Raw genomic sequence first — 72,089 nt, forward strand, 5'->3', positions numbered from 1 at the left:
TGTCTTTCTTGTGAGGAATATTAGCTATCCTCTAGCAGTGATTAGATGAGAGCCCTTCTGACATTCTTCAGTTTACATTACTGCTCTTATGAATTTCATTAGTGGAATTGCTGATACAAAAGATTTGTGGCATAAAATGAATATGTGTCCCATTTTATTAGCCCTTACATTATTCCAATACCATGTTATATAAGCAGTCTTATCCATCTGATAATTTTCTTTTTTTTTTATAAACAGAGCACAGATCTATAATGAACAGTATTCAATTCATTCCATATGAAACTGCACTGTGACACTAACTAAATCTGAATATCAGATTTTCTGGTTTCTGTAGAAGGTACTCAGGCCAATAATACTAACCACTGAAATCTCATCCAGTTGGCTTTTACGCACCACAGAGAATTTTCCCAGATCCCTAAGAATTAAAATAATGTAATGGTTCAATAACAATTTATTGAGGTGCGTATATAGCAATATGATATTTACTAACAATGAAAATGAAGAATTCCATATTACAGTGCATTATTAGGTCTGATGAATCCAAGATTTGACCAAATCACACAAAATCCAGTATATAGAAAATAGTCAGAGTAACTGAATACATATTAACGGATCAACATAACAGGAACCAAGGATGTACAATACAAGACAAGAAACACATGGAAACATATGTGCATTAATGGTTGTATAAGTTCAAGATATAGGGGGACATTAATCATAATGGGTCACAGGTTCGTCTAATTTTGCGCCTGTTTTTTTTTTTGGCTTGTGATCCATGATGGATCTTTAAGAGCGGTTTGGCGTTTCTGGTGCTTGTTAGCATCATCAGAGGTTTCCGATAATGCTAGCAGTGTAATACTGCTGACACTGTTGTAGCACTACAATCTGCTTACTTTACTAAGCAGGTACTAGTGCCAATTTTAATGGTGACGGGTCCGTTTTAAAGAGGGGCTCTGCAGTGGATTAAAGGGGGTTCTGCAGTGGGCATTCCATTAAAGGGCGGCTCTTCAGTGGAAATTTCATTAAAGGGGAGCTCTGCCCTTCATATTTCATTCTGCAGTGGGCATTCCATTGAAGGGGGGGGGGGGGGGGTTCTGCAGTGGACATTACATTAAATGTTCGCTCTATAGTGGGCATTTTATTAAAGGGGGTTATGCCGTGGACATTTCATTAATGAGGGGAGGCTGCATTTCCCACCCTAGGATTATACACCAGTCCCTGTTTTCCTAAACTGTTTTCCCAGTTTTTGTGTGTGGTAAAACTAGGTGCCTTTCTTTTACAGTACATATAAGAAAAGGCCAAAGACAAAAAACATTATAGATGTAAAGGGTGCTATAGAAAAGGTATTATAGTGTCCCATTTTCCTTAGTCCTTTTCTTATAAAGACAGACAACCGAAAAAGGAGCACACAGGAAAGGGGGCAGCTGTAGGAAAGGGAGCATTTTAGACCTGGGGCTGCTGGAAACAGCACATTATATGGTAGGAAGCATAGGTGACTGGCTTCTCTATCATTTTTGTGATCTGTGGGTACCCCAGTTGATTACCACTAAGCACAGTATATAACTTTGTTGGTGTGTGTGTGTGGGGGGGGGGCATCTTTCTACAATTCACCTCAGGCAGCAGAAAGGGTAGGTTCACCCCTGGATGCAGGGGGACTTTATCAGTTTTATGTTGTACAAAGCATGCAAAAGTTGCCCTTGCTGCTCCACGACCAAAATTTGCGCCAGAATTAATAAGAAGTTGGAACTCTGGTGTTGCACGTCGGCATTTTTAAAACTGGTGCACAAAGTGCCAATTAAATATTCCTCAATGTCTTTGTGAATCACTAGAGCTGCAGTACTAAATAAGACTGGAGAAACAAAGTGGTTTCCCAGCAATGTGGTTAAAACATCCAATATTTCTTAGTGTTTCATCGGAGGAACACGTGGCAAGGGTGAACTGTATCAGATTCTCTACATGTATTTACATTATCAGTCCAAAATATAGGTCATCTTACCAGAAGAAGCCAAAAGCAAAAATGCATCATTCCTTAGCAAGATACTGAATTATTTTGTTATAAAATATTAATTATATTTATTTATAATATTTTAGAAGCTTGGAAAATCTCTTTAAAAGGTTTCTCCTAAGTATTTAAGACCAGGTTTTAAAATTTTAATGTTTGAACTTTTATTTCACTTTATCCACAAGCCATATACTAAGTAATATGATGGTTTGTTATCTTCAAGACAAATAATACTCAGTGTCATATACTTGGACGCGGGAAGATACAGAAAATGTGGTGGAAATGCCAAAATAACACAGTTGAGACACAATCTGATGGGCTTTATTTTTACAGCTTTCAATGTGCACTGGAAACTATATTTCTTCTTTATTCTTTGAATAAGATCGCAGAGATGTCAAATTTATATAGATTAACACCCTAGATGACATGTGATGTAATTATCAATAGCCAGAGGGTGCTTGTTGCAAATTGCTAGCACTGATCGCAGGGGTTTACATTGCGATCAAAAAGATGGCGGACTATAAGGCACACCATCAATAAATGCCTGCTAAAACGTCTAGGTTCATATATAAGGCGCACCGATTATAAGGATGAATGACCAGCAGGTGGCAGACCTGTGCACAGTTCAAGGCAGCTGTTGTCTGTCAGTATGGTTCATATATAAGGCGCACCGGACTAAAAGGTGCACCTTTGATTTCTGAGAAAACAGTACTCAAAATGGTAGCATTGAAAACGACATCTTATTTGCCAAAAAATGACACAGCATACAGTTCCGTACACTGATGTATGAAAAAGTTATTAGCTCCAGAAAATGACAAAATGAAATTTTTTTTGTACAGGAAGTTTTCATTTTTGTAAATCTATGAAAACATAACACTAGATAAATTTGGTATCACCGTGATTGTACTAACCCAAAGAACAGACCTGTCATTTGGGGGCGGAGTGAAAGCTGTAAAATCCAAGCCCACAAGAAAATGGTGCAAATGCATTTTTTGACCAATTTGACTGCATTTGAAATGTTTTTCCCTCTTCCCAGTACACGGATGATTAGAATTTTTAGGTTTATTTTATTTGTAACACGCTGCGGAATTTGATGGCACTATATAAAGATTATTATTATTTTCTACTATTTAGACCCCCAAGGGCACTTTATGCCTTGGAGATCTGATCATTAGTACCATATATTACAATACTACAGTATTGCAGTATATGGAGAATTTGTTATGGATCTATAACACTGTGCCTCCAACACACTGTTATAGATCCTGCCTAATTTCAGGGCCTGTAGTCTCATACAGACTCCAGGCTGCCACGGGAACGTTCCCCAATAAAAAGGTCCAACTCCAGATGCTGACGCCTATGCAAGTGTCAGCAGTGGTTGTTGGCTGATAGAGATAGGTTGGACTTATATCTGTGAAAGGCTGTATTTATGTCAATAACTGTGAATTAGAGAATATGTTATTTGGTCGTCCTGAGTTTTCACAGGACAGTCATTGGCCTATACTGGAGAACAGCTCCATCCCTATATAGTGGCTTGTGCCAGGTACTGCAGTTCTGCTTTTATCCACTTCAAAGAGTCTGCCGATATCCGTGTTATCTCAAAGTGTCCTTTAATCACATCCTAGTGATAAATATTAGTATATATACAATGCAGAATGGGGGAGGAGAGGTACAGCACGGATTTGGAAGGTGCAACAGTGTAAGAGGGGCAGTATTTTCTATACAATTAAAGCTCCTTGAGATAGAAAACCCTTTAATGGGTCTCTGAAGGGAGTGTACAAAGGCGCCCATGTCCTGTACTGCCGAGGGCCTGTGACCTTATAGCTGAAGCCATTGTCCTGTGGATGAAGCCCCTCCATCTCTAGGACCTCCTGGGGTGTATTCACACATGCAGCTTCTGGATCTGTTATTTTTCAATTAAATCCAGAGGCGGCTTCAAAGACAGGAGAGCAGCATTTGTTCGCACCTTCCCCCAAACCGAGCACGTGTGAACAGAGTCCTACACCAATAACCGCGCGGGAGTTTTCACACGATGACTTGTGATGAGGACGAGTACATGTTGCTGTAGATCTCTTCAGTTATGTAAATCACATAGTCTTCTCTCTCTTTATGAGTCACCATTGGAAGGTGCACACGAGCTCCCCGTTCACACCTCACCGCTAGCAGCTGCGTCTATGCACAATGACTGGCTGACCTCTTCACATGGCGTCATTGTCGCCCAGGGCTCTCTCTCCACGTGTCCGGCCATTGCACAATGGGCCACTTCTAATCACACTGGCCCCGACATTCAACAAGCAGGACACGTCTGCATGACTCCCGCACTGACGTCATCCCTCCGAGGGCCCGAGCGCCTCCGAAATCCTCGCCCTGCGTTCGGCGATCTCCGTAGAGCTTCGGGCGAGCCCGCTGCGTCATGCTCGGCTCTATCCCTCCCCCTGCAGGCCAGTCGTCATTCTACAGATCCGCTGGCGGCGTAGTGCGCCTGCGCCGTGGCCATTTTTCCTGACTGCCCTCCCCTCGGTGTGCAGCTTCCCCGGCTAGCAGCCGCTCTCCTCCAATACGGTGTGAGATCAAGAAAGGGGGAGGGAGGCACAGGCGCCGTGTAACAGGGAGCCCAGAGACACTGCGAGAGAAAAGAAAGGCACAGTCACGGGGGATAGATACAGAGACGAGTCCGTGAGCCGCCCGCTCATCCGGCCCCACAACTTGTCCGGGGCACACGGCCGCCGCTGCTTCATCACCTCCCGCTGTAGAGGATGGGGCTACCGCCGGGCCCCGAGCACCAGCGCTGCTGATGGCTGTCAGTGATGGCCGCGTCCACCGGCTGCATCGTCCCAGCCATCATCGTTGTCATCGCCCCCCAGCAGCAGCAGCAGTCAGAGCCCGACGACAGCAGCCTTGTGGCCAGGGATCCCGGGTCAGTAGTCGCGCTGCCCTCCCCGAGGATTGATCTGTCACTAGAGGGACTGTGCTGATCGCTGGGGCACAGGGAGGCGGCGTGCCAGCACTGGAAGTGACACTGCGGCTCTCCCATCCGTGCATTGTACACACCAGGCGTCTGCGCGGCACCGGGGAGAGGTGACGTCCATCTGCCGTCCCTCCACAGGGCTCCCAGCGGGAGAGGGAGACACATCGCGCACGTTTGGAGGAGTGAAGGTGGGTGGGCTGAGGCTAGAGGAGGAGAATTGCCATGCACCAGCCGGATCCATCCGCAGAGCTAGCTGCCAGGAAGATGGCGCACCCGGCAGACATCCCCAGAAGGGGCAGTGGCACCGGCGCTAACCCCTCTGCCCTCACCATCACAGGTGGCCACCTCCTGGCTCATGATGACTACCAATCTCCTTTGCTGGTGCAGCCACCACCCCCTGCATCCTCCTCCTCACCTGGACCTCAGCAGCATCCTCCCCAAACCTTGAACTTGATGGCCCAGCCTGGGGCACAGATCAAAAAGAAAAGTGGCTTTCAGATCACCAGTGTGACCCCTGCTCAAATTTCCGCTAGCATGAGCTCAAATAACAGCATAGCCGAGGACACGGAGAGCTACGATGACCTGGACGAGTCCCACACTGAAGACCTGTCATCCTCGGAGATCCTGGATGTGTCCTTGTCTAGAGCTACAGATCTTGGTGGTCCTGAGAGGAGCTCCTCCGAGGAGACCTTAAATAACTTTCAAGAAGCTGAGACTCCTGGAGCAGTATCTCCAAATCAGCCGCACCTTCATCAACATCTGCCGGCTAACGTGCAGCAAAACGTCATGATAAACGGGAATGTCCACCATCCACATCATCATCATCCTCTTCATCCTCATCATCCTCCCCATGGACTTCCAATGCCTGCTCATCATGGCTTACCCAGTGCCTCTGTTTCTGCCACTACTCAGAACCCAGCACCTGTTAAGTTGGCTCCTCAAGGAGCTCTGGATACTACAGTTGCAGCACCTGTTTCTTCTGTAACTTCTGCAGTGGGGACAATACCACCCATCGTGCGTAAACCCAGTGGGCCTGTAAGCACAGGTGTCAGTCCTGCCCCTGGGAGCGGTGCCACTCACAATGTTAATATCCACAATGTAAGCAACATGACAGCTCCTTTGCCCACTGGTGTAAATGTTACCTCCACCAGTGTGACCAGCACTAGTAATGTAAGTGTGGTCTCTGGACATATTACTCCACATTTAGGTTCTTCTGGCAATGGAAATATTGCTGCACCTAGTCTACCCAATAACATTGCTAGTGCACCTGTAGGCCCAGCAGTTCCAGCAGCAGCGCAGCACCAGGCAGCCCCTTTGGCTGCTGCCACTTCTAGATTTAGGGTTGTGAAATTGGACTCTAGTTCAGAACCGTTCAGGAAGGGCAGATGGACTTGTATGGAGTTCTATGACAAAGAAAATGCAGCAGCTGCTTCAGAGGGAGCTGCAGTCAACAAAGCAGTGGAGAGCGTTAAACAAAACCCACTTGAGATGACGTCTGAGCGAGAGAGCACCAGTGGGAGCTCAGTAAGTAGCAATATCAGCACTCTGAGTCACTACACTGAGAGTGTCGGAAGTGGCGAAATAGTGGCACCTGCAATGCAAGGATATCAAGCCCTGGCACCTCAGCAGATGGACTTTAGCAACCAACTGGCCCAGAATGTCCCCACTTCAAACATACCGCAGAGTGTTTCCCAGCCTCAACTTGCACAGTTACAGATACTTTCACAAGATGCCACTTATTCTCCTCAGAAACAAGTAGGGCAGACTGCTCCAGCTCCTATGAATGCTCCTGTTGGTGTGCAGCCAGCACCCGTTAATATTCTCAGTGTCCCATCTTCTTTAGGGCATCAACAACCGGCTGTTTCTACTATGATCCCGCAACAGTTGCCATATACACAACCAGCACAGCCCTTACCAAATCTGCCCACGGTTCAACAGCAACCACCACCAACGTTACAATATGCACATCCACAAACCACACCAACGCAGATTACTACTGGGCATGTAATGCCAACAAATCAAAGCTCTGCTCCTGGGAATTTACCAGAATACATACAGCATCCCCAGCAGATGCTCCAGACTGGAGTTGCACCTGTACAACCTGGCTCAGCAGGAGTGAGTAGCAGTGCGCCTGTTGTTCAAGCACAAGTTTTGCAGGGGCAGATTCAGTCTGCACCAGCCCAGGCACCACCAACCGGCGTCGCCCCAACCCAGCCTGTGGTACATGCTCAGACAACCATACCAACAAATGGTGGTCAAGTTGTAGGGGTTGGCCAACAGGGAAACCTGACAGCTCCTGTGCACCTGGTATCTGCTACACAAACTACACCATCTGTTATTCAGCAAAATGTACCAGCTCCTTCTCAACCTGTACTACCACCCAGCCAAGGGATTCAAGTTGGCGCTTCTACTCATCCTCCTCCGGGAATGATTGCACCTCAGAATCCTTTGATCCCTGCAAAACCTCCAACACAACTTATGGAACCCACTTCTGCTGTACAGGGAATGCCCACTCAACAAGTCCCTGCAGTCAGTCCTTTACCAGGGGCTGCCAGTGGTCCAGTAGTTCAACAGCTGGGGACAAACATACCTACTGGAATATCTCCTGCACCCACCACCTTGGGTCCACCACCTACTGTTGCTCAACTTTCAACACCACAAAATGGGAATTTAGTCCAAAGTGGAAATCAAGCCCCAGCAATGACAAGCTTGCCACTTGCACAAAATGCGCCCCTTCAAATGGGTGGTAGCGCCGGTCAGTTATTTGCACCATCCCTCATCCAGTCGGTGGCAATCCAGATTGAAGATGCCAGGCGTTTAATGGAGCACTCAATGGCCGGCCTACCACATATAGGTGGTGAAGGGTCTTTGGATAGTAGTGGTCTTCACAATACAGGATCTTTACTCCCTTTGAAGTCTTTACCCCTGACAACACCTCTGGTCGATGGAGAAGATGAAAGGTGAGAAACCTATTCTAATTATCTTGTATGAAATATTGCAGTCTTGTGAATTTCCCGTCTTGTCTTAGGCCGTAAAGTGGGGACTATTGTCCTTGACACATAGCAGGCATCCTGTATTATTCACTTGGTGGAATCTGAATGTCCCTGTTTCCCTTCATGTTGTATGGATTTTCCTGTGCTCCCACCCAATCTCCAGCTCAGTAGTAATTCCACCGCTGGCTACGTTGTCGCTCCTCTTTGTCACTTGTAGTTTCACATGTAGCTAACTTTAGTTTTATTTGACGATGTCTGGAATGAGCCATGTGAGCTCATGGTTGCATAATGGATATGATCACAGCTATTCACTATTTTATTAGCTAGCGCAGGGGATTTGTCATTGTGTTCCCAGGCCTTCTCATGGAGGAGCATAGAAGCCGTGAGAGCTGTCATATTTCTATTAGCGGCTGTGCACCGAGGTGAAAAGTTCAGTTTACTCTTATGGCACAGAACAGGATCATTGCTGGTTGTGAAGTTCTACATAGGGCTGCAGTCACACATGCAACGTTTCTTGCTGTTTTTGATCTTTTTTTTTTTTAAGTTAGATGAAGATGTGACTGGCAGGAAATTAAAACTTCTCTCAATGTTGCTTCCCTTTGCTTGCAGATACTCGCTTCTTCCTGTAATCGTTGCCTTGTGGTTGAGCGTATTTTCAGTAATGTATTCTAGAACTGAGGCTATTCTGCCTCTTTAGATATATATATTTTTAACAACTTTAACTCCCCAAAAAACTATATATAAATTGCTGTGATGAAAAAAAGTGACTTGCCCAATGTTTACACGTTTAAAGGGTTTGTCTGCTTTTGAATGTTCCAGCGACACTGGTGCAGAAGAAAAGAGTTTTCAGTCATACAAAAAAACACAATCCAACAATAACTTATGTGCAGAGAAGTGTTTCTGAAAACTGGTATTTCATGACTTCTGGTCAAGTAGAGACTGGAATATGAGCTGTACTTTTTAAAATGTTTTTTAAATCTATTTTAGGACTTGCCTGGAACTTTGGGACGGCTGCATTTCACATACAGAACGCTGCTCTCAGGATAGGAGTCCAAGCATCATGGTTATTCATGATGCAAGGAGTCCCTGCATCTCCGTGGGACAACAGTGCCATACTGAACGTAACATTGAAATGCGGGAACTCCTTTTATCATGTATAACTACAATGCTGGGACTCCATCCTTGGAACAGTGTTCAATCTGAAATGCGGCCACCACGTGGTCCGTGTTTACTGGACAGAGTATGTTTGTAATCTAGTTCATTAAAATGCACCAATTTTTAACGTTGAGAATAAAGTGGCATAACAAAAGATAAAGGGGGAATTTATCATTACAGGCATCTTTTGAAATCTCTAACACTGTCTCGTGAGTTTCTGTGCGTGTAAAATTTTATTGTAGTGGCCTAGATAAACTATTTCCTACTTTTTTGAAATTGCATATAATGAATTAGACTTGCACTCCTGGAACGCCTTGGAAAAAAAATTGTTGTAAGTAGCCAAGTGAAAAGTGGAGTAGGTTGGGAGAAGTCACAGAAAATGTGTAAACATAGTAAAAATTGGCCAATTTATTGGTGACATATGCTAGTAGTATGGCAGTATATGGTAGGATCAAAGTACCCTAGGGTAGGGGGGGGGGGTCTGAAAAATAGTAAAAGTAAAAATAAAGTTAAAAAAAAAATTATAATAAAAAACCTAAACATTCAAATCACCCCCTTTCCCTAGAACTGATATAAATATACACTAAAAATCAAACGCATTAGGTATCACCGCGTCGAAAATGCCAGATCTTTCAAAATATAATAATGGTTTTTCACTGTGTTTAACCCTGAAATGGAAAATAGCTCCCAAATTTTGAAAATGGCACTTTTTTTTGCCATTTTGAAAAACATAAAAAGTGATCAGAAGGTCATACAGCCCTACAAATGCTAGCATTGAAAACTTCATCATGTATGAAAACATTATATACATATTTATGTATATCCCCGCGATCACAACCACCCAAAGAATAAAGTAGACATGTCATTTGGGGCGCACAGTGAAGGCCGTAAAATTCATGTCCACAAGAAAACGACGCAAATGCATTTTTTCACCAATTTCACTGCATTTGTAATTTTTTTTTTCCCGCTTCCCAATACATGGCATGGAAAAATAAATACAGTCACTGTGAAGTGCCATTTATTACACAGAAAACAAGCCATCACACAGCTCTTTACGTGTAAAAAAAAAAAAAAATTTGTGTGGAGTGAAAAATGGAAATGAAAAAACAAAAAAAGGCCTGGTCCTTAAAGGGTTAAAGGGGTATGCTGGGATATAATTTCTCATGACCTTTCCGTTGCTTGGTATGTGATTAGCCATTTGATGGGTTAAACCTTGTGACCGTCCCATAAATCAGATCTATACAGTGTGCCAGTGAAGAGCGCTGCACCATACAGTGGCAGTGCATAAGGTCAGCCATAAGTCTTGTATGGCCGCTGCACTTCAGTGCTTGCTCTCTTAAGTGAAGTTGTAAACGATTTACTGGTAAGATTTTTCTTCTGTTATTTATATTGAAGTTCTTATAACTGGTTGATTTAAAGTAAAAATAAAAATTGCTTTTGGGGAGGGGGGGTATTTGAATCTTTAGGTCTGCACTATTCTGGAACGCAGTAAATAATGGTGGAGGGTTTCAGACTTGGGCCTCCTTTAGACGGCTGTTGTGTGGACATATATCCGGCCGCAAGTTTGCAAGCGGCGCTCCTCCATCTTCCTCTACACCGGGCTGCGGCTGGACGAGCATACTTCTGTGTGAATGTACCCTTATAGAAATGGCTGCATTGACATTGAATACAGCATACTGTAAAATACAGGACTTGAGCCCATGACCCACAAGCAAGTTTGGTCCGAGAAATTTATCTCCGTTCGAAGGGAGGATTTCCCGGACTGAACCTAGAATCGCTGAACTGAGCTCAGTTATGTAATTCTAGGTTTGGTTTGTCTATACTACAAGCACACTGAGCAAGGTTTTTGGACCGAACTACATGAGTTGTAGAGCTTTAGGTAAGAAGAAGCGATTGCTGGGGTTAGGGTCCAGGTACCTACACCAACTTACATGTGCAAGCTTTAAACACCTGCTCTGTTTTCCTGTAATGTCAGAGTATCTTGTCTTGTCATAGTGGCACATACAGGTTGCAGCCAGTAGAGACGGCTGAAATAAGGATCACATCAACCATTCATGGCCCAGACAGATTTCCTCCACACGTCACACTGATGATGCCATTTACTCCGTCACATTGGGTAATATCTGACATATAGATATTCCTTATATACTAGGAGCACCCATACACTTGCACCCATCACTAATTGTCAAATGGTTAATGGAACGCTCCAGATGAATATGAGTCCTGCTCCTCCCTTCAGACCCCGCACTATGCATTAGTCAATGAATTGGCACTGACTGGAGTGTTCCTCATAAATCCCAGCCCATAGGAACCCACCAGACTTACTTTAAAATGTAGAGATGAGTTTCTACAGGCAGTACTGCCATCTTTTCTTTTTGATTTCTGAGGAGCATGTATTACTCTTTGTAGCATACCCAGAGAGGAATAGTAGCTCACGGCCCCATGTATTTCCATGGGCTCACACATGGTCCTGGTTTCCACAGCCCCTACTGGACCTGTTCCTCTCGCGTAACAATGGTGCACAAACCCTGGACCCATCATTACCGGGCCATGAGCATGTAAATTTATTGTGAGCCAAAACCATGAGTGGGCAAACACAGAACAGGTGGAGATCTTTCTCTTGGTCTGAGGTGTGAACCGGCCCTTACATGTTCCATGCGTTGCCTGGATGCGGTACAGCAATTTCCAGGATAGTTTTTTTCCGGACTTTTATTTCAGGAAACATTAGTGAAGTAACACACGAGCTGCACTATTTACTCTTCCTTGTTATAATTGTGATCTAGAAATAAGCCGGTGAATTTCCATTGCCGCTTTGTATACAGGGAATGTTGATGATGCTGTTGCCAAATGAGGATGAGAACAAAGGCCTTTTGTTAACACCTTTAGTGCTGGAAGGCTTTGCACAGGATGATTTCTATAATTGAGATGTAGGGGGCAAACTTGAAAAATGATATTGTACATAAGTAATGATGTTTGCCTGCTTCATAATAGACTTGACGATCCATCTGCTTTCTAGGAGTGTATATAAATGTATCCTTGCTAGCGGCTACACCGAGAGGCAGATACAGTTACCACATTGTTACTGTCTTTGCATTACAGATTTGTTTTCAGTTTGTGGTGTGTTTAAGGTTGCTGATGATGCGGGCAGCAGCTTGTGGATTTGTGAGCTGTATATTGAGCGTATGCACATTGTCCTAATCTAGATCTGTAGAGCAGCAGAACCCCCTGACCCATTATAGGCCCATAGATCCGCACTATACTAATATGCTTCTATGATGGATGCCCGGACTGAATACGTTAGGAGGAAAATTGCTAAACGGCTCAGCACATACTGTCCTAAGGCACTATAATGTCATGTACATGTAATAATATAACATAACATGCATTATGTGTATACCTTTTTCTGTGGAATTTATTACAATCAAAGAAGTAACATCTGCATGGAACACATCTGATTTTATTGTGGAATATCTACAGCAAAATGCAAAAAAACGAAAATGTAGACTTCTCTATTGTGCGTTCTCCTCATATGAAATGATTACATCTATTTTTATACTTTTCAAATTTCATGCATACATTTACTTTCAACATATTATTTTCTAGAGAATCTGTACTTTTTGGAAAGGTGGCAGTAAGTCCGTTGGAAGGTGAATGATAGTGGAGCAGACAGCCTTGGCTATTTTTGGTGTACCCATAGAATGGGATGTGGCATGCATTCGCCTGGATCTGTAAGACGTGGATAGTAAAGATAATATAAGCATTGTGTACTTTGGTTTTTTTTTTTTCCCCTTCTGCGCTTTGTTGTGCTTTCTTAATATTACATAAGAAATGTGACATCTATGAAAACCTGTTTTCTGGAGATATATCAACACTGCTGATATTATCTTGCGTAATTTTACAAAGAAATCTTCTTCTCGGTAATGTTGTCTGTTCTCCAGGAGATAAGAGAACGCTATGGTAGACCTTACACGTAAACGTACAGCTTCAAGGGTGTGAAGGAGCCATTGAAAAGTTTCTAGCGGTAGTCGGACTGCTACTATCAGTATCATTGCTATGCAAAAGGGATCCACAGGATGGGATGCACATAGTACATAAGTGCACCTAGACGTAGGCCATACATTCACAAAATAAATGGCAACCATTTTGTAGCATGCATCTTCTCAACGTTTAAAGGGGGGGGGGGGGTAAGAACATAACACCATAGAGATGTTAACAAAAAAGTGATAAAATAAGAATTTGTTTATAAAGGAGTTAAATAAAAATAATAAAATATTTAGATAAGGCTGTCAAATTCTTCAGCTTTGCAAATCATGGGGTACGTATACAGACAAAATAACATATTGCAGAGCAATACCATGGTCATAAGTGGAAACCATCTGAAGAAGCTGAATGTATGGAGGTGGTGGAGATGATAAATACAGCGCGTACTGCCATTAATGGCTGGCCTCTGTTTAATATAGACATAAGGCAGAGCTCCAAAAGTATAAGTATACCAATGTGTGCTGCAAAGTATTAACAATGTACCAGCAGTTATTGGCCCAACTGATGCAGAAATGAATCCCTTGGCTTGTCTGTTTTGGGAGTTTTTTTCTGCCAAGGCAGTGGCACACGACCATGGTCAGTCTGTAAATAACCACAATGCAGAGGACAGGTTTGCATACATCATAGTAATATATGATGCAAGGAGTCCCTTCATCCATACAGAACATTAGTTCCAAAATGTAACAATTATAAAAAAAATTGTTGCTGTTCCATGGGGAAGAATCAGTGATATAGTCATGTCCTCTGCACTGTGATTCACAATGACCACAGTTGTGTACTGCTGGTCTTATACTATCTATGCAAGGCTACATTCACACGATGTATGCCCGCCGTACCGTAGTACGGCGGGCATATATCGGCGCTGCGGAGAGGAGCAGGGGATGAGCGCTGCTCACCCCCGCCCTTCTCCATAGGGAGAAACAGCGCACGGCGCCGTAATACGGGAAAAGATAGGTCATGTCCTATCTTTTCCCGTGCTACGGAGCGGTACGGTGCCGCACGTGTGCTGCACCGTACCGCTCCCGTACAGTGCCGTGAGCCCATAGGAGTGTATGGGGGACGTATATCGGCCATATGTAGGTCGGCCGTATATACGTCCCCCATACATGTGTGTGAATGTAGCCTAAGTCTGATAAGAGAATATATTCACTCTGAACCTATTATTCCATCTGTTTTAACCTTTTTATCTTAGTGGGGAGAATTTTATCATTTATTAAAAGGCTTCATGCACTTGCCATGCATGCCCTGTGCTATTGACTGGTTCACTGCCCACTCCACATATTATAGAGCAAGTCCTATTCCTGCCAGTCTTTGGTGGTTATCTATTGACATCAGCAGTGTGAGTGGCACTCGTGCACTGATGTCAGATGGGCCACAAAGTAAATGTCATTTAAACCCACAAAACAACCCAATGAATTGCATTTTACATAAGTTTCCCTGTGTCTATCCCGCCATCTTCTGTATCTTGCTTAGTTATAATAGTATCTTAGTACCATTTGGCAGGTCATCTCTTCTACAAATCTGCTCACCTCTGTTAATCTCTGCCAGCACTTGGTGCCAGGGCTGACGCAGTCAGTTTTTAATTAGTCAGTGGGTAGATTTTATCCGTTGACGGTTGCATTGTGCTCTCTACATACTGTTTATGTTACTCTGTTTGTAGCTACTTCCTTGTAGTAGTGTAACTCTTGCCTGTGGTGAATAAATGACGTTGAGGTGAGTGTTATTTCGGAGGTGCAGAGCTATGTGAGTAATGCAGGCGGGTGGCGCAGTATGGAATGTTGGCTGGTTATACCTCCTGGAATGCCAGGGCCAAATTAATTGTAATCTGCAATCTAGACTGAGCCCAAGGGGGAACTCCAAGTACTTGTTCATCTGAGCTATTTTCTTCCCATATATACATAGTAGATAACCCCATTTTTCATATGGTCAGTCACCATGGATTAGTCCTCTGGAGCATCTGGTCATGACAAGTGACAATTGAATTCTCAGATTTCTTTACTGTAATGGGAACAAGGACTATAGACTCCTTACAGATGATCATTGCAGCCTGGGACTAAAGTAAGGGTCATCTGTAAGTCGGGTGTCCTTAAGTAGGGGATTGCCTATATACTTTCTGTATCGATTCTTCATGGTTTTCTAAAGTGCTAGAATCTTTGTTGTTTGCTTCCAGTGGATAAACAATGGTCCGTGGTCACATGATGTTACACAGGTGCACGGCCCTTTAAAACACAATGTAATAAGGCTGTGTGATGATAACTAATCATGCAACTGTGTGACATGACCATGGACCAGTGTTTATCACAGGAAGTAAACCAACCATAAGGATTCCTATAGAATGGCAGCAAGCAAAGATCTAGAAAACCTAGAGGAATCAATGCAGAAAGTATATATTGAAATATTGTAGTACTTTTCATTAGACAAACAATATCAATTATTTGCTGTAAGACAATCCCTTTAATATAGCTGTCGATCACTCACTTACAGGGTTGCCCACTGGACTCTGCTCTAACAGCAAATGGGTTGTACCATCTCTGCCAAAGTACATATTACATACATCTACTGGCAAGCCAAGGTGATTGAGGGGAGTTATCCACCTGGAACCCGATTGAGGGGTTCATTTTCTGATGATCTTCTGTATTGTGCTGTTGCAAGGCCACATACAAACTTGTTGGCTATGGGTGTCATGGATACCATTTAATTGTTTCATTTCATCCCGTTCATTTTGTTTATTCCACCTAAATCATAATGTTGGTGAACAGTGTAATATTTTTCTGAATTGGTGGCAATTAGTATCTTTTGGAATGTGGGCCTCAACAATCGCATCAACAAACAAAAAAACCTTTCTATGAACTAAGCGCTCATTCATCGGGCTGCATTTGCAGGAAGCTGTTCTCTTGCTTGAAGAATTTAATTGTCAGCATGGCCATGGCTTTAAATAGCTTTGTAGACATTGCTGAACTGACATTGGAGATGCACTGGCGATCGGCCAAGAACACGTGACCTATAAGGGTCTGGGATCCTGTGTTTTCTCTGGTCGGTTATTTCTATAGGGGTAGTGTTTGTCAGATAAGTACAATTAAAAGGGAAAAACTCCGTCTGTTTCACTTCCGAAATCCCTATTGACAGTTAAGTGTAAATCTTTGATGGTGCTGAAAATTGGCAACTTATCCGAAACTATCGATACCATTAACTATTGGTTATCTACCATTTTAGAATTATGGGAATGTTTGTGTTTTCTTGCTTGTCCAATTTTTTTTCCAATTTTTCTTGTTCATTCGGATTGTGTCCACCTTTGTCCTAGAAACCCAGGCTGGTAGACTTCTTCTTCCCAAATTTACAATGATTTCTGATCTCTTTAGATTCCTGTTCACATGGCTGAGTTAAGAATGCATTTTTTTCTTTGGGACAGTCCGTGCTCAGGTCCTATTGCAAATGGCAAACTACAGAAATAGAAGTCGTATGTCCTGTATCCATTGCAGAATTGGGGCTTATTATCACAAACTGATATTTCAGAAAGTTACTGCATGTCCTTTTCTGTTCCGGACCAGACTTGTCCATTGAAGTCTCTGGGTATGTCAAAAAAAGGAGCAATCTTGGATGACCCAGTTGTACAGTTTTCCTGCCCATACTCATTGCTAAGTGATACCTGGGAGTAAAGACAAAAAGTCAAAAAATGGCATATGGACGTGTTCACATGACTTTAGCCTAATCTATACATTTTCTCTATGAAGTGATAATGGCCATCGTGTAGGACATGGCGGTCAGTATTCTGCATGCATCTCTTCTGCTGAATGTGTAATGAGGTATTAAATGGAGTGGATGCAAAATGTCATCAAACTTCAAGAGGTGGGTTGTAGGAAATCTAGCATCAAAATCAAGCGTGATAAACCAGGGACTCATAAATCCAGGCACATTTTCTTATATTTGTCATCCATGGCTTCCTTTCTTCAAAAATCCACTTTAAAGGGAACCTGTCACCAGGAGACCCATTTTTAGCACTCCTCCAGTCCCCACAGAGCATAGTACATACACTGCCAAAGTGTTTTTGTATAAAAAATAGGTTTTCCAGAAAAAAAGATATGTTATATTGTACCTTTCATTAGCATCTGCTGTATGACTAGGCAGTTGCCAAAAGGGAGGGTCTGAAAGGAGCAGTTCTCCCCCCACTCCCCACCCTTGGGGAACAGCTACTCCATGTGACCTTTTCAAATATATGAAAACACCCATTACTGGACTTGGCGACGCCCCCTGCTCCTCTACAGCCAATCCTGAGTGAGGGGAGTTATTCATATAGTTGAAAAGGTCACATGTTTCCCAAGGGTGGGGGGGAACTGCTCCTTTCCAGACCCTCCGTTTTGGCAACTGCCTAGTCACACAGCAGATGCTAATGAAAGGTACAATATAACATATCTTTTTTTTCTGTAAAACCAATTTTTTTTTATACAAAAACACTTTGGCAGCGTATGTACTATGCTCTGTGGGGACTGGGGGAGTGCTAAAAATGGATCTCCTGGTGACAGGTTCCCTTTAAAATCATGCTTATCAACCAGATGAGTGCTACCAGAGCCTCTCAGTTCTGTAGCTTTACAGACTGTTACACTGTTTAACCTTCCCCCACTGCTCCCTCTGTCTGCTATAATCTCACACAGTTGTTTTTTTTTTTAACTTGTGAAGTTACAGCACGGAGGGGCTCTAGTTACGCCCCCAGAGGCCTTCAGGCATATGAGCCACAATTTAGAAGGGAGGAGGCAATAGATATAAGATTACCACAGTCACAGTGCTTGGATCTAGGAGTAAGTGTCCCTGGTTTATTCATGCTTTTAAGGCACAGATTTTCCATTGGGAACCTAAAGCCCATTAACTCCCTTTTAAATATTGTAAAATGCTGAAAACGCATGTGTGTTCAGGCCGAGGACCGCCCCCTGTGCCCTAGTGTCGCGTTATGAACAGACGCCTAGCGGTACGTGTGACCACGGCCTTATTTTTTTAAAAGCTCTCCCCAGCCTGGCTGCTAGATTTTTATAATAGTCGGACAACCCATTTAATAAGTCCATGTTAGTTGGGCTTTTTTCAGAAATTCATGCTTGATGATAAGGGGGCAGCCTAACAAGGTCTAGGAAACTTATTTGTATATTTCCTAGATTTTCCTAGTGGATCATCAATAGTTATCAAAGTCTCCATGCCCCTGTAAGGCCACCATAATTAAAAAGTCTCCACAAGGTGAGCTCTTACTCCCTGACCGAAGTCCATGTTACACATTCATCCCATTCTCAGGTGCGTGCAATCCTTCCAGTCACTTCCCACACTGTGTAGCATGCAGGCATTGGATGTTTCATCTGCTCGGTGCTCTCCAGAAGAACCAGGTGCACAGGGCTGGATGTAGAGGTTACTATTTCTTGCATGCGGAAAGACGGCTTCTCCCACATTCCGGCTTATAGCTTCTACCTGCCTGGAGCAATAAAACAAAGCGCTGAGCAGATACATTGTAGAACCTGTAACCTATGAAAAAGCTACACAGGAATCCCTAATATACAAGGAAAGCAATTCTTGCCTCCCAAAAAATGCTCTGTAACTCACTGCCCTGTTATGGGCCTGACAGTATTGGGCTAGTGAAGGTTCTGTCTCTCTGTGCTCTATATTAATCTGTTTTGTGTGTGACTGGAAGCCATGCAAAGATTTATTTATCTAAATGTTGCTTGTATGTGAAACATATTGTCTGTATAACGCCATATGGTTTGGTTCAGTTGTGCCACATGCCAAACAATCTCTGCATATGCTGCCAGTATAACCTCCCAGCCAAGAGGGCTGATATGTGCGAGGGGGCCAAGATCGATAAACTTTGATCTCCATTCTTCACTTCATGGCTTCATAGCATATGACAGCTGGTATTCAGGCAGCCTCAAAGGCTATGTACACAATCACAAGCAAATGATTGTTATCGCTACCGCTGTGCCAGTCAATCAAAAATGGGCAAGATCATCTGTGAAGTTGCTTCATTCTCCATTTCCCATTTTTAGACGACTGGCGTGCAAACCAATGGTAATTCGCAGACCTGTATTGTCTTATCTGATCCGTTTTGCCTCCAGTCCCTTACTACTTAGTAACATATATAGAAAATGTTGGCATAAAGTTAAAAATGGAGGAATGAGTGTGCAGGATAAGGCTAATACCTAGAGCTGTATACCCACAATGAAGAATGAAAGCAACTTTAAGCCTTAACCCTGCCCTAGTCCCAGTTGAGGGTTATGTTCTACTGATTTTGGTGAAGCAGAATCCGGCCTTTATTTTATATCGGTTAAAATTTAGTTTTGACCACATTTATTTCTGAATTCAGGCAGGATTGTCATTGCTATATGTGAGGATTTATACCCTCCTGTACATGCACTCATACTTCATGTAAGGGAGGGTGCTGTGGGTGTTGTGTCCTGGGTTACATTCAGGTCATAGCACCCTGCTTTGTTTGTGTGGCCCTCATTAGAACAACATAGAGCAGGGCAGCTGATTCAGTGCGGTACGTGTTTGTGCCCTAGTCCTTTTATGTGTTATTTATTTACAGCCAGCAGGCGCTCAATGTACGCAATGTAATAGTCGATGCAGCAATGTGTCTATTTTCTAACTAAACCCTAGTATTGGGGTTGTATCTAATTGCAAAAAAGACAACTTGTTGTAGGTCAAGTGTGACAGAAAGAGAAACAGTGAAAAATGTTCTGTATTACAGAACTACAGGATAGACAGGAATGTGCTCTATGTGTACTGTACTATATTATGTAGCAATGCTGCAGTTAAGTGTGTAGCATTTGTTATGAGTGCTGTGTAGAATGGCACACTTACAGGAACTTGACTAATTCCAAAACCTAGAAATACTCACTCACTTGCTCGCTAGTCTTGACACGCCAGGATCACCTAGAAAAAAAAGTTCTAATTGGCAGCACGGAGCGCGGGAACAAGATGTCCGGCACTCTGGGCTGCTAATTATGCGCACCCCCCGCACCTCCCTCTCCCATGCTGGGAGAGGTAGATTGTCACTTGAGGGGCATCGCCTTGCTCTCCCATGCTCCCAGCATGAAAGAGGGAGGTGCGAGGGCGTGCATAATTAGAAGCCCAGGGTGCTGGACATCTTGTCCCCATGCTCCGGGCTGCTAATTATAACATTATTTTCTAGTTGATCCCAGTGTGTCATTTCAGACAACTTTCTTCTATGCTGGGGAATGTTATATTGCTGAGTCTATTTTGGAAGATTGGTTAGACATTAGACATTATGATTGTGGACTTCATGTTTAAACGTCTCTCCCAAGATGTCTATTGTCTAGTGGTGCTATGTAATTATATTTCGGTACATAACATTTTACATTATTATTTAAAATCTTGTCTCTTTGAAAAGCTGTATGTGTCTTACTATATATTCTTCTTAGATGAAGGATTAAACAAAAAGAAAATTGTGCCTGCAGCTTGTACATGCAGCGTTATAAATGTAATACTGCAGACTTTTTTGCTCGTACTGAAACCCCTATTTGTAAGTTATTGATTTGCTGAAACTGTTCTCTTCTGCCCCAAAGCCAAGCACTTACCTAATCTTTCTATTAAATCTTACAACCTGCACGCACAGGGGTTTAAAGTTTCGCATATAATAACGATGGCCCCGCAGGGCAGAATCATTTACTTAGTTTATGTAGTTCTACAAGTTTACTGTGGTGTGGGAACAAATAGACCTGAAATCCTCTGTCAGAGGTCAAACCATGAACTACACAATTGCTTGATAATTCATTCATAATGGTTAATGCAACAAATTCATGTTCCCTCACTGGTGGAAAATTCCCTTCTCTTCTGTCTGTCCTCTAGCTTACATTTTATAACTTGCTTAAGACAAAGTGACATCTAAAACTGCCCAAAGCCCAAATGTTGCAGAGTGGATACCGTAGGATGTAGAAAAGTGTCACCAGTGGCCTTCTCAGATAACCATGTACATATGTCATTTTTAGCCCTCCATGGATACATTAGGTGGACAACACGGGGCTGAGACGTATCTGATTGCACTATCATACTGCTAGATAAGTCTTCTGCTTTGTCTCCGACCTTCCTGAAAACTGACGAGCAGTGAACTTTGGCAGCAGCTAGTAGCCAATGTTCTGGATGTTTCTTCAGTGATGTAACTGTTCTTATATGGATATTTACATCACTTGGGACCTCCTACAGAGTGCACTCAGCGGAGGCCTGGGATGGGTGCTCACAGTTACATGCTGCTTCTTTTCATCCTGTGTTTCCCACAGTATACAATGTGTACTATACAATCACAAAGGCTGCTTCTGTCTTCCAGTATCGGTCTGTATATGATCTATAAAACAAGATGTAGCTTTAGTCTTCTTTTGCTCGTTGTTATAGCAAGTAATGGGTGGTGAGTCCTATTGTCTTCTATATTATCCTCTATACTGAACTTCTAAAACACTCCCACGCTTCTTCCTCCTGTATAATGTCAATGAGATATTGGAATTTTCCAGGTTGTTTCTGGCAGATTTCCTGGTTAAATTGCGTTGAGATTTTTCTCCTTTCAATCCTAGCAAAATTGAAAAGGAATCTATGACCTGGACTTTCTTCAGGATAGATGTCTGTATATTGCTTCATAATGTCTGACTGGTCAGCGAAATGTTATGGCTTAGTGACCGTGGTTAATGAGAAATTGGCTGATTCTTGTTTGAGTGCCCAGCGAGGAACCATTGGATCTCTAAATTTTGTATATTCGTATAGATCTCAGATGAATAAAATAGATTTCTGGTGTATGATTCCTGTACTCTTACTACTTACTGTGCAGCAGTGCCTTTACCAATTGAGTTGGGGCTTTGTTTTTTCTAGGTAAGGTTTTTATTTTTTTTTCTTTCAGACTTAATTGTTTTTATCTTCCATCTTGTAATGTTGAGCGTTGTCATGCTTTTACTATTCAGATGAAAGCTGTAGTGTGGGAACCCATAAACCTCATAAGAGACCACCCTACTTGGTTATTAGTCCCACTCAAACCACCAGCCTCCGTGAGGATTAATTTATTTGGTTTGTACCTATATTCTGTGTAAGGATACATCTTGGCTTGGTTGCATTTTAAACAATTGCATCACACTTTTTTACCATCATCCTGGTGAGGTTATTTCTGCTGATGTCCTCTAGTGATTCTGTCTGTGTGGTCTCGTACAACTTCCTATGACCGATTGTTGCAAAAAGTCCACCCTTACTAGATTTGTGGTCGCTAGTCACATACAAGTGTGGCCTACCTGTGATAAGTCTGTGGTTTGGTAGTCTATTTTTTTTTTTTCTTATGCAAAAAATAACATTTCTAAATTTGCAGCACATTAGCAATTCATTTAGCAATAGATTATTATTATTATTATTATTATTATTATTATTATTATTAATATTATTATTTATTTTTGCCCTTTTTTATGCTCATGGCGTTTGTTTTCTCCCATTTTTCTTTTAAGGAGAAAACAAACATCCATCATGATAAACCAGGGACTCTTACTCATAGATCCAGGCACAGTGACTGGGGTAATCTAGGATAATATTTGTTATCCATGGCTGCCTTCCTTCTAAATATCGACTTTTAAAATTATGCTAATAAGCCAAAGGGGCTGTGGGGGTTGTTACCCGAGCTCCTCAATGCTGCAGATTCATAGACTGTTACAAATGGACACTTCCCCCATTCCCTTCCACCTTATGCTGAAACTATCTCTTCTGTCATTACATTACAGGGGAAAGCAGAAGGTAGTGTGTAAGCCTGTGAAGCTGCAGCAGGGAGGGGTTTTGGTATTGTCCTTCTGGCTCATCAGAATAATTTAAAAGTTGATTTTAGAAGGAAAGCGGCCATGTTTAACAAGTATAAGAAGATTGCCAGCATCACAGTGTTTGCATCTATGAGTAAGTGTCGCTGGTTTATCATGATGGATTTTGATGGTAGATTTTCTTTTTAATATGACACCTACTCCAGCAGATCCTTATGTGCTACTGTTCTGATCAAGAAACATCAATAGGTTGCACTTACTAACCATTTTTTTTTTTCATATTTCACAACTATAGAGAAACCACATAGGCCCAAATATGTGTGTAAATTTATTTTTTTTAATACCGTATATGTTTTATACTGAATACAGCTTATAGGTATTGGGTAGAACTGAATAAAGTATATGTCTGGCCCTCTAAAGCCATTTTCATTTGTCTTGTGGCCCCATGGGAAAATCTATTGTCCACTCCTGGCTTAAAGTATATAAGGTTTACAGATCTTTAATGTATCCTGAACCATGTTGTATCAGTAGATCATGGATGAAGTGAAATGGTGAGCAGCAGGGCCACTTTTTTTTTAAAATGAGATTATTTTCAACTTCCATGTTGTTCTTACTGCCTCCTCTCATGGGTTTATATTTGTACTGTGTATATGTATATCTGTGTGTTCGTGTATATATATTGTATATATTTTATCATTGAATGAAGAGGGGTAGGGTAGAGATATCTTTAAGGGGTTTTCCAACAAAGCAAGTTAGGCCTTAGCCACCGGATAGGGCCTAACTTGCTGATTGGTGGGGGTCTCAGTGATGGGACCCCCACAGATCACAAAAACGGGGGCCGATGTACCCCCTTAGCACTCAGAGATGACTGGAGCAGCCGAACGCATGGGTAGTCGGCCCCGTTCATCTCTGGCACTGCCGAAGATTGCCGAGTACACGGCCGTTCTCATGATGTGTGGGGTTCCCATCCGGTGGATAGGGCCTAACTTGCTTTGCGGTAAAACCCCTTAAAGTCTGCATGCATTTCAATACCAACTTTGGAGAAAACCTTTAGATCTGTTTTACCCCTCAAAAGTTAAATGGACAATGAATGTACTAAAAAGATCCAATTAGCAACACTTGGGCTTCTAATTGTTGCATAATTAGTTTTTCTCCATCAATCTGTGCTCGGGACCCAGGTATGGACTGTAGTGGTAGCTTGTAAACAGTTTGACCAAGTAGCTTTGACCAGAGCTGCATTGTGCTTTCACGTGTGTGGTTTTGGAGATGCGTTTTGCCATATGTTTGGCTGGTTTAAAATAGTTTTTCTTCTTTGCTGGAAGCGGCCATTTTAACATTTTCAAAGCTGCTTACACTTCCAGCAATGAAGAAAAACCAGTTCAGAGCAGTAAAACACATGGTAACATGTAAAACGCATGCCTTTAGAGGATACGCTTAAAAACGCACCTACAGTGTTCATTGTGGGAAAAGGACAGAGCAGTAGCATCCCATTGCGGGAGGTTTATCAGACCTAAAGTGATGGCAATGCCTGATGGTTCACAATTTGTTATCACCTTTATGACACTTCCATGCCAAGTGCTACACTCACTACAGCCATGATAAATGTCTCCCATAGTCATTAGACCTAAGACGCCGTATATATTCTTGAGTATAAGCCGAGGCACGTCTAAGCTCTCTGTCCGCAGACACGCACACAGTGATGTGGGGTGTCCCCCCCTGATGACATCACGCAGTGTGTGTGCATGCAGGCAGAGCGCATAGACATGCCACTGCCGGGAAGCCGGAGCTTTTATATCTGTATCTGAGTATAATCTGAGTGGGGCTTTTTCAGCACAAAAATTGTGCTGAAAATCTCGGTTTATACTCAAAATATACAATGCAAACCACCTAATTCCTTGTTAATAAGCAGGATTCCCATCTTATCCCTGGCATTACATTATGAAATGCAGAACGGATATCATCACTGATCGCCCAGAGCTAAAAAGTATCCAGGACTGAAGAAAATAAATGAATAGAAATGCCAATTTCCCTGAAAGGCGGCAGCATGCCATTCATTGTATACTTCCTGAAATATCGGATTTGTATTTTATCAGTCGATATTCATTAAATTAGTTGTATGCTGTGGGGAGCAGAGCACAGATACATGGATGGGATACGTGTTGTGGCTCTGTAGTGTCTGTACTGCAGCACATATACTAAATATGGAAAGAAATGCAAAGCTAAACAGATTCCTCCTCTGCACCTAAAATATAATGGTGTATATTTACCGGTATATGCGTCATCCAGAGGAAAGCCTCTCCAGCCGTGCTGGCCCATTTAGTGTCATACACATTGCTTTCTGTTCTTTTCAGCAGATCTGCTCACATGACTGACTTCATGACCCCTCGGTCAGCTGACGGGGTGACGCGTCTTCACTAGATCATAAATCTGTCTATGCAGAGGTCAGGGATGAGGGGAGTAATATAAAATGCAGAATTTATCATTCCTATTTGGACAATCTAAATAGGTTGGTAAAAATGACTTTTTTTTGGAGTTACAAGAATCAAGTTTTTATGGATTTAACTAGATGGGCAGAGGGTGGCACTTGTTGAAAAGGGTTTGTGTGTCTACAAGGGAACGGTATATGACAGCATAAGTTTTGAGCCACAATTGTGACAGATGTTTGTCACAAACCATCTAATATTATGTGTAACCTTAGAGGATCGTATAAGCCGCAGCTGTATCCTACAGCCCAAGCCTTGGTGATATGACTAATTTCTCATTGGCTATCCAAATATTTGTGACTGTGGACGGATGCACCAGTTGAACTGCAGGTGGAGCTAATTCACTGGTTTCTCTTGTGGAGTCCTTGCTGTGGTCCTAAATATGGGATGAAGCTCTAATGGGATTAATTGAGATTGAGTGGTGAGCGGACTGGGGTCTTCAGTATATTGTGTGGTGTGGCACATGGACAGGAACACTTCATCATGTGGGGAGTGTATTACTTGTTCACGCTTTACTCCTCTTTGCTTTCCAACACATGTGATTATGGGGGTATTTATATCTTGACATTTCATTTAATTAATCTGATGTATACATACATTCATTTTTTTTATTTAAAAAAATGTACCTGTGTGAAGATAGTTTTCTTTAAATGCAGCCATGATGTCCCTTGGATACGATCATCTCTGCTGAAGTGATTGTACGAAGAATCAAATTATTTTTGCAACCCTATGGTAATGAAGTTTGAATCAAAGTGGTCAGGCAGGGCTCAATAGCGCATGTCCGGCCACTGCTGCCAGGTGGCTGGGGTGGTTGTATCCAAGGACAGCTTTCACCTTTCAGGCTTAAAGGACACCTGTCATCAGGTCTTTGTCACTAGTCCTGTCACCTCTACCTGTTGGAGCAGCTCACAAGGATCCCATCCCAGCCTTTATCTAGTCAATTCATACATTAATCATTGTAAAATCATCTATTCTTTATAATATAAATGAGGCTGGTCACATGGTCAGAGGCAGTGATGTCACTGCTGTTACCCCTACCCTCTCCTCCCCCTGCTCATGTCTGTGTGTAATGTAAGGTAAAGCATGGCTGGTGTCTTTGCTGCATCTGCTGACATGCTGCATCCTCCTATACACATGTGAGAGACACAGACATCAGCTACACAAGTACCTGACATGTTCTGCTATAACATGGCTGCTTGGAGCTGTTGTATCTCTCCTATACACCCCCAGCACATGCACACACAGGCTGCAGGGGGCGTGGCCACCAGCAAGCACATGGAGCAGCTGTCAGTCAAGCACTGGGGGTGTGGCTGTGCCTCCCACTCATGAATAAGCTGGACAGCTTGAATATGCTAATGTCATTTGCATACAGCTTTAGGACCTCATTGCTTAGGTTTACAGGCATGTAGAGGGACAATGAAGGGATAGAGGCAATGCTCTCTAATGGCAGTTTATGAAAATATATTTAGTTTAGGGGGGTTATTTTGCATGACGGGTTCTCTTTAAGTGGGGCTTGCAGTAGTCACATAATAACCAGAGCCATGTTACTCCTCCTATGCATAGACTACTGTGTATATGATTTGTGGCTGCCATCTGGAGGACTAACATTTGGGTATATTTCATATAACTCAAGTCTCCAAATCTTGTAGTCCTTTGGTTCCCCAACCAGCTGGCTAATAGCAGGAGCTACAGTGCCAAGAATAAATTTATAAAGCTGCAGAGCTGTATGGCACCTGATATGCATAAACCTAGAACCATGGTGCCCAGTATTTTGGCAAATAGCAGCAGCCATAACGTACTTGCTCGGTCTTTTGGAACTAATATGGCCCTTTACTAGTAAACAGATAAGCTTTACTAATTTATATGAGTTGTACAAGAAATGTTGTCACTTGTTGGCAGCGACTCTCACAATCCATTGCCATTCTGACCAGTGAAGAGATGGAAGATGACAGGAGACCATATTAAGGCATAAACCTCTACAAGTAAACTTTGTGAGAAGAATCTAGATGGGCACCAGGGATTACCAAGCACTCCTGTGCCTATTCTTTCTGAGATAATGGCAGCATTGTGTCGCCAGCCCTGCGCCCCCCTGTACGCAACTCCTAGTGATAGATGGGAATGATCAGGTACCATGTACAGGTGCAATGGCTCGTGCTGGGAAACTTTAGACATCACATCCAAAAGCATTGCCATGTTAGGAGATCTAATGTCAGATTAAATGACTGATCTAAACGCTGCCGTATGCAGCAGTTTTGTGGAAATCCTCCTTATGTAATGTGTGGCTTGTACATAAATGCTTGTGCTGGGCTAAAAATAGCTGTGAAAAAAAATTGCTTCCAAAACACATGTCGAATGTGGAAAGTTCCCTTGTCTTGTGCTAATAATTTCAGTTTAGAGATCGCTGGCTCAGCACGTGTTCACGGTTTCTACCCATCTCCTCTGGTGTCTTCTCCATGCCGTACTGCTTGTTAGACTGGAGCACCCGCTCTCAGCAGTCTCCCATTACCACCCACTCTCCGCAGTCTCCCATTAGCACACACGTGTAGTCCTGCTTCATGAGTTACTGTAAAACTGGGGAAAAGCTATTTTGTCGGACCATTAAGCCCAAGGTCATGCACTTGTCCTAGTCACCTTCACGCTTTGCTTGCCAGCCGAATGGGAGCCTTCAGCTACGCAGGGCCGGGATATATACATAAACAGTCGGCTGTATGACATTGTCTATTAACATTTCCTCTAGTTAATCAGTCAGGTGTAATAAAAGTCCCATGACTTGGCAATGGCCTTTGTTTTGTTTAATGCTTTAGACATTGGTCTTTACATCTGTTTCTGCTTGTTTTAAGAGTGCCTGACAAATCGTACCGTAATAAGGTGCACAAGTAATGCTCTGTATGGATTGTGGCACTGATGGGCCTATTCATGCTACTAATTCCAGCCCTCACTGGCAATACATACGGTTATTGATGCTTGTTACCGGAATTATTTTCCTGGGTGGAATCTGCCACAAGTAGATGGCTCGGAATTCAAAGTCCATATGGTAAATCGGCATTAAATTCCACTGTGTCCTATAGAGGACATGTTGCCTCTCCTGAAACGTCTGAGAGGACCTCCTTAATATAATCATACTCCATAATTCAGGGTATGAATAAAATGACAGCTGGGTGTTACCAAATGCAGGCAGCACACCTTCTTGAACAATGGAAGATGGTAAAACCTAGTTGTACAATTTATTCAGATTTTTTATTTTTGCAAGTTGTGTCTGAATAATGACCTCCATTTGATCTATACCCTTTTCCCTAACAGAAAAGTGCACTGCTTCAGTAATTGGAGACACTTCTGAAAAAGGTTCAAGTAGGTAAAAAAATAAGTCGCATGCACGTAATAATCCACAAGACTTGAAATATTTGACCCCTATTGACTCCACAGAATCTTGGGGCAATTTTAAAGTAAATCTACCATCCAAAATCCTTTATGATGAACCAGGGACACTTACTCATAGATCCAGGCACAGGGACTGTGGTAATCTTCTTATATCTGTTATCCATGGCCTCCTTCCTGCGGAGATCAACTTTTAAAATTCACAGGATGTTACACTGTCTCACTCACTCTTCCCCGCTGCCCGATGTAATATAACTGCAGAAGGGGAGGTTTCAGCACATTGCTGGAGGGGGAAGTGCTCCTTGCCCAGTGTAACAACCTGTGAATCTGCACGACAGAGGGGCTCTAGGAACTGCTGCAGCAGCCTTTCAGGCTCATTTGCATAAATTTTAAAAGTGGATATTTAGAAGGAAGGAGGCCATGGATAACAAATATGAGTACCACAGGCATGGCGCCTCGATCTGAGTAAGTGTCCATGGTTTATCATGATGGAATTTGGATGGAAGATTTCCTTTAACTACCTTACCCACTATGTGCTGACCATATAACACAGATCTGAATATGACCGTGTGCAAGTGTCCTTTTTCTGTGCTAGACTCTTATATTGTTACCAGTACAAATCAAATGGGGCTTGAGATACTTTATTAAATGTGAAAAGTGAAAGTTCTAAAAAACCATAGATTGTGACCAGAAAAGATGGTAGTAGTGTTGCTTGCTAAAGACAAATCTTTGATAAGTTTTGGTAAATCTGAAGTGCCTTGGTCTACTCTTCTCAGTAGTTGTTATCTGACTTGCTAATAGTTTGGTACACAAAGTGTTAACACTGCTGCAGAATGACACACAAGCAGCGGGGAGTGTAGAGGCTAGTATGATGCCGACATGTGCAGCTGCCATACTCCGTCCATGGAAACATCACCCTTGGATACTATCCACGTATACAGTGTATTCCATGTTGGACAATGACAAAACCTATATATATGTGTATATTTATGTATATATTAGTGTGTGTGTGTGTGTGTGTGTGTGTGTGTGTGTGTGTGTGTATGTATGTATGTATATGTGTATATAATATATATTCCATCTATCAGGATAGTGCTGGCTAGCTGTTCTCGTGGAGCATGTCCCTAGAGTGCAGCAAGTGCTTTCCTTTGCATGCTGCTTGTTCTAACAATAACACGGCCCATCTGAGCCTGTGACCAATTTTCCACCGAGGACGACCCCACCTAGCCATCCTCTTTAGCGTTTCCTCTTGGCTCGGTTTGGATTGCCTGTTCCACACAAACAGCTCTGATCATATAACTGTGGTGCCCGGTGGCGGAGAGCTTGCACTCATCCTGTAATTGATTTGGATTTGGCTTTCTTGCCGCTTTCTCTCTGTGCATTTCTCTTCAGTGAGCTCATTCTGTCTTTCTCATAGTATATATGCACAATGGAGCGAACAGTAAAAGAAATGAATGGACTTTGAGAAATGCTTTCAGGCTCATCAATTATTCATGAGCCCTTTCCATGGTTTTCCACTTTCACAGCACAGCGCTGAGCGGCTCCTCTTAACCATCTGCTTAGGTTTGTCGCTGAGTGATTAATACAGTTATTTGGTTGGGATGTGACACCCTGCACCACAAATGTTTTATTAACGGGGGCTAAATCCTGGCTGAAATATGTCTGAAAACTGAGCTCCATTCACTGTAGAGCGTGGAGTTTGGCAGGATATGTGCCCATGTGAGTGCCACACACACTGGTATGTGATGGTGCCACAGCTGGAACCACACTTCCCTATTTGTTCCCTACATGTGACAGACTTTGGGATGGAGGTCTGAGAAATGGAACCCAAAACCAGTGTCCACAGGCACCCGTCTCCCTGTATGCCGCAGGCGCTGGGAATGGAGAGGTGACCATTCAGGTGCAGAACTAGCCATTAGCATCTGTGGCTGCTTCAAATCTGGCTCAGCACTCAACTTGCAGCCGGATGTACGTACAGCGTATTTGAAAGCATCTTGGGCTGCATTCATACGTGGCGTTTACGTTACGTTTTGGAATGCAGTACAGCATCTGAGGAGTGGAGATTTGCCTAATTGCATTGCAATTAATGTTAATGTTTCTAAACAGATTAACACAAATGTGTAACACATTGCTGTTAACATTTCCATTTACAAAACGCCATGTAATTAGGCAAATCTTCTCAGCTGTTGTATTGCATTTCAAGACTTGATGTAAATGCCAAGGGTGAACGCAGCCTCACAGGTTAGAGACCTCCTCTTTGGAGATGGATATGGATTCCTCTTCTTGGGCTCTTTATAAATGAAAAGGAGTCTAATAAACATCTACTAGACAAAATTTTGAGTGCCTCAATACGCCACTAGAGGGAGCCTATGACAAATGGTGTATTAATAGTATTTTATCACTTGCCTACACGACTGGTTTATAGCTCTGTACTCGAAGAGTTTGATCTTGCCCCCCTTAAAAGATAGATTATGGAATAGTCCCTGAGGTTATTGCACAGGATGTGAACCACTCTGCACTATAATTCAGTAGAAAATCGGCTGTGAACCCACAAGTAATACATTCACCCCAAATCTAGCAGAAAATGTATTCTCTCCTATTGAAAAATCAGGAATCTGCTGCCGATTCTCTGCAGAAAATTAAGACTTCTACCACCATAATGAAGGGCTGTATGCAAATAAGCCTCAGGGGCTCCAGGCTCCAACACCGACGGAGCCTGGAGCCCGTGGGGCTTATTTGCATACAACTCATTTGCATATAGTCTTTCATCCTGGTGGTAGATGTCCTTACATTTACACTACATGTGCATTTTTGTGTGGAAAGAAAATTCTCTTCTGTCTATATAGAAACCCAATAAATTAAAATGCTCTTTTACTGTTTATAAATCCACATTTTGGGGCCCCTTTCACATTGACATTGTGGGGATGTATATCCCCTACGTCCAAATAGACAACTATGGCGCCCAGCCAGGTGTGCCACCGTACAGTGCACAGAAAAAAGATGGAGTATGAAGATTTTAAAGGTAATATCAGGAGTAGGGAGAGAAAGTATATTGTAAGTATATAAGCACTGATATATAAGCTTGAGAGATGGTGGCTTTTCCATTTTTACACTTTTATCTTAATTCTCTTTAACCAGTGTGTTTTGCGCAGTTTAATGGTCACTGAATATTTTATGATAAAAGCTGCTGCTGCCTAGCTGGGGTCTTGCTTTCTGGCATGGTTACTGTATTCATAGCGTCAATACAAAGGGTATAAAATGAGATTCCAGGCTCCAAGCTAATCCCTCACAGTAAGCAAATATGCTAATGTGCGGATGTCCCGACACAGAAAGAAAGCCAGCGAATAGTCTGCCACATCCAGGCTGCCATCAGACAGCGCCGAAGTGGAAGGCTTTGTACCAGGCGTCTTTGAATCGCCAAGGAGTAACGGTGACCTCATTGTGCGTTTACTCATTTACTATCTTTATTTTAATTGTCTGTGCTGGTAGAGAAAATGTAAAAAAAAAAAAGTCCTCCTAGTCTGTACCCCATGAGTGGACTCGAGGATATTTCATGATGCGTTTTGGTAAAGGTTAAAATCTGCACTTTCTGACATCCTTAAGAGACACAAATTCTGCTTCCTACACAACTTTTCTCTAGAACTTTGCATGTGTGTATAATAGTATTCTACACGTCCTAGTCCTGTAGTTCACATTCAGTGTTTTATTAAAAATATTCACCCTGTGTGGTGGCAGAGACTCTAAGACTATTGTAACATCTTCTTTTGCATAGGAACTGCTAGAAGTTTCAGAAACAAAGACTCCATTTATCTTTGTGTAGCTGTCACACGGATTAGACTTTGGGGAAGATCAAAGGCAGGAGAACAGAGTACTGCAGATATGGGTGTTGTGTCCACTTCTCTGCCATACATGAGTCCTGTGCCATACATGAGTCCTGTGCCATACATGAGTCCTGTGCCATACATGAGTCCTGTGCCATACATGAGTCCTGTGCCATACATGAGTCCTGTGCCATACATGAGTCCTGTGCCATACATGAGTCCTGTGCCATACATGAGTCCTGTGCCATACATGAGTCCTGTGATTTGTCATTGTATAGATGTTATAAAGATTAAGACACATTTACTCTGCTGTAGTTTATGGTGTACATTATCCCCTCCTATGCCCTTATTAGTTTCTGCTTCCCTTTTTTATTGACTTCTATTGTTTATAATTATTTTTGTTTGTTTTTATATGTATTCTATGCCATTTGGTAATCCTCGGGTATGTGCTCACTCCTTTGTCATAGAATTATAATGCAGGGTATAATAGGGATGTTTGACTGACCGGGCTTGGCACTTCGAGATGCTCCTATTCTGGTAAATAATGGTTTACCACGATGAGCCACGATCGGTGCAGGAATTGTGGACCGTGCACTGGCTAGATTTTACGGACATACTGAAGTGTTAAATATGTGACTTTGTGCATTATAGATATATCATGGATAAGATTCTTTTCTGCAAAACCGCAGCACCAAACTTCTACATTGCATTATTCCCCTCACACATCATCCAGGCCTTGACTGTGAAACTGCAGCTGCAGCGCCCCTTTCCTCCCTGTCTTACTACAGATTGTTTCCTTGAGGGACTATGGAGTTATACACATCTCGGAGTGGTACTAATTATATGTGACCAGAGGAAGCTATTAGTAGAATCAGTGCTATGTAATGTGATCACATGTGATGGCTAGCCTTCTATAAATGTTACAAGAATGACTTGTATGTAATTTAATGTTGACGGCTTTAGTGTGTAGGTATAATGAAGCAAAGATAAGGGCATAAGTGGCACCCTACACTCGGCTTGTCACTGGCATCTGTAGCACTGTACTGATGTGACATGCTATGTGTAGCACTGTGTATTCAATGTGTGCGCTAAATCTAAATAACGGAATAATTTATTATTACCGTACGGTATGTCTGAATCTGGAGATTTCAACAAATTGTTAGATGTGAATGTGACATTTTATGCTTTCAAACACCATTTAAGGCATATTAAGTCTTATTTCGTACATAACATTTGGACTTTTGTATTGAGAATCTGGGCTATAGTACCACTAAGACATTTTCCTTGTTGCAGTCTTTCTATGTGGCCACTAGATGGCACTACACATCCCTGTGACTGTAGTGGATAAATGGGCCTATACTGCCACCTTCTGGCAGGATTCATGTGCTGATTCTTTTCTACATTATCAGTGTTAGGATTTCCCCATGTTGGTCTAGCTTGATACACATATGGTAGTTTCATATTTAGGACATCAGATTTTTTGTTGGGCATTACGGGGACTGCGCACCTTTTCTAGTTTAATGTGCAGCACTTGATGAGCAGTTGTGGAATATAAAATATTTGTCTCGACCAAGAATATGTCTATTTTTCTGAAGGACAATAATACAGTTCAGTAGTGATGTGACCACATTCTGCAATGTTTCCATTTTAATGCATCAGTTCTTGTTAGCTAAACATGCAGAATAGGTGCATCTTGCCTTTTAATTGCTGGTGTATAGAAGTAATGGTACAATGCCACAAACGGTTGCCTGCAGTTAGCGAGTGTGATGGGGCTGCCAAAATAATAGGTTTTAAGAGCACATTTGAAAGTTTGGGGTTTGGGTATTAGTCTGATGCCGTGATTTTCAACCTATTTTGAGCCGCGGCACACTTTTTATATTTAGAAAATCCTGGGGCACACCACCAACCAAAATAGCACAAAATGACACTAAAACAGTCATATTATAGTTAATAATATAGATTCTAAATTTATTTTACTCACTCAGTGTGAAACCTGGGCCTGTTTCGATAAACACAAAAGGGATATCCTGGCGGGAATGGTGGAAAGACACACACAAAGCTCTTCCTCAACAGTTCTCAGTTTCTCCCTGGTTTTAGTATATGGTGCTGATTATTATGTGGCTCATATACTGCAAAATAAAGGGGTACAATGAGGCCAGAGTACAAGTGCCAGCTCATATACCCAGCATATGGGCTCTTACTTGTAGTACTCCAGCCTCATGACTATAGTATTTCTCATTTTACATTTCTCATTGTTATATGCAGTATACTGCTGGAGTACTAAAAGTACCAGCTCATATGCTGAGTATTCTGCCAACAGTTCATATACTCAGGCAAAAGCTCTTATAGTCAGCATTATTGGTGGGCATTACCTTGGCGGTGGGCAAATGCGAGAGTCTCTCCGCTCTCAGGATGATGCTTCGGCCTCGGTGACGTCATTTTGTCACTCGAGGTTCAAAGCTTGCGGATGTGTTATTGTACACGTGAAGCCGTGACTGCGCATTGCCGGGAAATAAAACACAGGGGGCACCATAATTTGGGCAACTTTCCCTGCGGCACACTAGTGTGCCATGGCACACTGGTTGAAAATCGCTGGTCTGATGGACCAGGGTAGGGCATTCCAGAGAATTGATGCAGCACAGAGAAGTTCTGGAGACGTGAGTGGGAGGCTTAAATTAAAGGAAACCTCCCACTTGATCCTGGCCAAAATGACCTACTCACACCACCCTCTCGGCTCTTTACCACTAACCCCACAACATATTTTGTTTATGGACACAAACCGATAGTTTAGGGGAAAAAAAATTTATAATCTATAGAAATGTGACTTTGGCGCTTCACTTGCGTCACCCTGGCAATTCTGCGCACCTCCGATACTTAATTATGCAAGCCCCATCTTCGTTGTGTTCCTCCTCCTTGGACCGAGAGTGGGTGACATCATTCAGCTCTCGGCACTTCCCGCGTGTGCAGGCAGTGAATCTTGCACAGGCGGTTGCGACGCTTTGCAGCTGTGTGAGATTCACTGCCTGCACATGTGCGAGAAGTGCTGAGAGCCGAATGATGTCACCCACTCTCTGTGCAAGGAGGAGGAACACAACGAAGATGGGGCGTGCATAACTAAGTATTGAAGGTGCGCGGAATTGCCAGGGTGACGCAAGTGAAGCGCCGAAGCCACAGAGAGGAGAGATGGGGAGGTGCAGCATCATGCAGAGCTTTGTACATGAGGGTGAATAATTTTAAATTCTATTTGGAAGCAGACAGACAACCAGTGCACTGACTGGTACAGACTGAAGGAATCTGTGAAGTGTTTGGACTGAAAGACAAGTCTGGCTGCTGCATTAAGATGGATTGTAATAGAAGTGAAAAAAAACGTAGACAAAAAAAATTTCCTGCAATACCAAACTAAACTAATCCATTGTCAGACACCTGTGGGAATCTACCCCAATTCTATTCAGAAATTCACCTGGATTTTCGCCCAGATTCTGTGAATTCTACTACGTAGAGTGGCGATATCCACTGTTTATCCACAGCAGAAAAATACTGCAGATTCTAATATCCACAGCTCATGTGACTGTTTCAGTGCCATGTATAGTAATCTTGAATTACAATGTACTGTAATCCTCAGCAGAGCTTCCACATGCAATTACGTGCCAAAACTTCTCTGCATTTACACCCCGGGCAGTGGCTGGCATGGAACTTCTGCCATGGATATGTCCGATATCTACATGTGCCCGTATTCCAGTGGTTAATAGGCTGCTAAATGCATTGTGAAAATGTTAAGGATTTTTATGTTGCATCATAATGTAAAAGGAAGGAAATCATCTTCCTATTTCCTTCTGTTATATATTTCAATTGTTGCTGATTATTATTATTATTATTATTATTATTATTATTATTATTATATATGCCAGTGGTGGCACTGAGCCCTCTCTTTGGGCGCCTAGGCCTTCACCCAGCACAAAGGTCTCCATTCAGGACTCAAGACCTGAATCGAGGAGGTGTGGACAGAGATGGATTATCATTGTAGCCTCTTCTCCGGACCTGTGATTTATCCTGCTAAGGGGACTTTAGAAGGAAACTACAATAATAGTTTGAATTTCTTGTTCTTTCTCCTGTATTGGTGTCCTCAGGGCGCCAATACGTTTGAAACCTGTTACTTTAAATTGATATTTGGCCCGTTGTGAAAATATGAGGCTTTTGCTTGTAGTTTAGGCACTCAGTCCCTAAAAGGTTCGCCATCACGGTTATATGCTGTAATAATCCTTATGTAACCTCCTCACACCACTAGGGGGCAGTATGACTGTGATTGTGGCAATGCATGGTACATGAAACCTATACATGCCGTACCACAATCATGTACATGTTTTTATAGTTCATGATTTCTTGGACAAGTACATTGAGATACTAATTTTTGTTTTCTCTTTTTTTCCCCCCTTTTCTATGTGGAAATTCCTCATTTCTTGAACTACTTCAGGTAAGAAATAGCTGCTTACATGTGTACAATGACATTTTGTTTGTTTTTTTTTGTTTTTTTTTCTTTCTAGCTTATTTCTGTAATATCCTGTGGTCTTTTTGTCTTTGGAGGGCATTTAGCTCATCTAGCATATACCCGAGCCCCCATCCCTGGTTTATAGATAAGATAAGGAGAGATCAGGAGGGGGGGCAGCTTAAAGGACATCTACCATCGGCATATCTGATGGTGCTTATACTCGCCTCCTTGTCCCATGCCAATGGGCAGTAATCTTCTTTTAGTATGTATAAGTGGTGCAGCATTTCTGACAAATAAGGGATATTAAAATGTTTTATGATGGCATTGCATACACTATATACTACAATCACGCATAGTGCAGGCACGGCAGCAGGAGAGCCAGGGATGTCACATGGGCACTGACTGCTGTGTGGGCATATTTACTAATCATTACTTAACAATTACTTATTCCTCGGAAACGCTTTAGCACTTATACATACTAAAAGATGATTACTGCACGGGACGGGGAGGTGAGTATAGCCATCTACCACCCGGTATGCTAATCTGAGATGTCCTTTAAAGAGGACCTATCAGATGGATTTGGGACCCTAAACCAATTACAGGTCCTTTTATGGTCCTGCGATTTAGTTTCCCAAATCGACCTGTATGAAAGCTGTCGGTGAGCAAAATAAAAAAAAAAAAAAAAATTTTACTTGCCTAGATGTAAGTCTTATGAGGCACATCAGACTCACATCTGCAGATCCCGTGCCGTCTCCTCCTCTCACGATGCGGCAAGTATAGACAGGACAATAACCGCCAGTGAAGCTGGGGTGCTCTCCGCCGTCTTCACTTGTGGGAATGCGCAGGCGCTGAGCAGAACCAGGGACAAGTAGAGTACAGACGGTCCCCTATTTAACACCCAACTTACAGACGACCCCTAGTTACAAACGGACCTCTAGATGTTGGTAATTTCCTGTACTTTAGTCCCAGGCTACAGTAAACAGCTATAACTGTTATTAAATATGTCTGTAGTTAAGATTTATTGATAATCCTGATTCTTATGACAACCCAACATTTTTAAAATCCAATTGTCACAGAGACCAAAAAAATTTGGCTGGGGTTACAATTCTAAACTATGCAGTTCTGACTTGCATACAAATTCAACCTAAGAACAAACCTACAGAACTTACTTGTATGTAACCCGGGGACTGCCTGTATAACACTTTTTTTTTTACTTTATTTCTTTTATGTGCCAACATAAAAATATCTACAGGGCAATTTGGGACACTTAACCAGGGCTTGTGGCTGGTTTAATGTCCGCATTTTCCCTGATAATTCTATCAAAGAGAAGAGCTAGCTGCCCATCTGTGTACAATGTCATAGCACCAGTTCTCATCCAGGTATATTATTGTTGTGCTATGCTTACATCACCTAGTGGCTAGCATTGTAAAAGTATATATTCCCCACAGAGTATTGAATACTGTGGGCAGCCTTTGGATGGTTGCTAGAAGCACACTCACTCCCTTTCCCATAGGTCTATGGGGACATGGTACCATTATACTCCCTGATACCTATGCATCTGTACAAAAATAGAGATGGCTCAGCCTGTTCTTGTCACATCAGTGCATCGTCTGTCCACCAGGTGGCGCTGCTGCTTCATGTCTGATGTTCGAGCCCTGGAAATGGTCAGTAGTGGAATAATACACGTCACTCCCCAGGTTCTGGTACTGTCCACAGAACCTTATAATACAGGAAATATAGGATAATAATTGTCTGCTTTCTGGAATCTGTGCTTTTGATTTAAATGTGTAAAAATTACTTTGAGACAATGTGTCCTTGTTTTGTCTATAGTTTGGTTCCCACCAGTATCTGATCTTGTGTCTTGTTCATCACAAAACATTCCTACAATTTTTTTATGGTCCGAGTAATATCTGGCAAATAAGTGGAGTCATGCTTGTTGGAAATGCCACAAACTATATTTGCCAGAGCTAAACACAGAACAGGGAGCAGGACTTGCAGCAACATGATCACATTATCAATGCCGACCCAAGGTACTACTGTCCTGTAAGTGTGTTTTATGTAGATAACTATGGCGCATTAAGCCCTGATACCTGGACTGTGTTTAGTCCAAGTATTACGACCAGGACTAGGCCTGTATTTCAAGGACTGAATGGACATAAGTTCTAAGGGCTTTTACAAATGTAAATGTTTGCTCTGAGCAACACAGTCAGATACTATGGGACAGTAACTTCTGCACTGACAATATGGTCATATGTGTCGGCACACTTGCTAGATTTTTGGGTGTTGGTTTTGCCACACAATGACGGTCATAAGGTTACCCTTGAAGAAACATGCAATATCAAAAGAGTTAGGTCATTGCCTGCTATTTTGCCATTTAGATCTTCCTTGTGTAGCAGAGTTGTCCATAGCTGCAGGTCCCAAACCACCCTCCCTTTATTTATTTATTTTTATTTTATTTTTTTTAATTATAGACAATGGCATAAAAAGCTAGAGAAATGTTCACGATGCATCAGCAAGACTGTGAAAAATGCATTTATACTCCAGGAATGTAACAGGACTTGGGGTGTCTCATCACATTGCTGTGTTCTTTGATCTCTCCATTCAAATTGCTCCCCATTTCTGCCCTCTGCTGAAATAGCTAACCAGAAGCCTGCAACTTTTCTGATTCATTGCAGAGGGGAGAGCCTGTGCACATGATTCCGCTAAAATCCTGGAATATAAATGCATTTTCACAGTCCTGCTGCTACTAGATTCACAAATTATCCAGTATCCACAGGCTAAGCGATTGGTAAGTGTCGTAGATGGTGGAGCACAATTCTGGCCTATTTCCAACACATTCATACAATTGAAAGGGGGCGTCATGGTGCCTGCTTTTCCTACTGCACCTCCATTGTTAAAGGACATCTACCACCAGGATCAAGAAATGCAAACCAAACCCATTGACATACTGGTGTGTGCCCCCCCCCCCCCCTTGAGTAGGATCCGCTCTTCTTAATGCTGCCTATGCTCTTGTTTTTAAGGGGAAAAAAATATGTAAAATTAATTATATTAAAATTAATTACATTATGCAAATACGCCTCAGGGGCTCCATGAACCTCCATGGAGCCATCCAGGCTCATTTACATAATATTGAAAGTTTATTTTGTAAAAACTAGGATATAAGAATCTAAAATAAGAGCAGAACCTGCCAGAGAGGGCAGACACCTGCATGTCAGTATACTTGGTTTACAATCCTTCATCCTGGTGGTAGATGTCCTTTTAACTAAACCTATCATCTCGGATCTAACTATTAAGGTAGATCTGGTGGCAGGTTCAACTAATGAATGACATGGGAGCCATTTTTAGTGGCCTGTAACTTTATAAATCTTTTATCACCTTATATGCAAATTTCTGAAAGAGGCTCCAGGGGCATGGAGTAGCCAGAGCTAAAGCTACATCATGCCCTAGTAGCCTCTTTGGATCCTCCTACGACAAGATCTTTAGCGCGCAGCTACCAGCACTCTGCGCCCCAGTAGCCTCTTTCATATATTTGCATATTAGGTGATAAAAGATTTATAAAGTTACAGGCCACTTAAGGATTATCCCTAAAAAGGGCTCCCATGTCATTAGTTGAACCTGCCACCGGATCTACCTTAATAGGTAGATCCGAAATGGTAAGTTTCCTTTAAGAACATGGTCCCAATTCTCCGGATTACTAGGTGTCCTAGCAGTTGGACCTCCTCCAATCACTTTATCTCCTATCCGGTGGGTAAGGCATAACATGAAAACTTGGGACAACACCTTTCAGGCGCTGCCTACATCTCTCGTTATTTGCAATGTTTTATTTAAAAAAAAAGTAATTGAGAACCCTTGTTTATGAACATGCAGATGCCAAAAGTGTTGACGCATGAAGCGTATCCGTATTACCAGGCATGGCTGATTAGTTCTTGTGCCATCTATCCTAGTGCAGTGTGAGAACCGGCCATGGATTGGCGATGTTCCCGCATAATCCGTGGTATTCACGTTAGCCATTAACTACAGGTTTCATGTTTATAAGTGAGATCCAGATATTCTTCTGGCTTTCAGGTTAGTCCCTATACTTGTCCCTGCTGTGTGTGTGTTCGGATGATTTGCTGTATATCTCGTGAGGAGGAGATTTTGTCATTCCTGTGGTTATAAGGTACGTTCCATCTGGTTGGGTCTGGAGACAGACAAGTTGTACTATTAGGAGTCTGGGTTTCCTTTTACATTGTTTGCGTAGCTAACACGTAGGCTGGAAGACGTTTCTACAGTCCTAGAGAGGAGGCAGCGACAACAATGTCGCAGGGGATGGCAATAGGGCGTAACGTACCAAGTTATAGAACATGTACCACGCTCTGAATTCAAAACCTCTGAATTCGTTCCGCCCAATTTTTGTTTAGAAAAGCAATTCAAGCGCATCGGCGAGGAGCTTCTCCCGATCGCCATCAGGAACGAGCCCCACAATGTGAACAATGCAAAACACATGGTCGAAGTTCCCAATCACCAGCATTTTGGTGCAAACGCGTTTTCAATCAGGACAAGTTCCTCATCGCTAGATTTGAAACGTGGTCTTGAGCTAGGACTTCATAAAAGTGCATTGTAAAGCCACTACGTAATACCTGACGATGAATCCTTGTTAAACTTGCTAACATTAGGGGTCACTCCATAAGTTCAGTGCAGCCCTAGCTTTACTCTGCGTGGGTTTCCTCTGGGTCCTCCAGTTTCCCCCCACACTCCAAAACATACTGGTAGGTTGACTATATTGTGAGCCCCATTGGGGACAGGGACCGATTTGGCAAGTTCTGTGCAACACTGTAATCTGTGTACGCTATATAAATAAAGGAATTATTATTATTTATTACTCAGACCAGAGTTTATGAGGCAGCCAGGACTCATGCTAAATGAGATGTGCAGTTACAATGACTGGACTATATCTTCATACAGGCTGAAGGTAGGATGTTCCTTGCCGATAGCTGTCGGCAATGGGAAGGTCTTGCCTTTCCAGTAGGGCGATGCTTCTGAGCACCACCTGTCACTACACATAAGCGTCTGAGGCGGCCAGGACAATGGGAGCAGACATAGGTTTTCATTGAGTTCTTGGATCTGACAGCAGAAGAAAGTCGATTTCTACACTTCAGTTTTGGTTCGGTTGTGGCTTGAGGCTATTTTTCATAGCATCTACAGGGCTCAGCGCTCTGCTAATTCCAGTTTGTTTAATAATTTGAATTGGTTTTATTATCTGCTTAGGGTGAACTCACACATAACTGAGCAATGGCCCACGTTCTATTACCTCCCATTACACTGGCATGAGAGGTCCCATGATTTTTCATTGATGACGGTTTCATTATTTGTAGGTTTCTTAGTTGCAGATCTATGCCGTCCATGTTATGTAATTCTGCGTCTTCTACAAGGACCTGTTATCGCATAATCCTTGTACACTTCAGCGCCATATTAGACTACACATCTACATAGCCCACTTCTTATTTCTACCCTCTGCACTCCAATGTGTATTTTGGACGTGTGCTAGCTGTGGTTTCAGTGTCTAGCATATGTATTTCACTGGACTCGTGGCCATTGTTTTCATAGCCCCGTGTGAAGCGACTGCCTGAGCTGTAAATTATAGAGCAGACCCTGTTCCTAAGACTCAGTAAACTTTTGCTTTTGTCATCTGCACGTGAGCGGACACATGGACCGCAAACAATGGATCACGGATCTGTGCGTGCATATAGCCTAAGGGTGCTGTCAAGACCTGGTCACAATAATCAATATTAGTTTGCCAGTGATCAGCTGAGAAATGCCAAATGCTGATGGCACCTAACATCATGTGCCAGCAATACATGGCCCAGGGTACACAGCTTCTGTACTGCTTGACTTCTTCATTCCCATCCAGTAATAACAATTGTAAGTGAGCGATGAACGTCCTTTCCTAATCTTTGTGCCTTTGCGCTCTGGGGGTGCCCTGGCAGCTGATTCTATAGTGAAATAGATTTATCTCTGAAATAAAAGACATCCATCCATTCATTTATCCATTATTGCTATGAGCCTTATTTATATTATATTGTTATTGCTCCTGGAAACTTTTGGGCCACCTGAGGATAAATCCTATATCATTTTTAGATGTCTCAATCGAAGGATTATGATTTTATTCAGTGCTTTGTACAGAGCGTATCCTTAGGACTGTGCGTCCAGTGACCATTCCTGGCAGACCTGCTTGTGTGTATTTTAGGGATCAGATTCTGAAAATGAATATTTCCCGCTGGTACTTGTAATCCCATATAAAGGGGGTTGTCGCGTTCAGTCCTGTAACTTAATTTATATACAATTCTGTAGCTTTGCTTCTAGATGTAGGGGTGGGTATTGCCCGTTTTGCTCTGCATTACATCACCTATACACCTGCATTCCTCCATGTAAGTCGTGGCACATGTAATGTGTTTTTTTCTCAGCCGTGACTTGTTTTCAGGATGTGTTCATGATGGTAATGCCATAAGACAGCCGCTCTCTGACCAAGCGATAATTACTTGTGACTCGAGCAAGTGGATTTCTTTAACCCCGTGCTTTCTGGACTGCTGCCTTGCTTTATTGCAGTCACCTAACACCCGCTCATTGAATCTGCTTCCCATCTTTATACTACATTTATATCCGGGGGTTAACATTCAGCGCTTGAAGTGTAGTAACAGACTCCTTGTAAGTGGATTAGGAAAGAGGAAAATCTGCACCAATTAGTTACCCGGCTGCTTTGGGTTGGAACGGCGATTTCATAACTGGATTAGCCCACTGCTGAAAGAAGCCAGCGCCTGTATTTTCCGAGATGTAAAATCTCCCAGTCGTAAAGATTTTAATCTCTCTTGATGCTTTATGTAACAACGTCACGTGATCTGCAGCTCGTGTTGTCATCATCTGCCCTTGTTTCCACCTCTTGATCTCAAAGCCAAACCAGGCACCAACATCTCCACTAAACATACAAGAGACCTGTGTATCCTGGCGCTGGAATATACTCCCTCCCCCTTATTACATAGAAATTACAGAATAGTGAGATGAGACCGGGCAGCGCTGGATGGTGTGTGAAATGATCCGGCATGAAGGGTGCACTCGGCAGCTAGACCTCTCCGTGCAATGGACCAGTCACCATAGCACAGTAACCATGAAGGTGCTTGTCTTGGAGCTGGAGCAGCATCTAAAGAGGTATATTCTCATCTTCACGAGAATTGTATCTTTCGTCAGTGTTTTACCCAAAAGCAGAGGATACGAGCTAAAAGATGGCTTTGCCAAGCGCACTTCACATTCCCAGACCCCACAGGCTCTCCCCAGATGCATGCCGGTCACAGTAATACAGCCAGCGTCTGTGTCATACAATGGTGACTTGTGTGTTTATGGACTGCTAGGAGGGATTGTTCCCAGGAAGTCTTTCATCTTCCCATTTTGTACTATAAAATGAGGCTGTTGTATGGGATTAACTGTGGGGATTTCTGTCTTCCCTTTCCTGTGGTTTCTGCTTCCTATTACCTGAGATGACGGCTTGTTTTTATTATTCCGGTGTGTTGCACAAGTCCTTGACTCCTGATTGTTGCCATTATTACTATGTCATCGCTATATGTAACTACTTATGACTGTACGACTTCAGTGGTTGTATACAATCACAGTAATGCTGCACATTTATTAATGGTTATGGTTATAAAGTGTTTAGAGTTTATTGTTGGAGAGGTTTTATTTTGGGGTAATGGTAGCTTAATGTTTTTATCATAACATATACTTTTTAAAAGCCTTTGTCTACAATGAGGAAAAAAAACTTGGGTCATTAAATCTTAACATTTAGAGAATTTGCAGCACTCGTCCAAGGTAAAGTTCAACCTTTAATTCAGACGCCATTTCCATAGAAATTAGGCAAGAGCAGCGGACGTTTCTTTTGCATGACTGTTTTTCAGTGCCAGCCTATATCTCTGTGGGAGCCATGCCGTGACCAAATCTGTCAGACTGTGAAATGAGGATGGTTACCAGACTATGAACATTTTAAGAGATTTTTTTTTATTGGTCTGTGTGTATTCATACGGACTAGTCATATAGATCAGTTGTCCCATTACAGAGTTGTGCTTATCAAGCATTTTGTCTATATTTTGTATTTTAAAATGGCATTGCTGGTTTAAAGCCTGTGGAAACCATATACTGTATATACTCGAGTATAAGCCGACCCGAGTATAAGTCTAGGCCCCTAATTTTACCACAAGAAACTTGGAAAACCTATTGACCCTATTAGCTGAGGGTGGGAAATGCATTGGTCACAGTCACATAGTATATAGCCAGCCAGTATACAAGTATTAGCCGAGGGTGGGAAATGCATTAGCCCATGCCCCCCAGTGTATAGCCAGCAGCCTATGCGCCCCTGTATATAGCCAGCAGCCTATGCGCCCCTGTATATAGCCAGCCGCCCTCTTGTATATAGTCAGTGCCCCTGCCCACCCCCCTGTATAGAACTGCCAGTGCCCCTTCCCACCCCTCTGTATAGAGCTGCTAGTGCCCCTGCTCACCCCCCTGTATAGAACTGCCAGTGCCCCTGCCCACCCCTGTATAGAACCCCCAAAAATTCTGTACTCGCCTTTCCAACATCCCCCGCAGGTCCTCTTCTGTCTTCAGCTTTATCTTCGTCTCCCCAAACTGTCCCGTTGCATACACCATAACGTCAGCTGCTTACATGGTTTGTGCGACGCGCAAGTTTGTTTTCATTGACTTGAGTGTAACCCGAGTTAAGGTTTTTCAGCACATTTTTTTTTGTGCTGAAAAACCCGGCTTATACCCAAGTATATACGGTACATAGAATAGCTCCGTTATTAAGTATAATAATATGGATTTCAGATTCTAAAATCTTAATCTGTCTTCATATTAACCCTAAAGCTCCCATATATTGTAGATGTAGCTATTCTTACAGCCCTGACACACATATACAGCCAATTTTCAATATATAACAAAGTTCAGGCATGTCAGAATCCAACATGTCCACCCCCTCCCCCTTCCTTTTTGTGAGCAGACGCCGGCGGCACACGTGGTGTTTTGAACCCGTTTTTGGGCCGTTTTTAAGCAATTAAAACGTGTCAAAAACGCACGCCACGTGTGCCACCGGCCTTTGAGCTAGAGAGAGCTTGGACCTAGAGATTGTAGTAATAATAATCTTACGTGTATGGTTACCTTTAGAACAGCATAGGACAGTGATGGCGAACCTTTGAGACAGAGTGCCCAAACTACAACCGAAATCAACTTATTTACTGTGAAGTTCCAACATGAAATTTTAAGCAGTAACTTATTGCTACCTGCTCTTCCACATCTTTCAATTGTATTGGTGGTCTGAAGCCATCAGTTAAAAGAAGGAGGGCAAATTCAGATTATCATTGTAGCTTCTCTCCAGGGTCTCTCTGCAGAGGAAGAATGGTGGGACCAGCAGGAAGACCTCCAAAGATAATGCAGTTCTGTCAAAACATTCTCACTTTTCCCGCAGTTCCAAACAGCCAACGAAGTGTCGAATAGCACCAAGAGCAGCATCCCTTAATTTGCCTGGGACTGCAGGAAGATTGGAAGTGTTTGGTGAACTCTGTCCTGGGGTGATGGCCTGAGTGCCCATAGAAAGAGCTCGGAGTGCCACCTCTGGCACCCGTGCCATAGGTTCGCCACCACTGGCATAGGGTCTCATGTCCAGGAGCATATTACATATCTTTATGAGCCCTAACAGGAGTCATTGGTCGTGCCCAGCCCCCCAGGTTGCAAAGTAGGTGATCTGCACAAAAACATTTAATTTTTAGACCTCTCTAAGAAAGGTGCTTAACCCCTTAAACACCAGGCCATTTTTCGCTTTTTTGCATTTTTATTTTTCACTCCCCACTTTTAAAAATACACAACTACTTTTATTTTTCCAAGTAGAGAGCTGTGTGATGGCTTGTTTTCTGCGTAACAAATTGCACTTCATAGTGATGGTATTAATTAATACTCCAGGCCATGTGTTGGGCAGCGGGGAAAAAAAATTCCAAATACTGTGAAATTGGAGAAAAAAAGCATTTGTACAGTTTTCTTGTGGGTTTGGATTTTATGGCTTTCACTGTGCGCCCCAAATGACATGTCTACTTTATTCTTTGCGTTGGTACGATCACGGGGATAGCACATTTATATAGGTTTTATAATGTTTTCGTACATTTACAAAAATTTAAACGACCTGTCCAAAAAAATTTAATTCTTAATTTTGCCATGTTCTGGCACTAATAACTTTTTCATACTTCAGTGTACAGAGCTGTGGGTGGTGTCATTTTTTTTGCAACTTGTGATGACTTTTTCAATGCTTCTATTTTAAGGACTGCACCACCTTTTGATGACTTTTTATTGAATTTTTAATATATTTTTTAAATGGCAAAAAAGTGTGATTTTCGACTTTGAGTGCTATTTTCCGTTACGGGGTTAAACGCCGGGAAAAACCATTATTATATTTTGATCTGACATTTTGCGACTCGGCGATACCCAACATGTTTATGATTTTTACTATTTGTTTATACTTATATCAGTTCTAGGGAAAAAGTGGTGAATTGAACTTTTAGCAGTAACCCTTCTTCTTTAAGCTTCTTATGCCCTGGTTTTTACAAAAAAAAAAAAAAGCTTTTAAAATTATGAAAATGAGCTTGAGGGGCTCCATAGGTGTTAATGGAGCCTGGAACCCCTCAAGCTTATTTGCATAATTTTTATAAGCCTTTTTTTTCCTTTAAAAACAAGGGCATAGGAAACTTAAAGAAGAGTGGATCCTCTCAGAGGGGGCACACACCAGCATGTAATTGTGCTTGGTTTTCATCCTAGTAGTAGATTTACTTCTAAAGAGGTATTCACATTTAATGTAATTAATCTGGCAAATATATACATTTCTTCTACTGCGCATGTTGTTAAATTTTTTTTTTTCATCGTGTGAAGATAATTTCCCATAAATGTTGCCACGTTATCCTTTAGAAAATATATATCTGTCCTTGGATACAACCACCTCCGCACTCTTTCAGCAGTGCCCAGACATGCACTATTGAGGCACCCGACCACATGGATTCAGCTTTCATTACCACAGGACATTAATTACCATATGAATAAATGTCCTTCAGCCAATAAAAACTAATTGAAGAAATATATGTATGTGGAAAATGAATTGCATTAAATGTGAGTGTCCAGATAATAATACCCCTTTAACGAGTCAGGCTTCAATGGCAAATCAAGTGTGAAAAAAAAGTATTCTGTCCTTGTGCAGAGGATTGTATGTATATTTTATAATTGTAACTCCCTAACAAATTTTTTTGTGGTCTCTGTGACAATTGGATTTTAAAAATGTTGGGTTGTCATAAGAACCAGGATTAACAATAAAGCACAATTAGACACCTTTAATAACTGTTATAGCTGTAAATTGTAGCCTAGAGATAAAGTACAGTAGATTACCAATATCCAGAGGTCTGTTTGTAACTAGGGGACGTCTGTAAGTCGAGTTTTCTTAAGTAGGGGACCGCCTGTACTGTATGTATCTAATCACAGTTTGACTCTATGGACTTCTAATACTCTCCATCCTCCATGGAGGCATGCTGTGATTTCATGTGATCAGATACATACATGACATAGATGTTAAAGATGACCTGTCAGCTCAACTGGGACTGGTGAGGAATGATGGATCTTGATGGCTGTCAGGCTACTATCCCCATCTCCTCTATGTGCTTATGTAATGTAGCCATCTGCTGAGTCATGTGCAGTAACATGGTGACCGCAAGGTAGTGACAAATCTCCTTCTGTCAGGCAGCTCGTCCCTAAGAATCGGCCATCACTACAGAAATGTAGCTGTATGTATATAAACTGAATGATCAAGGAGTGTCATGTGTCAAACCTCTCCTTCTCCTCTATATGAGCCGTACGGTGTATATGTATGTGTATAGGGACACAGAAGGATTTCTAGTCCATGAGTAAGAAATGTACAGGACATGAAGTAGCTCAGTGCATCTTATCATTGTATGAATCAGCCATGTACATGACATAAGTGTTCATATAACGCACTGCTCATGTCTGTGACACTTTGTCCTAGGGCAGATCACTCCAGATTGAAGCATCATTAGGAGACCATTTGATGTAATCCGTGCTGATTGTTGTATTATGGTGAGGCTAGACACTGGCTTCCTTCAGTGTTGGTTGCACCAGGGTAATCTGCGGATGTGGCGGCCATTGATATGTTTACAGAAAGAAGCTATCCATGGCCTCAAAGATCTCATGTATATGACTGACTGGGCTCCGCCAGCTAGCTACACAAATGGCGGCTAATTCACGTCCCCCATTGACTACTACTGTGCTTGCTCCTGTGAGCCACCGGTCGCACCGCCAATGATATAGCAGGTTGTATCCCTGCCCGGATTTGCGCTGTGGTGGTCAAATCGCCCTACAAGTAAAACCAGCATCGTGTAGGGCACTTTATAAACTTCCCAGACACATTCTCCTGGTTTCCAAGCCATTTGTCATATTAGGGAGAATTTAGTAATTATTTTTACGTAAATGAGCTTCTCGGGGTTGTTATTTCTAGAACCCTCTGTGACAGGTGTGTGGCAGTGTGTATAGGGTGATACTGTGCTGAGCCCCAGCTGAAAGGGGAACATGTATCACAAGTGTCTGAGGTAAAACTGTTCTAGTTGCCCCCCCCCCCCCTGGAAACCAATCAGAGCACAGCTTTCATTTTATAAACATCTGTGCGAAAATGAAAATCAAGCTCTGATTGGTTGCCATGCAAGACTAGATAGTTTTTACCCTCTGAGAGCGCACATATAGGAGGCACATGGATTGCTGTAGTGACACTGGCAGTCCTGATAACACAAGTATTACGTCATCACACGAGTGCCGTCTGTGTCCGCCAGGTGGCGCTGCTGCTCCTGTGTGGTGTGACAGGCGCGGAGCCCCCGCATGGTGTGATGATGGGTGTGATGTGCGCGCTGTGTATGGTCACAGTGATGGCTGGCTCCGCTGATGCTGAAGCCTTGAGCAGTGCACACCTCACCCCATCACTCCTCATCCTTCACTGCTCTCCCGGCAGGCGAAGGGTGGCTGGGAATGGCGGGGGCGTTTCCGAGCAAGGCGCCGGCCAATGAGCGCGCAGCTGTGGTGTGACGTCATGTGGCCGGCTCTGAGCTGTGCCCGGGGAGCGCTGAGCTGGGACATTTCTCCCGCAGCAGCATCCCGAGCATCAGCATCACACGGCGGCCGCTCCATGTCCGCTGCTGCCCCCGCTCCCCTGCCAGCGATGTAGAGCGGCGGCCGCTATGGATCTAGGGGTCTACCAGCTGCGGCACTTCTCCATCTCCTTCCTGTCCTCCCTGCTGGGCGCAGACAGCTCCTCGGTGACACTAGACAGCAGGTACATGGAGGTCGCCCAGTGCACGGCCAGGTGTCATGTCATGCGCTCCTGCCCGACCAGATCATAACGGAGATCTCTTGTGTTTTGTCTTGCAGCGCCTCCGGTGCCAGTGTGGTAGCAATCGACAACAAAATCGAGCAAGCCATGGTAAGTGCAGCCGTGACCGGCACACAGCGGCGCAGCGTCATGTCCCCTTTGTTTTGGAGCGCTACACGGAGGGGCTCTGCCGCCTCCTCCGCTACTGCTGCTCCGCACACCATCCCTGCGCGCTGTTACCAGGCAGGAGGAGAAGCTCCAACTCCCGGCTATTAATAACTCGTTAGCTGATTGGCCGGCGCTCAGTCAGTGCGGTGGGCGGGGTCCGCTCCTCATGACGTCACTGACGGAGAGGAAAACACTATGCGGCAACCTGCTCTGCTCAGACCGGCTAGAGCCGGTGTACTCCGGGCTGGCGGCTATTGTCCTCCAGCTGCATGCGGCCTGCCCTGTACATACAGTACACAGCCTTCTCATTATAGGACGTCACCTCACACTGGTCACTGTTCACACTTCTCTCTGCCGCAGTACTGGTGACACGGTTTTATATATGAGGTTCCAGTACAGCCACAGTCAGTTCTTGGCACATACACCTCATACATATGACATACATGTTCTGTGCCATTCTATGTCCATCCTCATTGTCTGTAGGGTCTCTTCAGACTATTCATCTACTGACCTCCTTATTTCTCCAATGTGCGTCCCCCTTAGTCATGATGCCAGTCACACACAGACTGTTTTCATGTTAGTTATTATGTGGTCCCAGGTGAAGACCTCATCAATATAAAATAACACAGCCCAGACAGCCCCTCCACCAAAACCCAGGGCTTAATCATGCAGGTCTTGCAGATGGTCCAGTCCTTCCAGTTTTTTAGAATAGCACATAGTAGTAGATACATAAGTTCTTGTCCACCAAATCACTTATAGATATGAACCTGGGACCAGTCCTTGATTTATTTCCTAATGTTGACCTATTTGTGTAATACCCTACCAAATCCACTGCTGCGTTTAGTTCAAAAACTACATGTATAATCCTAGCCTTGTGGGTGCGTTCACACGTTCAGTTTTTCAGATGCAGTTTTTGATATCCAAACCAGGAGTAGAATAACAAGAAGAATCGCTTATCTCAATATTATGTTCTCACCCAGTATGATCCAGATCTGCTTTTGGTTTCTGAAACTGCATCTGAAAAACTGATGGTGTGAACGTGCCCTGTGTGTATTGTGCCCATCCCCCCTCCCATTGCTTATAGTGACAGCTCTTTTCTGTTATAGGACCTGGTGAAGAGCCACTTGATGTACGCTGTAAGAGAAGAAGTTGAAGTCCTCAAGGAGCAAATCAAGGAGCTGATCGAGAAGAACTCCCAGCTGGAACAGGAGAACAGCTTACTAAAGACCCTGGCAAGCCCCGAGCAGCTCGCCCAGTTCCAGGCTCAGCTTCAGAGCGGTTCTCCACCCTCCTCCTCATCATCAACATCCTCACAGCCTGCAACAAGCACTTCCACACCGGCACAGCCTGCCTCACAAAGCTCGGGTCCACCTGCATAGCAGCTTTAGCTCTTCCGAATACTTTGTAAATGGGGCTTGATCCAAGTTGACTTATCCAGCTGGCATACATTTCCATCATCCTGACAAGTGCTGAAGAGATGTGTTACCATCAGGTCTTATTATCCAGGAGAGCCCCATGTATAATACCATCTGATGGTAACATGGCTTTGAGTGATTTAAAAGCATGGAGTTTGACATTTACTGAGGAGGTGGCAAAAATCTCAGCCTTTTTTTATAGCTATGAAGTGTCCTAATAATTTCAGTGACTGCAGAATTCACAAGATTCGTTCACCCCTGGATGTGCCTCTGATCTCCACTTATTTATAAGGAGCAGGTAGAAATACGTGCCTCCCTCTCTACTACACCTCTTCGCTTGGTCGCATACATCCAGATTCAGTATTAAAGCGCTCTCTCACTCCACCTCCGATAAAGCGTGTTGCATTGGGAATGGTCGCTAGTGTAAATACACGGGACTCTGCGTTGTATGCAAGCTGTGATTCCTTCAGACAGGGTTTTTTTTTTTAAATTATTTTATTGTATTCTTGCCCATGATGCACACAGCTGTAAACAGGGCAAGTATAAAGGTGGAAACCCAGTGGACTGGAAGTAACTCGAGGCTTTTGCTCCTCTGCACTGAGGAGGAGAATTTTATGTCACATAGACACATTCCCCGTGGATAAAGGTGTATTGAAGTGTACTCCCTGGGGATATAACATTGGTCAGCTGAGCCCTTCATTTGCAATCTCTCTTATTGTTAGGATTGGATGCACTGATCCATTCTGAGAAGATGCTGTTGGAAATTAGGAATATTATTATTAATATTATTATTATTATTTCAATGAAGTTTATTTGCCTACTGTATATTTGTGTATGTAGTGTAAGTACTCTGTAAAATAGGAAAAAAAAACTTGTAAGTACTACTTAGGTTGTACAGATTGAAATTTAGTGGTTTCAATGGCTGAACAGAATTTTTTTTTCTTTTTTTTTTTTTTTTTAACTGCTACCTTTTACGTTGCTAGAAGAACTGTAGACGCAGGTTCTCCTGGCACTAAAGGTGTTAGTCAAGAGCACACCCGCACAACTGTTTAGGGTAGACTTATGCAACATGTGGCTTTCCTAGCTCTTGTCGAAGTGCGCGTCACAGAGCATGCTTGGACTTGTGGTTCAACAAAAGCTGTGGAGTCATAAGTTGTGACAATCCAGATAAGGACATGGCAGATTCACGCTATGTTTTGTGTATTATTTTATTGAATTTGCCTTGGCTGGTGAGTATCTTTTTGAAGTAAAATCCAGTTCACTAAAGCTTCTGGTTGTTTTTTTTTTTGTTTAAATTTGGTTGAATCACTCCAGATACTGACCACTTTCTGCTAACCTAATGGGGATATTTGAGCTGTAAGGTAGTATGCATACGTTGTGCATGTTCTCTAAACAGTTGTAACACGTCATTGTATTTAACTGTTGCACTTGTCAACTTTCAATAAAGCATACATTGTTGGTAAAGAAGAGTCGGAGCACTTCAGATTACTCTGTACATGACTGGACCTGCTGATGAGAAGTGGAGGTCCTGCAGCGCGTAACCCCGGACATCCAACCTGCTTCTCTATGCGCTATGTGCCCACATCTAGGACTTTCCTTGGAAAATGTGCTGTGCTGGCATATTCCATAGTGGAGGGAGTTCCAGCTGATCCGAGGAGATTTATTATGAGACACGTCTTTGCTTAGTAACAGCCCCCTCCCCCTTAAACCAAGCCATGAAGGATTTCCCATGCAAACAGCCCACAGGCACACGAAGATTACATGGAAAATGTTGCGTGGGTTTACAAATCCTATAAGAGCCTGGGCATGTTGGCATGAGATGTTAGTCTTTTACAACAGCCATATTATATATGGGTTTTAGCAATCTGAGGAATTTTTTTTTCCGTACCTGCTTTAGTTTCAGAATCGCTTACTATATCTGGCCGTCTGCCTTTTTCCAAATCCCTGACTAGTTCATTTTATTTTCTTCTGCCAGCTCAGGCTTAGGGTGTGGTTAGGTGGAAATGAGAGTTCTTGACTATTTTCAGAATTCTCCACAATATATATGGTATTGTGCTGGCAGCGTGCATTTTAATTCTATCTATGGCTCTGTTATACATTGATTTCTTAATGCTAAATCTGCCACATCCGATGCATGATGGACAGTAGCAAAAATGACTCCACTTTGTCTCCTATTGGGGTTTGTTTTGCTGAAAAATCCACAGTTATGACATAAAACTTTAATCTGTCAGAAATGATCTGCTACAGACCCAATATAAACATTGTCTGGTTTAACACTATGATGAGGAAAGAAGGATTGCGCAATAAAAGATGCAAATGCCGAAAGTATAGGTAAATCCATTACCAAAAATCTGAAGTTTCCCAATTCCTTCTGAACACAGTATAAAGAAAACCTATTACTATAATGGGAATGACCAAATCCACGTGACTATACCAATGACAATACCTTAAAAAGATAAAATAGAACATGTCCAAGTCCTAACCTTTTTTTTACAGATCAATTCTAAACTATATTTTATGAGGATCCATTAAAAATGGATGTCAACATCTGCTTTTCAGGACCAGGAATCTGCTTTTTTCGGGTGCATCTTACCTTGGTGAAGTTGTGTAGTCCCCGCTTATTGATACAGATTAGCATTTTTACTGAAAAAGCATACACAGTTCTCTTATGAGATTTCTCATGTTGCTGAGTGGATACTGATGTAATATGTGACTAACGTGGCTAAGGATTAATGGATGACTGGCACTTCTTACAGGTGAGCTGGTAAGTGGATGTTTTGTCTCCATAATCGTAAAATATGTGATGTTAGTTTGTATCATTATTACACCGCCATTATTATGTACCGTGCCAGAAAGCTGCATCGCTGTGAAGCTGTACAGGAGCAGAGTGTTGTTCTGGTTCCTGAGAGGTTCTGCAGCATCCACAGTAACTCAATACCCCTTGTAATGGATTTCTATTGATAGAGATTCTGCATAGGTAGAAATTGCTACATTGACCTCCTGTATTATTCTAACCATAACATGAAGTTGGGATCATTGAGTACACGTAGTGGAATAATGAATTTCTAGTCTGGATATGATGGCAGATTAAGATGGGGCCGTTGTTTGCTATTGTGTAATATGTACACCGCATGATGTTACACTCCATGCGTAACGCTTTATACAGCCACAGAATGTATGACCTACATTACACAGGCATATTTATTAACCCTTATTCACACATGGCACTCAAACTGTAGTTTATTGTGACAATAACCATAAGATTGTGGATAAACACAGAGGATTTTGTAGTTATTGCAATAATAAATCACATTTTGACCTCAGCCTGAGTAGACACTAAGGGTTCAATTATATTCCATATTTGTTGTGCCAAAAACATATACAGGAAAATCCTCCCTTAAATAGTTTTCTCATTTTCTTCTAAGAAAATCTAAATGCATGATATTACTGCTGTGTGAGTAAAGCCTTAGGGGATTTCCACATTGTTCACAGAAACTTGCAGAAATCCATGCACTGAATGCAGATACAATTCCGATGTATAGAATAGGTGGATTCTACAGTATCACAAATTTCTAATCTTCCATTTGCCATCTCAATTCTAGGTTAACAGTAAAGCTTTTTCCTTCTGTGAGGGATTGATACAGAAAGTATATTGGGCAATTTATATAACTCTTCTCATTCTCCAAACTATATTTACTGATTAAAACTGGGCAACCCCGTTTTATGAGTTACAGGGGTAATAAGGTACTACAGTACAGTGAGTATTGTTTCCAGTTCTGGCTGTGATGGCTGACCACCTGAACCGTACTGACATGTTGAGTTCAGTTCTGATTGTCATTGTTCGGGCTGGATATTAAAGCCAGCACACAATACAAGTATGATGCAAGCTAGTGGGTAAAGGCCTTACTTTTCCAAGACCAGCCTATATATACTTTGTTGTTTGAGCCCCGTTTACCCTTAATGGCCAAAAGGATTGGTGGATCTGAAAAGATTGTTATTGTTGAATCATCACCCTTTCCTGATGATTCTGACCCAATCTGTCTTCCTGTCTGGACACCATCAAATTGCTATAATAAGAAACTTTTCACTATGCACAGGACCTTAGGGGGTAAATGTTTGATCTTTGCTATCCTCCCCGGTTCATGTAATAGGGTATCAACACTAGACTATCACAATTAATTCCATAGATCTTACCTGGGGATGCAGTGTGCATGTCCAATAGTCAGGCATCCTCCTTTTGGTATACAAAGAGGGCACATGGAGTTCCTGGGATTATATGCAGTTTCAGTGGATAGGTGGTAAATGTCCACTGTGACTTTTTGTTATGAATGACTTTGCAGCTAGCTATTGATATACTTTGTGTGTTTGTACTCTGTGTATATGTTTCTGCTGGATTGACCTTTATGCCATGAGATCCTTGCACTTGAGTGACCTATTAAGTCTAGACCCCTTTTTATATGTAAACTGTTTTGTTATGCCCAGTAGCCATCTGTGATACTAATATCTGATGTTGTTTTTTTCTGGGTCAGGAAACCATTAAAATTTTCTTTCTGATAACTACAAAGAGGATGGGTTCAGCAGTGCAGGGTGTTTGGCTTTTAGAGAGTCAATGAGCTGGTCTCTGTAGACAGTACAATTGCTATTGAAGCATACCTGTTAGATGGCTGCCACCACCATGTTTGGGATTGTATTTGCCAGGTGCCTGACTTTCTCCACACATTCCACTTAGAATTAACACCAAAAAGTGGACACACTCTGCCATAAAGCCCCAACTGGTAGAAAACTGCAGTTATAGTTGACTTGGAACTTTCTTCCATTTCCCCACTGCATCTCTGCCACAGTGATCTTGGGGTGGTTCTTTACCTCTCACCGTGCCTATTCTCCCACAGTTAGTTTGGCTGGATGGTCAGGTCCATGTAGAGTTATGGTTGTCCCAAACGTCTTTCATTAAAGGATTGTGGAGGCCACTGTGCTTTTAGGAACCTTGAGTGCTGCAGAAATACCTTGCCACAATTCTGTCTCTGAGCTCCTGGGCAGTTCCTTTAGACCTCCTGATTCCCATGGGCTTTGACATGCACTGTGAGGTCCTATATAGACAGGTGTGCACCTTTCCTAATCAAGTGCAATCCGTTTAATTAAACATAGCAGGACTCCAATGAAGGAGTAGAACCATCTCAAGCAGGATCATAAGGACATGGACAGTATGCAAGTTAAATATGAGTGTCACAGCAAAGGGTCTGAATACTTATGACAATGTGATATTTCAGTTTTCCTTATCTACATCTCTGTCTTTTACTGTCAAGATGGGGGTGCAGAGTGTACATTGAGTAAATGACAAGAACTTTTTTTTAACTTGGCAACTGGCTGCAATGGAACAAAGGTGAAAAATTTAAAGGGGTCTTTCTGCAATCACTGTATCTAGAGGATACAGTTCCGACTTGCCATACAAATTCAACTTAAGTACAAACCTAAAGAACTGCCTGTACAAAAGAGGAAACAAACACAGGGTTATATTGAAACAGCATTTGTTTTACTAATTTAATAAATGGTTATTGCCCATTTTATTTTAGTTATCCACTTGCAGGGGGGTAACTAGGAGATGCAGGGCCCCATAGCAGACTTGTGAAAGGGTCCCCCTTTATATCTTATACATATTTGTATGCTCACACACTTATACTCTTATTTGCAGACATTTAAACACTTATATTTATATACCTACACATATCATGCAGTACAAGTAGCTGCCGACTACATGGGAGAAGTTGATTGCAGGAATTAGAGATGAAAGATGCCTAGTTTTGCAGTTCTGCTGTCCCCTTCCTCTCCCCTGACATTTCTTATCGAAGAAATGCACAGGTAAATACTATGCTGCACATTTTACAGTATAATATGTATGTATATAATGGTGCACATCCTCCATTCTTTGGTGTGTCAGGTCGGATGCTGGGGCCCCCTGCCACTGCGAGCCCCTGCTGCTATGGCTGCTACCACTGTAGCTACGCCCCTGTCCACACGTAGGAAATTTATTCCACTGTGGTCTGTGTAGCCAGTACAATTGTTATTAAAGCATACCTGTTAGAAGGCTGCCACCACCATGTTTGGGATTGTATTTGGCAGGTGATGACCGTGGGCCGTTAAAGGAAATCTGCCATCTGGAACCTACTAAATGAAGTAGATCCAGGTTGAGGCGGTTATAGCCTCCTTTGTACTGGGCTATTGGGGGCATCTCCCTGCCCCTGCTAGCTCCAGGGGTTAAGGCTTTTACATCCCCCCAGTAACCCTGCAGAGACGCCCCCCTTACACGGTGGCAATGATTATAAAACCGGTGGTACATGCACACACACCCAGCTTCACTAATGCCAGCAGAGCGGGAGCTACTACAGAAGTACAAGGGGGCACTTCTTCTTCTGAAGCCTTAGCCCCTAGAATTGGCAGAGGCCAGGGTGACGCCCCCAGTACTTCTTGCAGCAAATTATCATAGTATAAAAGACAAATTTTAAGCACAAAGGAGGCAATAAGAAGTTTTAAAAAGCACTCTGGCTAGATCGCGCTGCCTTTTGGAATCCACCACAGGATCTACTTCAGATTCCCGATGGTAGATTTCTTTTAAGGACATTAGTGTTAGGCTTAAAGGGACACTGTCACCAGAATTTACCACATTAGAATTCCCTCTTTTGTGAAATCTCACCCGTTTACTATAAACATATTTTGCCTGAGTTGAGTCAAGTTTAGAGGCTGTGGGAGGAGTGTCAATTCAGACACCCTTATTGTTCTACAGCACCTAGAAACACGCTTTTGGTTCCATTATAAATCACATTAAATCAGTTGACATCAGACTTGTAGTTCTGTGAGCTACAAAACTGCAGATACAGGAAGTCAAATGAATAGGAAAGAACTGGACCTTTGTGTGCAGCTCACATTACCAACTATAACTGTCTATCTCCTGTTCTGTAGATCACAAAACCACAATCCCGATGCTGTCTGAAAGTTAAGATTTAATATGACACCAAAAGCATGTATGAAGTGACCACCCTCCTCTAGACTTGACTTATCTCAAGGACAAACCCTACTCGGCTCATTTTCATATGATTTTTTAGGAGATTATAGCAACACAGAGCTGGCGAGGGGAATTGTCTATGTGAATTGTTAATCTTGCATAAACCAGTTTTGTTTGTTACTTTGCTGTCTAAAACAGCCTTCCACTAGAATACACCATTTAGGGAATGTGTTTTACAGAGTACTCATGTAGTGAGACATTTGTTAGGTATTCAGGTAAAAGTATACTGTGAACGACACTTGTTATTTGGTGACATTGCTGAAATCTTGGACTAAGGCCTATTGCACATGAGTGAGTTTGATGCACATAACTCGCATTGTGTGCTTGCTGAAACATCCATCCTGGGTAATGAGCGCTCGGACCGGACGTCCCAGCAAGCACACAATGTGCGTTACGTGCATCAAACTCGCTAATGACGATAGGCCTTATCCTAATAAAATAGGTGCCAGACCATGTTGGATGTTAATAGATTAAATTAAAACAGTGAGTGGTTTCCTTATATCTTTATATGTGAGATACCACTAACACTGCATCAGCACAGGACTTCAGACATCTATTCCCCACAGTTTTTATTAAGCCATTGTGTCTTATCTGTTGTCCTTCTGATTAATCTGTCTCCCTCATGCTGGGATAGATATATTTACTCATGTCATTACCCATATTCTGTATAGGATGTGAAGCGGCTGTATTGGGGTATAAAAGATCATCTGTTAAAGACATTAATTCCTAAATTGTATCTGAAGACTGTATTGTAACTTATTAAGAGTTTAAAGGGAACCTGACACCACATTTTCACAAATACAGCTAGTTCCTATAGAGCGCTAGTAACTATGTGACCCTTTTCTTTTAGCTAAAAATTGTTCCCCTCAGATTCCCATATGTTCAACTTTATAATTTTACCAGATGTACAAGCATGTGTATAGCGAGTTGACTTTTGTGTTTCCAACCACACCTCTGCTCCTGTATGTTCTGCCACGATTTTAGGCTGCTGGTCCTGCCTTATCATTACCTATGATGTGGCTCCGCTAACTCCTATTCTGGCACTGCTCAGAGAGGTAGAGACCTCAAGTCACAGCAAGGACCTGATTCCTTAATATGAGTTAAACTGTAAAACCAACAGGGACACTTAGACAACGCACTTTGGAGCAGCCAAATGCCAAATCGGCCAAGTGGGTACTCACCCTCCTGCTTATCACACTTGCAATTTCATGCTACAATACATAAAATGACTTCGCAGAGAGTGTACATAATGGAGAAGACTGATTCACAAAGCTCATTCTCGGCATGCGTTGCATGATCCAGTTCTGGGCGGACACCGGAAAGAAATGCTGGTGCGTTAAATTACAGATTGGAAACCTGTGTCCATTGATCTATAAAACCTCCTCTGTAAAGGATTTACAGTTTTTACAAGTAACATCAATGGAATACACATGACTTGTAGATCATAAGGTTCTTGCCACAGAAACTACCATAGATATTGACAAAGGGACCTTGGCCATTTGCAGGCCTTCTATATTGGTAGTGGATTTACTACAGTACTCTATGCCAAACCTGCCAAAGTCTGCAAGGGTACCTTGAAATAGTGTTGCCTACATTATATTATTGTACTGCTAGGTTAATTTTAGAGAACCATATTCCGTCTGAGTACACTAAAATGTTATCCATTGCAGAGCTCACTGATTCACACCTGGATGTGTTTCTTTGATGGAACATGACCATAATAATAATAATCTTTATTTGTATAGCTCCATCAAATTCCACAGCGCTTTACAAGTCATAGGGTATATATACAAATATAAAACTACATTACATAGTACAAACATTCATATGAAACAATAGGAGTTAGGGCCCTGCTCACAAGAGCTTACAGACTATAAGGATGAGGGGGTGACACAAGCGGTATAAAAGCTTGTATAATGGTCCAGCCATTCTTTATAAGTGAACACATCCGTGTAGTGTTTGGTCTGAAAGATTATAGATTATAGAGTTTAGTGAGTGGTAGACCAATTACTAGGGAGTTACAGTAGTCTAGCTGAGAGTGAATCGTGAATCATGATGATGGTTGGAATATCACAGAATAGAAAGTGAGGGAGCCAAGAGGCAAAATGATCAAGGAAATGGTTGGGTGATCTGGGAGGACGGTATACTACAGACACACGAAGAGAGAATAGACGGAGAAGTCTGAGGGTGTGGACCTCAAAAGATGGGAAAGTTAGAGAGCGTACAGGAGGAATGACAAGGAAGGTGCAATGTGGAGAGAGTAGTATGTCTACCCCTTCTTCCTGTCTAATCGAAGGTCTGGAGCAGCGAGAAAAGAGCCGCCATAAGACAATACCACAACCGAGGCAGAGTCATTCTACTGGATCCATGTTTCAGTTATGGTCAGCAGGTCAATGGACTTAGAAAGAAAGAGGTCATGAACAGATTCTAGTTGATTGCACAGTGTGGGCATTCTAAAGGGCACAATTAAAAGGGGTTACAGGTGGAGGAGAAGAGGGGATAAGGTTTCTGTGTTAAGTGTTATCATAAGCAGAAGTTTGGCCTGGATTAGGAGAGATGTCCCCAGCAGCAAGCAGAAGAAAAAAGAGAGAGACAAAAATTGCTTCAGAGATTTATAAGAAGTTATTTATTGCGTCACAACAAAACACTGCAATAAGTTAGTATGGTTATATAACGTATAGAGTTTGTAAGTGGGGAACAAAGGTGAGTGAAGAAGTGAAGCATTTCTCTGTGGATAGTTGTTACTGGTGGAATAGATGGACGGTAGGCAAGTAAAACAACCATAGCAAACAGAGAAAACAAAAGATTTTCAGACAAACATATATTGTTAGTTTTTCATTGCCATCTTACTTACCTCCTGTCCTGTCTAACTGCAATGTGTAACTACAGCAGCATACTTGTCAGATTATTATTATACTTAGCAGAATATTATTCTATGAAAACAAAAAATGCAAGCATCCTATACTACCACTAGATTTATACCCTGAGAAGAAAAGAGACCAGACCCTCATTTAGCTCGTAAAACAATTAATCTAACACATTTGAATTCGCTTCTAAACAGAGAACAGAAAAACAACCTCATTGAAGGGCATAAATGAACATTAAATCAGTCAGGGCAGAAAAGGGTCAAAAGTTAGAGAAAGAAATAGACACATGCAATACAAAGGTAATTAACAGACAAATACCATTGCAGAGGCTGAGAATGAATTAAAAGGCAGAATATAAGGTTGAGAAATGTATTCAGCGATTATATATAAGAATGGCTAAGAATGAATTAAACGGCTGTGTATGGTTGAAAGATGCAATGTTAAAACAGTTCTGCAATCGTCGATAACAGTATTTAATTAAAGAAAAAACGACAATTGGTCACAGAAATACATTCCTATGACAAATGAAAGGCAGACATACACAGTACAAATTTTTCTGTGACTGCCATAGAAAAAGTATTTAAACCTATCAGAGGTGGTGACCATAGGTGCAAACTGTTAAATAGAGAGAGTTTTTGGATTTTTTCTCTAGCCACAAGGATTAAATGAAAGGCAAGACATGATATATCAAATCTAAAAGCTCATTTATTATCCTCCAACTCTCTCTGTTATCAACATCTTTTTCCTTTGCTATTCCATAGTTGTTGTTATCCCATTTTTATATATGTGTAACACTATTTGTATTAGATTTTATACGCATATATTTCCTATGTAAATTTAATAGGTCATGTGACTGCAGGTAGTTGGGATTTATTCACACCTGCTCACTTGCCCAATCAGGTCATAATTAAGGAGTTTTCCGAAACGCGTAGACCATAGCCGTGGCTCCGTGTGTGTTTCCATCTCCTTTTTGTACTTCAATGAAGAAAATATCATGTTTTTATCTACAACCGGAGTGTCTGTGGAGCTGGATTATTTGCATTTCAGACATTGCTTTTCAACCATGCTTCAACAGAATTCAAAAAATAAATAAAACTCATGAAACAGACCTGGACAGAAATGATGATACCCCTGAATAAATTGTGAGCAAAAGTACAAGCTAAATCAAAGGTGTGTCCACTAATTAGCATCACAGGTGTCTACTATCTTGTAATCTGTCAGTACCACACTCAACATGGACCAGAGGAAGGGAAGAAAAGAGTTGTCTCAGGAGCTTAGAAAAAAATTATTGACAAACATGTTACAGGTTATAAGACCATCTCCAAGCAGCTTGATGTCACTATGACTACAGTTGCACATACTTTTCAGAAATGTAATAGCTATTGGACTGTAGCCACCTCCCTAGATGTGGCCACAGTAAGAAAATTGATGACAAATCAAAGAGACAAATAATAAGAATTGTAACAGAAGAGCTCAGAAAAACTTCTAAAGAGATTAAAGGTGAACTTTGAGGTAAAGGGATATCAGTGCCAGACCCGATGTCCAGACCGCACCATCCATCTTTGTTTGAGCCAAAGTGGACTTAATGGGCGACAACCATGAAGGACACTATAGCTGAAACCAAATCATAAAAATTCTAGACTTGAATTTGCAAAACTACAACTATGTTGACAGGCCACAAAGCTTCTGGGATAATGTTCTATGGACAGGTGAGACTAAAATCGAAGGCACATCGGAAAAATAAAGCATATCTTGAAAAGAACACCGCCCAAGAATGTCTTGAATCTGTGCAGGGTACAATGAAATCTCAACTATCCAGGGATAGTTGTAGAGAGAAATGTGCTGCCAAGTGTCAGTAAGCTTGGTCTCAATTGCAGGTCATGGTTACAGGATAATGACCCAAAACACACGCTGAAAACACCCAAGAATGGCTAAGAGAAAAACATTGGACTATTCTGAAGCCTGCAGTGTCAGGGGGCCCCGGTATGTGGGGTAATAAAGTATATATTCAGTAAGTATGTATGCTGTGCATAAACTTGTATGTGTATACTGTGTATATGCTAGATGTCTGTATATGGTATTGTATGAGTGTATTTGCTATATGGCTATGTATATATGATGTGCATACACTGTATGTCTGTATATGATGCATGCGTGTGTATGGTACTAAACGTATTTGTGTACATGATGTATGTATGAATATATGTTGTGTGTGATTGTGACTCACAAATATATACATTTTTATAAAGGGAAGTGAAGCCCAATTCTACTATGGGGCCCAGCCTCTACTACACCACTAATTTGTTTTCTCATTTCTTAAAACTGAGGGAGTTAGTATCTGTTATGCACAATTATTATTTTAATGCATTTTACTTGCCATCTTCTCTATCTCATCATTATGCAGGATTGTTGTGTTCTGGGGATTTATGTAAAACTTCATACCCCCTTTATACAAATTTATAGACCATCTTTTGCACCCCCTAAAAAAACTGCATGTTTCACTCAAATACTTCATTTGTATGTAACTTGTCTCTTTTTGATTTGTTTTAATAAACTTTCTTAAATGTAAAAAAAAAAAAAAATCTGGATCAAATCCGCATTAAGGAGGACGCACAAGAAAAGTAACATGATCACTATTTTATTTTCTACACTGAGGCTAATTTCCATGTGGAAAAAAAGCACATCATCTACATGACTTTTTCCAAATCACATTGACTTTAGTGCTCACTTACTTTATCTCCCTACACTGTGGATATTTACTGTGAATGGTAAAAGTGTGTGTTATTACAGCGTTGTTATTATCGTATTAATGCTATTCTTTTCTATTTATTCTCTGATCTGTATGTGAAATCCCAGTTTCGGGTACTGGCAGATCACTGCCATATTGTATTAACATGATTATTAGAGGGTTGGCAATCGGTTTGCCTGACCTTAAAAGAACCTCTCATGTTTCTCAGCATTCTAGACAGATGAAGCGTACATCTATTTGTGACGCCCTCTTTGGCCAGGTGTAGCTCCGGAGTGTAAAACAAGGCACACCATCAGACGCCACACACAACACACCCTTGCAGCAATAACATGTTCATATGAATACTTGGATTATATGCAATGTGCCAAATAAAGTGTAGTAAATAACCCCATAAGTCACTTAATAGTTTGTTGTGTGGATTTCTGCAGAACTAGCTGTATCATTAACTCACTCCTTTCTATGGCATTTCATGAGTAATAAAGGAGCCGACACACAGTGGCCTCATAAAATAGACATTTCAAGTACATACCCATTTGACGAGATCAGATATACTGTAATGGCTGTATCTGACCCTTTAGTATTGTTAGAATTAGAATCTTTTTATTATACAATAGAAACACTCTGCCATATTATGGGCATCCACTCTGTTTTACCGAGTCTCCTTGCCCTGGTGAATGGCCAGTAGTAAAGTGAGGTGTTACAAGCACAGTAAAAATCAGTTGCTATGTAACTAGTTCTTACAAAGGTAGGGTGGTAGGCAAGGGTTGGCGATCGCCTAGGGCGCTACCCTCTCCTCCCATACTGGGCACCGGTGACACGGAATGGAGAATGCAGTTGCAGGGAGTGCAGGCAGGTAAGTATGTAAGGTATTTTTATTTTTGCATGGCTACATACTACAGGGGGCAGGCTGTGTACATACTACAGGGGGGAGCAGGCTGGCTATATACCACAAGGGGGGAAGCTGGCTATATACTACATGGGGAGCTGGTGATATACTACAGGGGGAAGGCTGGCTATATAATACAGGAGGGCTGGCTATGTACTACGGGGGGACTGGCTATATACTACAGGGGGGCAGGATAGCTATGTAGTACAGGGGCACCAAAGTGCCTTGTTCTGGGCCTGTACAAAGGTATTTTTGCATCTTAGATCTAAAGAGCTTTTGTAGGTTTTTCTTATTTCAGACAGTGTCCCATGTTCCTCGTCTATTCTGTAGAGTTAAAGGATAAAGCTGAACTCAGGAATAGAGCCCACGGTAGCTATTTTTATTGTTTATTGCCCACTTGCTGCACTAAATAAAGGCATCTACATCACTCACTAGTGAAGAGGTAAATCGCCTCACATAAATATATATCATAGGTCAAAAGTCAAGAACCGCCTAAATATCTGTAATACAATTATATAAGTATTCCAGTGAAAGGCAGCTGTCTCGCCTGTTCCCATTTCTATGACAGTGTGTGTCTCCAATAAAAACTTACTGCTTGTGGGTGGTTTATCTTATTGAATTTCAGTAACATAACTGAAAAGGTTAGAATCAAAATCCCAGCTGTAGAAATTGAGGAGCCATGCCTTGTATTATTTTATTTCTTTACAGAAAAAAGGCATCCAGTTCCATTTACTCACCTTTCTCTGCTCCCTCAAAGCAGCAGCAGCAGTCTTCTTCACTTCTTCTCAGTGCGTGGGCTCTACGTGGCTCTAAATCAGGCAAATGTTCATATCTGCTGGCTGCAGAGCTGTGCACTGCCGCTCCATAGAGGAGAAGAGAAAAAGTCTGCTGCTCCTTCTGGTAAGTAGAAAAAGGTGAGTATAGGCGTACTTTGGCCCTAGGCTAGGATAGCACAGCATAATAGCAGGGAGACAGACCAGATAACACATAGCCACGGGCTTAATTTAATCAGTGGGGGGTCAAACTGCTGGGAGAATGAAGGTCCCGTTCTCACTAATGTAAAGAAGTGTCAGGTCGCACAAGCGTCATGCTTCTCCATTCAATACTATGGAGCTTGAGAAACTGGCGCGCACATTTCTATGGCATCCCTATGGAATGGAAATGCCCAAGATAGCCAAGAGGTCCTGTGAATGATGGGATTTCCACAGTTGGTCCTCCACCAATCTTCTTCATTCCTTCTTTTTGTTGATGTACTGTGAGTAGAGATGAGCGAACATACTCGTCCGAGCTTGATGCTCGGTCGAGCATTAGCGTACTCGAAACTGCTCGTTGCTCGGACGAATACTTCGCCCGCTCGAGAAAATGGCATCTCCCGCCGTTTTGCTTTTTGGCGGCCAGAAACAGAGCCAATCACAAGCCAGGAGACTCTGCACTCCACCCAGCATGACGTGGTACCCTTACACGTCGATAGCAGTGGTTGGCTGGCCAGATCAGGTGACCCTGGGATAGACTAGCCCCTGCCCGCGCTGATCGGATCATTCTGTGTCTGGATGCCGCTAGGGAGAGAGCTGCTGCTGGTCAGGGAAAGCGTTAGGCTGTTCTATTAGAATAGTGTTAGGCAGGAGTGATTCTACAAGAACCCAACAGCCCTTCTTAGGGCTACAATAACGTTATACATTTTTTTTTTATTTGCTTGTGGCTGGGCTTGCTGGCACTAGTAGTGCAGCTAGTACCATATTGTGAAGAATTTGCAGGGGGACTTGCTACCGTTGTGTTTAGCTCTTAGTGACACACATATCCACCTCAAACACCAAAGTGGGAAAATTTATTAGGGGTTTGAGTAGAATTAGGCAGAGTCTGCTGATTTATTTATTTTTTTTTACCTTTATTTCATTTTATAGCTCAAACTCATCTTGCAAAGCAGTGTGCTCTCATTGTAGGCTACAAAATAGCCATAGGAGAACCCCAACGGCTTACTTAGGCCTACAGTAGCGTTATATTTTCCTTTTTTTGGTTTGCTTGTGGCTGGGCTTGCTGGCATTAGTAGTGCAGCTAGTACCATATTGTGAGGAATTTGCTGGGAGACCTGCGACCAGTGTGTTTAGCTCTTAGTGACACGCATATCCACCTCAAACACCGTAGTGGGACAATTTATTAGGGGTTTGATTAGAATTAGGCAGAGTCTGCTGATTTATTTTTTTTTTTTACCTTTATTTCATTTTATAGCTCAAACTCATCTTGCAAAGCAGTGTGCTTTCAGTGTCGGCTACAAAATAGCCATAGGAGAACCCCAACGGCTTACTTAGGCCTACAATAGCGTTATATTTTCCTTTTTTTTGTTTGCTTGTGGCTGGGCTTGCTGGCATTAGTAGTGCAGCTAGTACCATATTGTGAGGAATTTGCTGGGAGACCTGCGACCGTTGTGTTTAGCTCTTAGTGACACGCATATCCACGTCAAACACCGTAGTGGGACAATTTATTAGGGGTTTGATTAGAATTAGGCAGAGTCTGCTGATTTATTTTTTTTTTTTACCTTTATTTCATTTTATAGTTCAAACTCATCAGGCACAGCACAAAATCCAGTTGTGTGCTGTCAGTGTAGGTTAGAAAGTAGCCATAGCAATAGGAAAGCATCGTTTTGTTAAAAAAAAAATAAAAAAATAAAAAAATAAACACACAAAAAAAAAAAAAATTAAAAGTTTACACTTTAATTTGGAAAATGTTTAACCCGAGGGCTAGGGGTAGAGGACGAGGGCGTGGACGTGGGTGTCCAACTACTGCAGGGGTCAGAGGCCGTGGTCCTGGGCGGGGTGAGACACCACCTGCTGATGAGGGAGCAGGGAAACGCCGCAGAGCTACACTCCCTAGGTTCATCATGTCTCAAGTTACTGGGACTCGTGGTAGAGCACTGTTGAGGCCAGAACAGTGCGAAGAGGTGATGTCGTGGATTGCGGACAATGCTTCTAGCCATTTGTCCACCAGTCAGTCTTCCACGCAGTCCACCCATGTCACCGAAATCAGCACTCCTCCGGCTCCTCCACCTCAGCCTCCTTCCCCCCAGTCTGCCCCCTCCCAGCAGAATTTGGCATTTGAAGCGGCATACTCTGAGGAACTGTTTTCTGGACCCTTCCCACAGTCACAAACCACTTGTCCGGTTGCTGCTGAGCAATTTTCCGATGCCCAGGTTTTCCACCAGTCGCAGTCTGTGGGTGATGATGACATTATTGACGTAGTGGAAGAAGTGTGTAAAGAGGTGTCGGACGATGAGGAGACACGGTTGTCAGACAGTGGTGAAGTTGTCAGGGCAGGAAGTCCGAGGGGGGAGCAGACTGAGGGATCGGAGGATGATGAGGTGACAGACCCAAGCTGGGTCGATAGGCCAGGTGAACACAGTGCTTCTGAGACGGAGGCGAGTCCTATAGCAGAACAGGTTGGAAGAGGCAGTGGTGGGACCAGACGGAGAGGCAGGGCCAGAGCTGGTGCATCAGCGCCAAATGTTGCCCGTAGTCAAGCTCCCGTGGCGAGGGCTAGATTTTCAGAAGTCTGGAGGTTCTTTAAAGAAACACCGGATGACCGACGGACTGTGGTGTGCAACCTTTGCCAAACCAGGATCAGCAGGGGTTCCACCACTACTAGCTTAACTACCACCAGTATGCGCAGGCATATGAATGCTAAACACCCCACTCAATGGCACCAAGCCCGTTCACCTCCGGCCGGGCACACCACTGCTCCTTCCCCTGTTTCATCTGCTAGTCAGCCCCCTGCCCAGGACCACGACCCAAACACCTCCCGTGCGAAAACCCCATCTTCGCCTCCACGATCCTCCACAGCATCCACCAGCGTTCAGCTCTCCATACCCCAGACGCTGGAGCGCAAAACGAAGTATAGCGCAACCCACCCACATGCCCAAGCCCTCAACGTCCACATCTCCAAGTTGCTTAGCCTGGAGATGCTGCCCTATAGGCTGGTAGAGACCGAGGCCTTTCGAAACCTCATGGCGGCGGCCGCCCCTAGGTATTCGGTCCCCAGCCGCCACTACTTTTCCCGATGTGCCGTCCCAGCCCTGCACAAGCACGTGTCAGAGAACATCATCCGTGCCCTGACCAACGCCGTTTCTGACAAGGTCCACCTGACCACGGACACGTGGACGAGTGCTGCCGGGCAGGGCCACTATATATCGCTGACGGCACATTGGGTTAACTTGGTGGAGGCTGGGACCGAGTCTGACCCTGGGGCTGCTCTTATACTGCCAACGCTGAGGATTGCGGGGCCTACCTCGGTCCAGGTCTCAAAGGCCTACTATGCCTCCTCCTCCCACCCCTCCTCCACCTCCTCCTCCTCCGAATTACCATCAGTGGGCATGGCGCCATCAGTCGGTAGCTCTAGGCACAGCAGCAGTGCCATTGCTAAGCGACAGCAGGCGGTGCTCAAACTGCTGAGCCTAGGCGATAAAAGGCACACCGCCCAAGAGCTATTACAGGGCATCACGGCGCAGACTGATCTGTGGCTGGCACCGCTGAACCTGAAGCCAGGCATGGTTGTGTGTGACAACGGCCGTAACCTGGTGGCGGCTCTGCAACTCGGCAGACTGACACATGTGCCATGCCTGGCCCATGTGTTAAATCTCATAGTTCAGCGTTTCCTCAAGACATACCCCAATCTGTCTGATTTGCTCACAAAGGTGCTCCGCATCTGTGCGCATTTCAGGAAGTCCAGCACAGATGCTGCCACTCTCAGGGCAGCGCAGCGCCGCCTCCAACTGCACGCTCACCGACTGTTGTGCGACGTGCCCACAAGGTGGAATTCAACATTAACCATGTTATCCAGAGTTTACCAGCAGCGCAGAGCGATTGTAGACTGCCAGATGTCAACTTCCACCAGAACTGGTAGTCAGGTCAGTCAGCTTCCTCAAGTCTACAATGAGGAGTGGATGTGGATGTCTGATATCTGTCAGGTGCTGAGTAACTTTGAGGAGTCAACACAGATGGTCAGCGGCGATGCCGCCATCATCAGCCTCACCATCCCGCTGCTTGGCCTGTTGAAAAACTCTCTGGTCAGCATGAAGTCGGAAGCTTTGCGCTCGTCACAAGAGACGGGGGAAGAAGATTCCCTTGTTGATAGCCAAAGCACCCTTAGGTCTGTTTCTCAGAGCATATCGGAGGAGGTGGAGGAGGATGAGGAGGAAGAGGAGGAGAATGTTGGCGAGACAGAAGAGGGGACCATTGTTCAGTCCTTCACTGTTCAGCGTGTATGGGCAGAAGAAGAGGAGTTGGAGGAGGAGGAAATGGGCAGTCAGGCCAGTGAGGGGAGTGAATTTTTGGGCGTTGGGACTCTGGCGCATATGGCAGATTTCATGCTAGGCTGTCTATCCCGTGACCCTCGCGTTCAAAGAATTAATTCCAGCACCGATTACTGGGTATTCACTCTCCTGGACCCACGGTACAAGCAAAATCTTTCCACTCTCATCCCTGGAGAGGAAAGGAGTGTGAGAATGCATGAATACCAGCAGGCCCTGGTGCACAAGCTGAAACAGTATTTCCCTTCTGACAGCGCTAGCGACAGAGGGCGTACTTCTGCGGGACAAGTAGCGAGGGAGAGTAGGCGAGCAGGCAGCTTGTCCAGCACTGGCAGGGGTACGCTTTACAAGGCCTTTGCCAGTTTTATGTCACCCCAGCAAGACACTGTCACCTGTCCCCAGTCTCGGCAGAGTAGGGCTGATCTTTACAGAAAGATGGTGAGGGAGTACGTAGCTGACCATACCATCGTCCTAAATGATCACACAGCTCCCTACAACTACTGGGTTTCAAAGCTGGACATGTGGCACGAACTGGCGCTGTACGCCTTGGAGGTTCTTGCCTGCCCTGCCGCTAGCGTGTTGTCCGAGCAGGTTTTCAGTGCAGCTGGTGGCATCATCAACGATAAGCGTACACGCCTGTCGACTGACAGCGCTGACAGGCTGACGCTTATCAAGATGAATAAAGCCTGGATTTCTCCGGATTTTCATTCTCCAACAGGTGAAAGAAGCTCAACCTGAATAATGTATGCACTCCTCCTCCCCATTGTCCTCCTTCTCCTCCTCTTTGTACACTAAAGCATAGGAAACTGGCTATCTTTTGCCAGGGCCAACTGGCTCTAGCTATAGTACTCTATGTATTTAATTTTTCTGGAGGGCCACCTACCCGGTCCTCTGTTTTAAGCAATTTTTGGGAGTGCCACATACAGGCACTAAATCTATTTAATTTTTCTGGAGGACCACCTACCTGCTCCTCTGGTTAGAAAACTTTTTTGGACTGCCACATACAGGCACTCAATTTATTTAATTTTTCTGGAGGACCACCTACCTGCTCCTCTGGTTTGAAAACTTTTTTGGACTGCCACATACAGGCACTATCCAAATGAAATTGTCTCCATAGCAGCCTCCACATGTCGTCTTTTTAGC

At 42.9% G+C, this 72,089-nt stretch overlaps 1 protein-coding gene across 4 annotated transcripts; it reads left to right on the top strand.

The window, feature by feature from the left end:
• The first annotated feature begins 4,468 nt into the window (after positions 1-4,468).
• TSC22D1 (TSC22 domain family member 1) lies at positions 4,469-53,558 on the top strand. 4 transcript variants are annotated; one of them, XM_072135255.1, is made up of 3 exons: positions 4,486-7,930; positions 50,568-50,619; positions 51,783-53,558. In XM_072135255.1, exons 1-3 carry the CDS (start codon positions 5,193-5,195, stop codon positions 52,053-52,055), a joined length of 3,063 nt encoding a protein of 1,020 aa, XP_071991356.1. In that variant the 5' UTR covers positions 4,486-5,192; the 3' UTR covers positions 52,056-53,558. The 4 variants fall into 4 exon arrangements, with proteins under 4 accessions (XP_071991357.1, XP_071991356.1, XP_071991359.1 ...); XM_072135258.1 differs by lacking the exon at positions 4,486-7,930 and adding an exon at positions 43,987-44,270; XM_072135259.1 differs by lacking the exon at positions 4,486-7,930 and adding an exon at positions 50,117-50,472.
• Positions 53,559-72,089: the final 18,531 nt, after the last annotated feature.

Source organism: Engystomops pustulosus, chromosome 2 (assembly GCF_040894005.1).
Source record: "Engystomops pustulosus chromosome 2, aEngPut4.maternal, whole genome shotgun sequence".
Taxonomy (NCBI): domain Eukaryota; kingdom Metazoa; phylum Chordata; class Amphibia; order Anura; family Leptodactylidae; genus Engystomops; species Engystomops pustulosus.

Coding starts and splice junctions, on each gene's coding strand:
- TSC22D1 (XM_072135255.1), top strand. CDS start 5,193: ATGCACCAGCCGGATCCATCCGCAGAGCTAGCTGCCAGGAAGATGGCG. Junction 7,931..50,567: donor GTCGATGGAGAAGATGAAAG/GTGAGAAACCTA, acceptor TTTGTCTTGCAG/CGCCTCCGGTGCCAGTGTGG. Junction 50,620..51,782: donor ACAAAATCGAGCAAGCCATG/GTAAGTGCAGCC, acceptor TTTCTGTTATAG/GACCTGGTGAAGAGCCACTT.